The sequence below is a fragment of the Molothrus ater genome, chromosome 3 (assembly GCF_012460135.2).
Source record: "Molothrus ater isolate BHLD 08-10-18 breed brown headed cowbird chromosome 3, BPBGC_Mater_1.1, whole genome shotgun sequence".
Classification (NCBI taxonomy): Eukaryota; Metazoa; Chordata; class Aves; order Passeriformes; family Icteridae; genus Molothrus; species Molothrus ater.
In genome coordinates, this window is record NC_050480.2 from 27,249,373 (window position 1) to 27,321,461 (window position 72,089).

General features: G+C 40.9%; 1 protein-coding gene across 3 annotated transcripts; it reads left to right on the forward strand.

Moving 5' to 3' along the window:
* The first annotated feature begins 3,857 nt into the window (after positions 1 to 3,857).
* SOCS5 (suppressor of cytokine signaling 5) lies at positions 3,858 to 47,696 on the forward strand. Of its 3 annotated transcripts, none has more exons than XM_036379975.2 (3): positions 3,858 to 4,034; positions 42,213 to 42,304; positions 44,697 to 47,696. In XM_036379975.2, the coding sequence occupies exon 3, from the start codon at positions 44,709 to 44,711 to the stop codon at positions 46,317 to 46,319; it is 1,611 nt and encodes a 536-aa protein (XP_036235868.1). In that variant the 5' UTR covers positions 3,858 to 4,034; positions 42,213 to 42,304; positions 44,697 to 44,708; the 3' UTR covers positions 46,320 to 47,696. The 3 variants fall into 3 exon arrangements, with proteins under 3 accessions (XP_036235868.1, XP_036235867.1, XP_054370241.1); XM_036379974.2 differs by lacking the exon at positions 3,858 to 4,034 and adding an exon at positions 18,430 to 18,603; XM_054514266.1 differs by lacking the exon at positions 3,858 to 4,034 and adding an exon at positions 18,798 to 18,900.
* Positions 47,697 to 72,089: the final 24,393 nt, after the last annotated feature.

Sequence of the window (72,089 nt, forward strand, 5' to 3'; positions counted from 1 at the left end):
TCCTGTCTTTTCATTTCAATTAATTCCTTCTTTTCTCATCTCATTTCCTTTCATGAAATGAAGAATTTTTATGAAAAAAACCATGAATTTTGAGATTTTCATAATTATGATTTCATAAAGGTTTGGGTCATTTCACTAAATTTCCATCCATTCCATTGTGTTTAATTGTTTTCATTTCAGAATTTTCTTTTTTGTCATTTTCATTTAATTACATTCTATTTCCTTTCCTCTCTTTTTATTTCATTTATTAATTTCTCATTTAATTTCCTTTTATGAAAATTCTTTATTTGTATGAAAGCAAATGATATCTCAAGATTTCCATGAGTACAGTTTCATTACATTTCTGTTCATTTCACTGCACTTCAGTTAATTCCTTCCATTTAATTGTTTTCACTTCATTCCAGAACTTCCTTTTTTTCACACTAACCTTTAAACAAGTCTGGGGCTGCAGCTGAGATGCCCAGCCCCATGCATGGCCCTGAAAAGTGTGGAGGCAGCATTGTTATATTAAAAAAGGCAAATCTGTAAGGAGAGACAAGGTAAATAATTATCTTAACAATGAACTTTATTTTGAAAAAATACAGTGGTCTGAGAAACAATTTAATATGATGTCATTCTAAATCCTAAAACCACATTACAACACTGTAAAGCTGACTGGCATTTAACTGTAATGGATCTGTAACACTAAGATGAATTTATTTGAAGAAATATTAGAAATGCCAGGACAATTAATGTAGTTACAATGGTCTCTACTCTCTTGCTAAGCCCCATAGTCCTCCCTGCTGACTTTTTCTCCAAAATAAATGTTAGCAATAATGGAGGCTAATATCACCTTACAAAGCTGTAAGATCATATATCATCAGAAAGGGGAACTCTTTTCCAATGAAAATAGAAAAAGATTTTCACATTCTCAAATGTCTTAGCTTTTGGCCTGTGGAGTAAAACCAACTCTTTTTGAAAAATAAAGCATTATTTTATGGAAAACTTATGCTTCTTCAGAGCCTAGGAGCTATAATAAGATACTTTCTTTAAATCATTGCAACTCTTGAAACAATAATGCAACTCATATGTGTTCTAAGCCAAATTTAATAAGTTTTCATAAATATCTCAACAAAAGCAATAAGTCTTTCTAGGAAGCAAAATATGATAGGAGAACCCACAACTTTTTTCACTGTCTCTCCACTGTAGATGAGAGCAGTCAATAAGAATTGAAAAGCATTCCAGAGGTAGAAAAATGTGTTGTGACAGAGTGAGTGGCACATGGGAATCCTGCAGGCAGTGTCAGTGCTGTTACAGTGCTGTGCCAGTACTGCTCTGTCAGGAGCAGAAGGTAATTACTACTTAAAAATAATAAAAGTTGTCACATGTGTTCAAATTATAGACGAATTCTATGAAAAACCTCTACCTAAAAAATAGAAAGCAAAGTTTGAAGATCTTGGGAAATAATTTGAAGATCCTTTAAGCCTCTCTAACTCTGCTTTTTGTGCACATGAACATATTTACTGTTCCTCCTGTGCAGGAGGACTCCTCAAGAACGTGGGCTTTTTCTGTATGTCCCTTAATCACTTCATTTCTTCATAAGCCCTGCAGCCAGAAAGAGTCATTGCAGGTCATCTTGTCTTATTCTGGCATGGTAGGGGCAGCTGGATTTCACTAATCAAGCCCACCACTTCCAGTAGAAAGATACCCAGCCTGGCTTTTGAAATGGCAAATGCCAAGGGATCCACAGGCCAGCCTTCTCCAGTTTCCCTGAAACCCTCAAGGTAAACCCAAGGGCTCTGGCCCCAGAAGAAAAGGGAGTTTACCTGTGTGGAGTGGGAAGTACTCTCTCAGTGTCCCTCTTAGTGAAGAGAAGCTCCATTTATTGGGACAGGATTTTTTTAACTTACATGCAGAAGCCTAGAATGAAATCTACAGAGTTGGATAAGAGTAGACTATTAAAAATTCAAAAAGACTGAAAACTCTTTTTCAAACTGTTCAATTTTGACAATATTTACTTCAGATCATAGAAGTCACATCAGCAAACCAAGTATTTTTTTCTGTCAGAAAATCTCAAATCACACAGCAGTGCTAAATGAACAGAAAGTAAGAAGAATAATTTCTGTGCCCTTTTCTTGGCTCAGTTAATTGTAAAACACATTTCAGCCATGTTACAGAAAGGCCCTTGACAGATTATGAATCTGCCAAATGTTAGGCGCAAGGAAGGGGAAAATGTTTAAGAGACATCTACAGCCAATCCCTCATATTAGAGAGAGTTTGATTGCTGCACCAGTAGGTGTCAACTTGCTTCAATAGCACCCTAAACGTGTACTGTGGAAAAGGATGGCCAAGGCAGTCAAAGAGATTTCAAATTCATTCAAATTTGGAGGGAAAATTTAAAAAAATCAATTGTCTTTATTTTATGGTGTAATGGATTTCTGCTGTAATTCTGTGAAAACACCTAAATTTATCAATGTAAATTCAGACCACACTTTAAAAAGATCTGATAATTTTGTAATCATTCTGAAAGCAAAGTTTAAACACTACTAGGAATTAACACCCTCCTGACAATATGAGAACTGTGCTGCTGGCTACACATTAAAGGAAAAATTTTGTTCTTATGTTAACTAAGGCATTACAACTCCAGACCAGTCAGCAGGGATTTCTGGATCTACTGTGAAAAAGAGGACAGAGCCTTGTCCTGAATTAGTTCATTACTTTCTGCTCTGCAAGTGCAGAAATCATAAAGAGGAACCTTTAGATGATTTTAATTGAACTCTTGGTAAAGAGGTAAGTCTGTTCTAAGATACTGCTTACATTTGTAAGGGAAAAGAATAATAGAAAGAAAATGATCTTATGGAAAGACAAGTGAAGTTATATAGAAATCCACATTATCACTATTAAAAAAAATAAAATTTAAACTTATTGAGACATGAAGCTGTATAAATACTGGAGCAGGGTGAAAGGCATTCCAATATCATGAAGGAGTTACAGAGACTTCGGAAAACAAATGCACAGTTGTGAAAGTTCATATATAAACTTGCTATCTTGATACTGTCCATCACAAATATACAGCAAGTATTGGGAGGACAAAAAAGGAATCCATTACAAGCATTATTCCTGTTTTTTGAAAAAAAAATTATCTCTGCTGTGACATAATCTGTTAACTTTTAGCATTTGGTACCTTTAAATCAGAATGAGAAGCTAATGCAATCCACCAAGAAACTCATCTAATAGCCTTCCAGCAACTCACTACCAAAATTGGGGAAAAAAAAAAAAAAAAAAGGCAGAGTTAAACTGAAACACTGACAAAACTGAGTTCCCAGTAATATGAAAAAAGAGAGCCAAAGTGATATTCCAGATGGAGATTATTTGGATTTACAGCAGTGAACTGTGTAAAACTAAAGAAATGGCAATAAAGAATGAAAATCAATCTGACTGTTAAACAGAAGGGATAAGAAACAGTGCCACTGAGAGACGGGTGTGTTAGTCAGCAATGTGAAATGGGATATCTTTGTGAGAGATTGGCTCCAGAGCTGACAATCCTGCAACATGTCAGTTCTTTTGAAAGCAAAACCAGCAACTCCTATTAAATACCAGCTAATCTGTAGTGACTTATGAAAACGACTTGCCCATGCACTGTTACTTTACAACAGGGAACAGAGAAGGGGTGAAATAACTCTCTCCATCCCTCCTTTGCTCCAGAGGCTGGCTTTGCAGTGCTGGCTCTGGAAGTCTCCTGCTCTGGCAGTGGAGGCTGATGGAGGACCCCAAGCCTTAGGGAGATGGATGCTGCAGCACCTTCACACCTGAGACCTGAAGCTCAGTGACAGGATCCAGTGTGCATTCACCAATTTCCTCTTCACTCTTAAAGGTGCTGAAATAAGGAATAAAGAAGATATCTGGGGCGAGACAGTTTGAAATGGACTCCCTGCTGCCTTCACAACTACAAGTCAGGGTCTCAGTGCCGTTCACACAGCCTCCTCCCACTGGAAGATCAGCACAGCTGGGAAGAGGATCCCAGGAACTGACCTGCCATACTCAAGGGCATCAAGGTATCTGAATCTTTCCTAATGCTGGAAGAGTAAATTATAAATGTATTTTATTTCAGTGTGATGTTATGCTACAGATGACATTGACATTTACAGGCTTCTTCACAGCTCAGTTTCCAGTTTGCTCTCGCGTTTATCTGGTATCTTTACCAGGGACCACCTCCAGCCCACACAGCTCCAGCTGAATTCTGCACAGCCCTTGGCCCTATGAAATGTTTAACCTGGGGTGTGGCAGAACCTTTTCCCTGCTAAGGACTGAAAGCCTTCTGATCACCTTTGACAGGGCACAACTTGACACACATTTTTATATTATCCAATAGTAACCAGAAAAATAAATAAAACGTGTTGGCAAGCAGCCTGAAATAAAATCACAAGTCACATTGAGGCCTGACTCCTATCTCACCTTCCCTTGTTTCTTTCTGTCTCACTCAGCATTTTAAAACCTAGTTCTTCCTCAAAGCATCCATCTCAGGCTGAGATCAGGGAGTAAAAGCCATAGGGCTGAAATGCTTTCTTTTCTCCCATTGCCTAGAGATTCACAGCAACAGCTGGAAGGCATCTTGTTCTTCTGGACACAACCCACAATCCTGAACTCCAAAATTTGGCTTCTGCTATTTCTGCATCAGCCTCCATTTGCCAGCCCATTGCTGTTTGCTGCTTCTCTTTTAGTTCATTCACCCACTTTTCACTCTTCCTGTGCATCCTGGTTTTTACTCACACCCTCCCCTCCCCAGCTCTCTTCCTACACTGTTGCTCCTTCCTTTCTTCACCTTTGTAAACTCCAAGTCTTGCTGCATCAACTTCTAACACCCAACAACAATATCTTCTAGAACAGGGTTTTGACCTCTCTCTTCATGCTCATGTGCACACACCCTTTATGTGACTCTTATTTATGAAATACATGCTTAATATAGCAGTAGATGGTTTGTTATCTTCCTGCATCAGGTTGAGTCGAGAGATCATTTATTCACACAGGACTCTGGAAAGGACTTGTATTGGAGCAGTGGTTGGTTCCCTACTCTGTTTTTGCTTGGTACCGTGTTCAGGATCATCCATGAAAGAAAGGACAAATTAGACCAGTTCAGTCCCACAGGTAAAAGCAGCAAAGGGTAATAAAAAAAAAACAAACCCAAAAAACAAAATCAAAACCAAAGCCAAAACAAAACAAAAGAATCACCAACAAAACAAACCATGCAAAAGAAAGCAGACAAGAAAAAGTCCTTCAGACAGAAATCAAGGTTAAAGGTTTAGCAGTCAGAACAGTATCAGAGAGGAGAACTTCATATGACAAACATCCCATGATATGCAGGAAAAAGGTGAAGCCAGATTTCACTGAATCTTCAGAAGTCACATGTGTTGGCTCCCCTGTACAAATCCTAGGGGAAGGAAGTACTTGTATTTAAAGCTTTCTGTTTCTATATTGTTTCCTAAGTTATACCTACTGCTTGTGGAGTAAGTGGAAAAGTGATCTACACCTGTTATATCTAAATCTCTTACCCTGTTTGAAGTATACCAGAGCAGAACATCTATCTGACATTTTAAATTAATGAGACACTTGTGTACTGTCTCAAGCTGTGCCACTGTCAATCAGCTCAATTTTGTTTAATACACTGTGCTCACAAAATGTGTGAAATGTTTTCTAGATAGAATGGGAGTGTAATCCTGACCTTTACAAAAGAGTAAAATTTAGATAGCTCATTCTCACTCTTGGCATATTTTACTGCTAAGACATATTTAGCACAGTCTTAAAATTGAAACTCTTATCAGAGCTAACATAGAATGGAAAGTAAAAGTCAGTAAGAATGTCCCTAAATTAAACTGTATCAGTCTTTCCCACAGTTCCTGTGATATGTTCCAAATGGATGGCAGTCAGATGGTAATTATAAATCACTGCTTTCAGTTTTCTAACTTAAGCATGGTCCAAGATAGACAGTGAACACCTCTGAAATAGCTTATACTGTCACCTCAAAGACTTCAGGAAGATGTTAGGTTTGCTGTCATTCTGTAGGACTTACAAGGCAAAATCTGAAAAGTGTCTTCTCACATAAGGTTTTTGTACCCCTTTGCAGTTTGAGAAGGTGTTGGGCAGCAGCAGAGACTCTGGAATAATCTTCTGTGAACTCAGGAAGATGGTACTATACCATGTCATTCTTAAGTCACATTTGAATTTTTTTTCAGGAACAGCACTAGAAACTTTTTTTTTAAATTAAAGTTATTGGCATTCATGGTGGGGAGCAGGGGGCATCCTGCTGAGTGGATTTAAAAAAATTCTTTGGATCAAATTCTATCTGTCACTAACTCACAAAAATATATTAATAGTGCTCAAAGGATCATGAATTGCACTCTTGATCTGTGAAAAATACAGACTAGATAAGTTTCCTACTTGCAGTTTCCTCTTCCACAGCTTGCAGGATCTTGTGAAATGTTCTAGCAAATTTGGGCTGGAGTAATACTAGAACAGCTATAGAAAGTGCTGGATACAGAAAAATGGAGCAATGGACAGTAGAGGCTCTTCCAAAAGGAAGCTTGAGAACACATAAATATATTTCAAACAAAAGTTCTGAACTTGGTGAAATTTGTACAGAGGCTTAACATTTTACTTAGTGACTAACTCTTTTTAAATCAATGAGGCTCTTCACAGCATGTAAAACTTGACACATACACAAGGCTTTACAGGATGAGGGCCAAATATTTTTTTTAAGAGTGTGACTTGCTTGGAGACATTCCAGAGGAAAAAGAACCATGTGGAGCTCTCTATAAAATTGTTGGCACCATTCTGCTTATTAAATAGACATGAATTCAGTCAAACAAAATAAGGTCTAGACATTTATATCAAGTATGTGGAAGTTTGTGCCTATTCCTAAGTTTAAAAAAAAGTGATAATGCTTCTAGATTTGTAGGTTGGGTTAAATTCTTGTAAATATTCATTTAAAGTTTTATAAGCTTCCCTCTCTTGCCTATTTTAGTATCTTACCTGTGGTTCCTCTCTCAGGCTAAGTTTGCTCTGTGAGCCAGTAAACTGCTGTAAGTTTCAAGCTGACATGGAAAATAATTTCTGTCATTTACTTTATTATCTTAGATGTGGCAAAACATAAAACTTTGTATCTTACCTCAAGTTAATTCCATGCTGAGACAAGAATTTGTTGTTCAATTTGCAGCTTGTATATTGAAGAGCAATATATTCATTTCAGGAACAGAGTCTAATTTTAGATCCATATTGAAGGTGTGATGAAAAGGCAAATGCTGGGAGTGTCGGTAGGACTTTTCAAGAGCAAGCCCAATATAGTTCTTGAACTTTATAATGATTGTGAGATGAAAGAAATCATAGAATAGAGTTTACTGATCTAAGTGGAACCTGTTACATACCTGAAATTATTTACCCCCAGCTGTTATCATGGGCATGGCCTCAAACTACTTCAGATAAATGTGTCAAGATTAGAGCTCTTCAAGAAAACAGAAATAGTCATTTGGCCCCCTGGGAGCTGGACTGCTGGTGGGTAGCTGCTGCCAGCACTTTAAATACGAGGTCAGGGGAGACAGTGGAACATCTGGCAACAGCAGCTACTTTTTTTAATCACACAGGCCACAGGTCATACTGTACCACAGCTCATAAAATCAGTCACTTTTAGCAAAGCAGGTTTACTTGACCTCAAGGTGTCTTGAGGTCAGATTCAAAAACTTCTGCAGATGTCGACAGGAACCCAGCAGGATCTTCACAAGCCCCCAGGTGCTTGCTTCCAATTGGTTTCTCACTGGGGCTGTCTTTGTAGGAATACTTTAAAAACAGTTCAAAAATAGGGCACTAGGTGTCTTAAGGCACACTGCTTCAGGCTGTGGACAGCCAGATGCTGCCTTTTGGGTAATTGGTTTTCAACTGCAGTTAGGGCAACTGTCCCATATCCATACCAAAATCCTCTAGTCCTCCTAGTCTTGGAATGTAGGAGACCTGGATGGGTTAATAGGGAGAATTGCTTCATGAACCAAGTACATTTTAGTGAACAGAATTGCACAGAATGTCTTGGAAGTCTTCTTCTTCTGTGACAATCCCTGTGAGTTTTTCAACAGATATAGCACCCCACATATACAGGGAAAAGAATAGTTTCTTCACCAGCTGGGCTGGGCTTGATGCTTCAAATCGTCCCTGAAACAAGGATTCCTTCCCTTCTATAGGCATACTTTCCAGAGCAATTTCTGCATTCCTATTTTTAAAAGTTGCACATTTTGAAGATATGGGAACACATGCTCTTTGCAAGATAATCTCCAGCTCCATACTGTCACACTGTTCAAAACCAATTTTAATGCATTGCTGCAAAGTCTGTTATAGAAATGTATATAATCTGTATGATGACTTGCCTGAGAAAAAATGGCTAATATTGCCAAGAAAGGTAACTGCATTTTCAAGGTTTCAGAGTGTTTAGAGATAGAAGCATTGAATCCAGAGCAATGTCCTTGGAAACTATACAGCAAACACAAGGATCAGCAGAGTAGCACTAGATGGCACTACAGTAATTTTCTCTCAAAAAGCAGAGGCCAAGCCCAGGGAATGATGGACTCGGGTCCAGCTCTGAATGAGAAGCTCAGATGTACTGTCCAAATTTTACTTGAGTGGCCTAGGGAGATTCTAAGGAATATGAGGTGTAGCAGTCTTTCCAAGGATTAAAATATAGAGCCTTCAGTTGGTTGATAAGTGATATAATACAGATGATGAAGAGTGGAAAGCTACCTGAATGTTTTAATTTCACAAAGTGAGACCACAAGGTATCTGAAAATCTGTTATGTTCTACTGAATCCAAGGTAAGCGTATCTAGATTCAGAACACCGAAAAGCATCTCACTCGAAAGCACACCAGAAGTGTTAAGTGTTGTTTGGGCAATCAGACAGTTCATTGTCTGTCTGCAGGTACAAACTGACTGTTTGTAATTACAGTGGTTTGTGCTTAAATTGAAAACTTGACTTCCTTGACCAAAATCACTTGGATTTTAGGACTAACCTCATAGCTTACATTTTCTGTCACACAAAGTTAAATGCTGACTGTTGCCAATTTCTAGTAATGTTTCCCACGGGTGATAGCTAACATCAAAGCTCAATACATATCTTGTTCTTATAACAGTCAATATAGCTTGTTATCTCTAGCACACTGGTTTGAGAGCTTTTGGAATTTTGCAGAGGTACAGTCTTTACACAGGCAGAACAGAGTGACTGTAGCTTACATTATCAAATACATATACGAGAAAATAGAGCCTGTCAAGAAAGTCATACTCATTCTTGTAGGCTGAACCACTTTAAATTAAATTCATACATTTGTGACATTGAAAATAAACATGGTCTATCTCAGATTTGAATTCTAAAACACTGTAGAACCAGATTTATAAATCTTGAAATTCCTTTAAAATAAATATCCAAGTGCAGATTATTCACTGCAACTGCACTACAAGTTATTTTTACAATATAATTATTTTTCTATTATTTCTGTGAGTTATATTTTGCCTTCTGTTATGCTCCAGGTTCAAATCCTCAAGGGTAATTATTATCTATTTCACTGGAATCAGTGGGAGTTAGATATTTCAAAGATAGGAAACTCTGACATTTAAATTTTAAGGCAAGTTCAATATGAATGTTTGAGTTTCTTCAAGTAAATCTTGTTCTAGTCATACAGCTACCTGTACTTTAGGGATAGGGAAATGTACTTTAGGGAAAGTCCATTTACTTGTCAGTCAAAAACAACCAAAAAAACCCTACTAGTACATTCCTTTACCACAAGAATGGTCTTTATCAATGGAAATAGCCTGACTGGAGACACTACAATCACTTAGGTAAATAAGCACTGGAACCAGTAGTATTTGACCATAAGCTCTGCTCTCACCCAGCCACTGTGTGAGGTTAACTCAATGGGCTTTCATCCCAAAAATGCTGAAGAGGGTTAACAGCATAAAAATCTAGCATTGCACCCTTGCTTCAAACTGCCAACACTTAAATAGCATCATTTAGTAATAAATGAGACGCCCCTTGTGCTGGAATTGGACTGTTTGCCCATGCAAGGCTAAACCTGTGGTAAAGATGAGAGACATATGATCTCCAAAAACACTTTAAACTGTCTCTTTCAGTCATGAGCCACTGCTCTTTGAAACGATTCCTGTGTGGTTCTGAGCACATCCTGAGAAAATGTTCTGGTTGTCCTACTAGTTCTAATGTGTTCTCTAATAAGGGCTCCTTTTAATCTGTGCTTTAAATCTCCTTTAATCTGGTCATGGTTTCACACTTTGAGATGTTTCCCTGAGGCCTCCTCTCACCTCAGAAGAGGCTTGAAAACAACCATAACTTGCTGCTGGCTTTCTCAGACATGTCTGTGACTCTGTTTCTGGAGTCCATGTTGGTTCTGATAGACACTGCAGGCTCCATGCTAGATGCAGGAATGGTCTGTGTAGCTGGCAATGAACTGTGTCACTCTCAGAATTACTTGGTGAAAGTCTGATGAGAAATGCAGTTTATTGTTCCCATCTTGCAACCTGGGTGACTTAACAAAAGTCAATCCCAAGAACCCATTTGAAGTCCAAAACGGCATCTGGAAAAGATCCCCAACAATGTAGTATGCCTGTGGGAAACAACAACAGTGCCCCAAAGCTCACTGTTTTCTTTGTCACCTGCACCAGAACAGGGTGACACGGAGGTGGAAGAGCAAGGCCAGCTCCAGTGGAGGTGTAACAGTGCCCAGCTGTGCAGGCCTGGGAAGAGCACTGTGCTTGACAGATGTGCTCAGTGCATTGCTAGTGACATTGGCAAAGCACTCTGGGTCTGTGTGTGTGGGGGTGTGTGAGGCAGGAGAGCCAGGAGTTGTCTTACCTGGCTCTATCACCAGGTAACTCGCCTAAACTAAACCCGTGCTCTCTTAGTGCCAATGGCGAGGTAGGTAGGCTAATAAATATATTCTGTTCTAACCTAGGAGACAAAGATTCAAAAACTACTTTAGAAGGTTATTAGCTACTATTTAGTTAGCTGAACATGTAATAAAAGTTTTCCCTCGTTTAAAAAATAAGGCAAACAATCATGAAATATTTTCAAACTATAGCACATTTATGACAATCTAATTCCCTTCTAGGTTTAATATTCACATTTGAAACTTTCCCAACTTCTTCAATTTATCTATTGTCTTGAATTTTGTACCTCTTCATTTCCAACCTAGCCCGTTTCACTCCTCCTCAGACAGTCTGGGCTATCTGGGGATCACCATAGTGCTGCTGGCCTTATTGAGGTGCTTGGGAGTGTTTAGCTGCCTTCAGAAATCACATTAGTAGCTGCTAACACCAACCATTACTCATTATCATCAGATTTTTATGAAAGTAAAATAGCTAAATCCTAAATCCTATATTGCTGATGTTCAGTGCTTTGAAAACACAGAAGTTGTTCAAAACTTCTTTGCTGAAAGTGCGGAAATCTCCAAGTGGAATGAAGCCACCAACCAGAATGTCTCCCAAACTACCCTGTGGTAGACACTGCCTCAGAAGAATACAGCCTGCACAGATATTCTTGGGGACTGTGCAGCTGCTTTGATTTATACTCAAATTATGCTGACAATCAAGTGACCTGGAGAACGAAGAGATTTTTTAGAGCTATTTTGTAGGTTGTTCGGTAAAAAACCTTGGTTGGTGTAACGCAGCCCTGTTGATGCTGGTGTCAGGTGTCACACACAATTTTGCTTCACCTCTCTCCAACTAATGGCGATTTCTGCAGATTAAAATTGCTCTTACAAGTGCTGAAAACCAGTCTTCCATGTTGAATCATGGAAGGCATGGCCTGCCAATCCTGCAGTACAGTGGACAGTCAGAGGGACAAAGCACTGAAAATACAAGCCTGGCATGCATCTGGGTAGTGTTAATTAGGCTTCAACCCAACCTCCTCCTACTGTTGCTGTAGCCTGAAAAATTGTGCAAATGGATTGCTGCTGAAGAAAGGAAGGAAAACGAAACAAGTGCAGAGAACAGAACCACCAGCTCACATTAGTATTCTGCCCCGGTGAAATAAACCAGATCCTTCAGACTAAACAGGCACAAACCAAGGTCTCCTCGGGAATGCAGCTGCTTGAATAGGAATGGCTGTAATCTCAGCAGTACCACAAATCCCCTTTGAGAAAAGGAACTTTGGGACTCTCTAAATTTTTAATTGTTCCTCATTTTCTGTGAAATAGCACTGTGCCTCAAGCACTCGAATAACATTCCTGGCTTGCTCTGCTGTAACAATCTGTAAAAACTCATCCAGTCAGATGATTTGGAGTTTAATATCAAATTGCTTTGGAGAACATTCATGGTTGGAAGTGCATAATAATGTGTTTTATTATTGCTGTAAAAAAAAAAAAAAAAAAAAGAAAAGCTAGAAGAGAAGTGGTTTGCTTTCATCCACTGGGGAGCTCTGCTTTGTTATTACATTCTGTGCAATGATAATTAATGATTCCACAACCAGCACTAAAAAAAAAAAATGTTCCCTGGCTAAAATTTTCAAAAGTAACTAATGGTTTGAGGTTTCTTTGCTTTTATGTATTCGGTTTGAAATACCTTGAAGATGGACCTGGTTTTCAGAAAATGCTAAGCACTGATTTTCTGCAAATGGTCGAGCTCCCTCTCAAAACCTTCAGACCCTGTCATTTTAAGACCATGGTAGATACTCTTTACTGGTGACAAAAGTATGCCAATTCATGAAGTAGTAACAAAGCACCAGATTAGATCACAAATAAATCCATTTCAAAGGAAAATATTTTAAAATTATACCTTTCTTGCACCTGCAAGAACAGACTTCTAAACTCTTGGGATGATTGGAAGTTACTTAATGAACAAACAAACAAGCAAAAGAGGGTAGGCTAGGGACTGGTTCTAGCAGTTGCTTTGTATTACTCAGTAAAAGAAAGATGAAGAATGCATACTACAGTCTTGGGTGGTGCTTGGACATGTCAGAGAACTTTTGAGTGTCACTGCATGTGTTGTGCCTGCCTGAAGCTGTCCTGGAGCCTGGCTGTCCTTTTTCTGGCAGGAGGAGTCACTATTAACACCCATGCAAAGTGGGGAACCTGCAACCAAATCAGAAAGTTGATGTTTCAGCTTTGATGTCGATGCTTATTCAAAGTACAGAACAATGGAGAAAGGAGCATCATAGATGTTCTTATTTCATCCACCCAAATGACTCAGCTTCCAAAAACATCAGAAAGACTTCTAGGTCTTTTCCCCAGCTCAGCTGCAGTGGAGGAGGCAGAGGAGAGCAAAGGACTGGAAAGCAAGTAACCAGCCCCTTCCGAGCTCTTCCTCCACCACAGTGATTACACTGGGGTATCCATATTTCATGCCCCTCTATTTCTAGTCATGTTCAGTTAGCCCAGATTAAAAAACTTGGATTTATATTGTCCAGCTTAGTCCAGTCACTTTACTGGCCTTGCCTTTTCTTTGAAGGGCAGTCCCGGGCAAGGGCAGGTGTGCTGGATGTTCAAAACAACATTTCAAAAATCTGTTTTTCTTCTGATACCTGAGGTTCTTGCATTCTTAAGTGCAACCTTGCCTTCTATTTATTTAGGCAAGATAGAACTTCTGGTCCTGTAAAATTAACATGAGTCTGCTTGTGAACAAACAGATCACCAAGCTGTGACTGATTTTACATGTAAGCAAAGCTGCCAGAGGTCAGTGAGGGCAAAGCAGGGCAGCACTTGGTAGGTGAAGGTGCCCAGCAGGCTGGCCTGCTGATGAGGGTTCCTCCATTCTTAATCCTGAAGCTGTGCCATGTTGGGATTATTTTAGATTAGACACCAGACAAGACCCTGCATTTGCTCTACCTTTCCCAGGATTGTCCACTTTTGCTTTGCAGAAATCTCTGTCTCTATTGCAAGTCCCTCTTGCCAAATCTTGCGGTTTATCTAGTACATGCTCATCAGCCTTTTGCTTCAAGGTATCCTTTGCTGACAGGATTTATCCACAGACACCAAGATTTCCTCAGCAGGATAATGAAAGTGCTTATTGTTTTACTCCTCCTCTCTTTCCTTGCTGTTATATTAGGTTTTCCATCACTAATTAGTCTTCTCTGCCTGGCTGAAGGAGAGAGTAATATTCATCTCACTTTGAATGGAAAAAGACTGGAAGTAAGGAGGCAGCATCAAGTACTCACACTGATGATGACTGCCCTGATTCCCATGGGCAATCCTCTGGCTTGGTGTGTCACCATGGCCTAGAAAAAGTACACTAGCACAGGAAATTCCTACCACTGTAGCTGCACCTCAGTTCCACAGACACACACAGATTTCTGGGCACAGATGGTGGGTCTGCAGAGAAGGCTGCTTGCCACATCAGCCAGAATTGAAAAGTGCTCTTTTGCCTTGCTGATCTCCAATTCAGTTTTACAACCCCTGACACTGAGGTTTGGTATGTGGCTGTTAGGAGTGAGGGGAGAACATGTACGTTGACTACTTCATCAAATTTAATACGTTCCATCTGGAATGAAAAAGTTTTATTTAAGATCATCATAAGATCTATGCCTGCATTTGCTTTCTCAGAATTGCTCTAGGCTGAAGAGAGGATAAACTCTGGACAAGGAAGTGGGAGAGAGTGCTTGGGGCCAGAGCTGCAGAGGTTGCCAGGGTCAGACAATTTGCAACACAGAAGCCAGAATCAGCCAGGGACACACGGAGCAGCAACAATCCAGCAGATTTGGGCTAAGGAAACATGGTTAATGTGGCAGCTCGGGGCTGGTGAAGCAAGCACGGTGGCCCATAGCACAGCAAGTGGGCAGTGTCACCCAGGAGTGGCAGACTGAGGGCACTGTGCACAGCATGCCCCGCAGCGCTGCATTGTTGGCAGCACACACCCCGGGCTGGCGGTGTGCCTGGGAAATAAACACTGAAAGATGAAAGCAAGCCAATGTGGGAGGTAGCAGCCAGCTCAGTTTCCAGCCTCTGATCACCTTCTTCCAAGTGGTGTTTCCTCACAGCATCCCCTTGTCCTCCTACAATGCACAGATCATTGCCCTCCATCAGGAAAATTAATTGCCTCATGAAAGAGGGGGTTGCCCAGAAATTTCCCCAGGGAATTGCTTTTCATTCAAGCGTGTGTGCACACCCTGAGAAAGGAGGTGATCTGATTTCTTCCAATAGGCTCATTGCAGCCTCATAGTTTGGAGAGCAGAGTCCATGGCTTTCTCATATCCTTCCTAGTCTTACTGACAGATCTCTTCAGATGCCCTACACAGTAGTACAGAACAGCCACAGCAAGTTCCATCATGTTTTGAGGGCTCAGAGCTGGTGCCTTGCATCAATGCTCCCTCACAAAATCAAAGTATGTCCTACAGCTGTGTGGGTCAGGGCATGATAACCACCAGCTGCACAGTCTCCATCCTGCTGAGCTCTGCCCACAGCCTAGCTCTGCTAGGCTGTATTAGGAATGGTATTAGGAATTTTTCTTCTTGTTTATAGCATGTAGTAGCCTATTTCCTTTCTTTTCCTCCATCCTATCATCAGATCTTTAAAATGAAACAAAGCAGTTGATTATTTCTCTCCAGCCAGTTGTAAGTTCTTTGCCCTAGTAGCAGGCCAGAATGGCAGGTGTTTTCATTAGATGAAAACTGTTGGCTGACCCTTAATCCTGACAAAAATGGTAACATCAAGAGGACACGCTCTAGAAATATAAAGAGATATAGCAAATCTGAGGGTTTATGTTACTAAAACTTTATACTTCTGATAAATTTTAAGTATCTACCATAAAAATTTTTACTGCATACTGGTAATGAAAATGCTACCATTTGCTACAGAATTAATTAAAAAGTGAAACAGCCTATAAGTAGAGGTTAAAACTGACTTATAGAACTTTTACACAAGTGGAGTCAGTGTTGGATAACTGCAGAAAAGACTGTTGTGGTTTAACCCTTGGCTTCATCCTCTTTATCCTCTTCCTCCCTTCAGGTATTTATACACCTGAGTAAGATCCTCTTCTAAGCCTTCTCTTCTCCAGCCGGAATAGCCCCATCTCCTCCAGCCCCTGTTCACAGGAGAGATGCTCCAATCCCCTAATACCTTAGCAACCCTCTGTTGAACTCTCTCCAGTAGCTTTGTATCTCCCTTGTACTGGGGAGCTTTGCAGGTTCAGCCTCACCAGTGCTGAGGGGAGGAGCAGAATCAACTCCCTCAACCTCCTGGCAACATGCAGCCCTGGATACTGTTATCCTTCCCTGCATCAAGGGCATGTTGTTGGCTCGTGTTCAACTTGGTGCCCACCAGGACCTTCCCACAAAGCTGCTGGGACAGCCCCCTGCATGTACAGGCACCTGGGGCTGCTGCTCCCCAGGGGCAGGACTTGCACATTTCCCCATGTTGAACTGTTAACCAGATCCTGCCTATGCTGGCTCTATATTTATTTTGCCTGTAGTTGCTACGTGTTAGCACATTCTTTCTTGCACTGTTTATGTAGGGCTGCCAAGTGGCAATTTAGCTGCATTTGTGCAGGGTGCACATGAATCCTTCATGACTGCTACCCTGCTCTAGAAATGTAAATTCACACACTGGCCTCATCAGTATCATTTTGAATGCAACTAGCATCAATTATATATGTTTCATTATATTTTTCATTCTCTTCCAAGGTGCAGAATTGCTTATGCAGTGTATTATTTCATCTTTGGGGGCTTTTGCTGGTAATGTATATGCTAGGCTGTGTTCTGTATGCTGAAGTATTTTAAGTTGTCTCTTCTTCGAGCCAGTCCAGGCTGGTTACCTCAGATTCTGCTCACAGGGCAAGTGCTGCACCTTCCCCTGGAGCACTTGGTGGCTTCCACTGAACTTGTTTAAGTTTGTTGAGATTTTCCTTGCATTTTGTGACCTCAAACTGGACGCACTATTCCACAAGTAGCTGAGCAGAAATAAATAATCACTTTCTGCGGCGTACGGGCTATGCTTCCAGTGGTATGACCTGGGATGCTCTTGGCCTGACACTGCTGGCTCATGGCCAACGTGTTGTCCAACAAGACCCCACATCCTTTCCTGCAAAGCTGCCCCACAGCCCACCCTGTACTGTTGCAGAGGCCTGTTCCTTCCCAAGTGCAGGACCTGTCAAATTTCCTTGTGTTCATCCTTGCTGAGTCTCACAGGCTTCCTGTCAGGTCATTCCCCAACCAGACTAGATCCATTTAAATGGCAGCTCTGTCCTTCAGCACTCACTGTTCCTGCTTTAGCACCACCTGCAAGCTTGTTTAGCACACAGGCTGTGTCCTCCCCAAAAGCCTCTGAGAAAGATGCCGAGAGAACCAGTTCCTGCCATTCTCTGCTTGCTGCTGCCTCCCAGTAGAGTAAACCCTGGACCCTTCCCTCCGAGCCTGACATCCCTGCATCCTTCCTCATATGAATGCCCACCTTCTGCACTGTAGTGTCCCAGTGTGTCTGCCAGACACAGGAAAATATGATATGTTCTGTTACTTGGAATAGCAGCCGTCTTTTTGCACTGGTGCAGCAGAGAGCGATTCCTTTGCTGACATGATCGGATGTTCCTTCACCTGCACTTAGGCCAAGCCATGGATTTGCTCTCCATTACACGAAGAAAGGGAGATGAAACTGCTTTGAATGGGGTATTACTGCCAACAATACTGTAAAAACGCCAATCACTTGGTTTTTTAAAATTTTAAAAGTTTAATAGTAATAAAATGGTATAAAAATAGTAATACAATTAGAGTAATAATAATTTGGACAATTTGAGTTAGGACAATATCAGACAATAGAAACAAAGAGTTACAGATGTCCGGGTACCTTTTTCTGGGCAGCGCAAGCCCGAAAAAGGACCCTCGTTAACAAAGGATTAACCCTTAAAAGCAATAGCCTGCTGCATAATCATACATCTCATACATGATGCATAAATTCCATTCAAATACGGGATTCTGTCTGGTCATCGTCAGCTTCTTCCTTTGAATCCTAACAGCGCCTTCGAGGCGGGAAAAAGTTCGTTTCTTCTGATAAGAGGGCATTAAATTCTATTTAGGCGTCCTGCGGCTGCTATCTCGCTGCAAGTCCTTTCTTTAAAAAAAGTATCCTACACAGCATAGTTTCTATCTTAACATTTTGTTATAACCTAAAACTATATTTAACACACTACTTATGAGAATTAATACAGCATTACTTTCTAACACAACACATATAATACTCATTTTAATATTTGCGAAAAGCCAATCCTAAAATACGCATTTTTCACAATACCGACGCGTCTCCAAGGGCCTCTACGCGTAAGCTTTTGCTGCTTCCTGCAGCATGCAAGGAGCCGCCTGCTGCCTGCAGGCGCAGTACCGGGGCGGTCCCTGCCTGCGCAGCATCCGGCGCCTCAGGAGCCGTGCTGTGAGAAGCCAGCTTCCCCGCGCCGTTCCCGTTCCGCCCCTGACGCCGGCTGTCGCGGGGAATTCCGGCTCCCGGCGGGGCGGGGGCTCCGCTTGGCCGCCCCTTCCCCGCTGCCCGCCCCCGCACGTGGCTCCGCCCGGAGCCAAGATGGCCGCCGGCCGGCCAGCCCATTCCCGGCGCGGGCATCGCGCCCGACTCCAAGATGGTGGTCAATGGAGGCCACCGGAGACAGCCTAGCGGGTCAGTGCGAGCGCCGTGCCCCGGTTGGCTGGGCGACGCCCCGCCCCCGCCAACCCGCCGCTCCCATTGGCGCCGCGGGGGGCCAGGCCGGCTCTCATTGGCCGGCGAGGTGTCGCTCCCGGTGTCTCCGCTGTGGGGCCCGGGGAACTATTTTACATTGGGCGGAGGGAGGGAGGGGGCTCGGTCCGGTCGCTCCGGGAGCGGCACCGGCGGCGGGCCCGGGCCGGGGATGCTACGGGCGCTGCCCCCGCCGGGACGGCGCTGAGGCGCCGTTGCCCCCGCCGGGACGGCGCAGCGGTAGGTGCTGCCTCCGGTCGGGGCGCGGGCGCGGCGGGCGGGCGGGACCTGCCTGCGCCGCTCGCCCCCCGGCGGCCGCGGCCCCGCTGCCGCTCGCCGAGGCCGCGGCTCCTTGCGGGAGGGAGGCGGGAGCTGCCGCCCTGTCCCGGCCCGAGGGGGCCGGAGGAAGGGACGGCGAGGACTCGGCTGTAGCCGCGGCCGGGAGAAGGGCGCCTGGGGCGGGGGAGGCGCGGAGCGGTGCGGGGGGGGCGGCTCCGTTCGGTGCCGGCCGCCCCGCTGAGGGCTCGAGCGGAGCCCCGCGAGCGGGCGTCGAACCTGCCCCGGCCGGACGGCGCTGCCCGGGGTCGGGACCGGGGCGATCGTGGGGCCCGTGCGGGAACAGCGGGGTGCTCGGCGCTCTCCTGTGCCCGAGTTTGCACGCGCGGCTTGTCCGTATGGAAATCTCCTGGCAGAATGACCACTAAAGGGACCTCAGGGCGTCCAGCCTCCCGTTAACCCCTTCTGCGGAGCGGCGTGCGTTAGGCATCGGGCCGGGTTCCCTCGTGAGCGCTCATAAAAGTTTGCAAGTGGTCCTTATAAGCATCTGAATCGAAGTTGTGAATGATTTCTTGGAATTGTAGGAACAGTAAATCGAGTTATTTCTGCTGTTGTTAACTTTGTACTTCAATACTTGCACTGAATCACAGGAGCTTAATCCCATGAAATACATTTCTGTCTCTGAATATTTTTTTCATCAGGGGTGTGTATCATCTGGTGATGTGGTCTTATGAACCCAGCATGTACAATAGTCTGTTTCCATTCCCTGAATATTTACAGAATCCTCCCCTCTTTTATTTTTTCCCTCTCCTATAAAGCTTGTTGAAGTTTCCTGCACTGTTTCTGATTGTAAGCGATACATTTTATGCTGTTCATCATGTGGCACCATATCCAATTCTGTGAGGTGTGATCTCTGGCCATACCACACCAAACCAAAGATGCTTTTTCACTGGAGCTAATTCCAGTATTGTTTGGTAATGTTACATCCATAGAAATTTTGAAGTGTGATCTATGCACCTCAAGACCTTGTGTCATGCAAGTTTGTGCCATGAGAAGCTTGTGCTGAAGATCTCATGCAGCTCTCAGCCTGAGCATAACCCCTGTTACCTTGAATATCCTCAGCTGATGAGTTTGCTGCAGTGAGACATTTGAAAGGAGGCAAGTTTCCAAGTTAGCAACCTCCTACTTCATTCAGTTGTCAGTCTGTAAACCAAGATACTCAAATGGACCTCATTTCGAAGCAATAGCCTTAGCAATAGAGTTTCTGTCAGAACAGATTCAATTCTTTACATTTTTGTACATGACTAAGTTTGGCAGAGTGAATTATTGTCAGTCCAAAGCAAACTATAGAAAGAGAGAAAATAAACCAATTTTGTGACCTGGTGGACTGAGTGGATGAAATCTGTTCTGATTTTCCAGTTGGTCTAAATGCCCTGCCTCTACTCTGGTTTTCAGGATGCATTAGCAATCCAAATCAGGCAGTGAATTCAGACATTTGGGTAGCAGTAGCTTGACATGACTTCATGTGTATGAGAGCATTGGAAAAATGGCTGAGTTAGTCCTTGTAGGAATATCTAGAATTTCTCTTCTGTTGCTCTTTTAATGATGGCAGGTACATCTAAGAAAGAGGGAGCAAATGCAATGGATTAGAAATCAACTGTGTTCAAGAAGAAAGGGGTTTTTTTTTATCTTCTTTGAAACATGTGAAACCTGTCACTCTGCAGCAAGGTTCTAGAGAGATGACTATTCTTCAAATTAGATGTTTCCATGAAGGACATATAAGCAAAGATGGTAAAACAAGCATTTTTGGGGCTCATTGATTATGCTTAGAGGTGGATTTTAGTCTAATCAAACAACAGTGATGGTTTTTATTAATAGTTGTAAAGCACCTCATCCTATGATAGCTTCCTGCAAAATAGCTAAATTTTGATAGATACTTCATAGATTCAGGTCACTCCATGTAACTTCCATACAGTAATTTTGCCTAGTCTTAAAATTTAGTTAAACTGGTGATATTTTATTTATTGTTGCAAATAGTGAAAGCAAATGTAAATACCTTTTTGTTTACTAAATTGTACATTTTTTACTTTGTAGGTGAAAAAACTTTTGATGCAAAGGCTTCATCATAAACTCCTACAATACTGATTTTTATTCCAAAGTATTGGAATAGGTTGGCTAGTTAAGTAATTCCTGAATAATTGTCTACTTTAGGCTGATTTCCTTGCCTTGTTTTCCCAAGAGCTGTGCTTCTAGTTTCAGCCTTAGGGGGAAATGAGCACTTGGTTTTACCTTGTGGTGTTTGTTCCTAGAGGCTTCCGGGAGGTACAAGGTTTGGTTGTGTTGAGCAACATGCAGTGCCTCCCCTCCATCTGATCATGGCCTGCATTGTACTGAGTAGCCCTCTGTCTTCCAAAGATATCCACCTAGTTTAAAAAAACACATTTTGATTTATGGGGTTTGAGGTCTGAAGGATGATCAGCTTTTCTGATATGCTGACCTATGCATTAGTTTGAAACAAGCATGCAATTGCTCCATTAAATAAGAAGTGCCCTGGAGTGATATGTATTTGTGTGGTTTGGTTGTTGGACAGCTTATTTTAATCTTTGAGCTATATCTAGTTAAAATGTTGTATTTAAAATTTAGTAAATGTATGCTATACCTTCTGGAGCCCTTATACTTTGTCAGCTTGATAAATTAACTTTGACACACTGAATATTTTTCACCAGCTAACGTAGCTGTTAGTTAAGTTAAATAAAGGAGAAGAGCCCACATGCTCTTTCCATGCATACAGCTGGACATTTCTGTTAAATTTTTCAACAAAAAAGAAATTTTGATTGGTTCTTAAAGCTTCATGAATACACTAATTGGTGAATCATCTGATGTGCAGTTTAGTTTCAGGAAATATGAAATGGCTCACTAACTTTGTAGTTACAAGATTATGCAGACCTTCTGAAAATCTCAGTAAGAAAATGTGTGCAGTGGTGGTGGTTGATATTTTTGGCTGTGAGAGAGGTTGGCTAAAACTCAATGCAGATATGCATAGTCTGCACTAGTTTATATGGTAGGCACTCACTTGAAGAATTATCTGGAAGGAAGAAGGAATAATTTTACAGGTTTATCTGCTCTCGGGACCTTATCCAGATTTTGCTGAAGAAGTTTGCAGTCAGGAACCTCTTCTAGCTCTGTAACAGGTCCCGAACATAGTTGCTTTTCACCCTGTGTTTTTATAGTGCCGTGGTTGTTGAATTCTTCAGCCTTAATGTTGGACAGCTGCAAAACATTTAAAGCCTATCTATGGAAGATTGGGATAAGAAGGAGGGGGAGATGGAGGCTGGCCCAGATCAGTAATACTTCTTGAGGACTCTAAAGTATTTTCTTTATGTAGCCGAATACGGAGTGTTCAGGGCTAGGTGGAGACTACTTGATTATGTATTGCATTATCAACTGAAGCATTTAAACCAGTGCTCCTTTCTTGTGAAAGTTTGAATCTTTACAGTAATTGAAGAGTCAAATAAGTCAGGAATTTGGTTTTCTTTTTGTTGCAGCAGAATAATAGCAATTTCAGTGCCGTACATAACTATTCTATATAAACTCAAGGTTTTTACAAGAAATAATTTTACTGCTGTTGTGGGCGCATGGAGCATTCCTTAAGATACTATTGTAATGCAATACATATTGCAATACCTATGGTGAGCACCAGTTTGTTAGAGGCAGAAACTTTTACGGTGTTTGTAAGTGCTTCAGTGATTTTGGACTGGAGCACATTTACAGAGGTGAAATTTGAGGTATTGCTTAAAAATTGGAGTAGGAGCAATCAAAAATAATTTTTCTGCAATACTAAATCTGATACCTTTTTTTTCCTCCTCAGCAGAATGAATTCCAGTAGTAATTCAATGGTCAGCCTGGCTCCCAAATAAAATAACTTGGGCCTCATTGCTCAAGACTCAAATGTCAGTCATAGATTAAGAATTGTAATTCTGGGATAAAAAATGTCTGAGGCTTACTACCTAATATTCCCATTAGGCTAGTAGAGACTCAAGGACTGCAGTTGAATGAATTAGGCTTGATCAAAACTGATGAAAATTGATCAAGATAATCTCTTAGACTTTTTGGCCTCTAATAACAAAACTTAGCTTGCAGTGGTGCTTATGCCAGTTTGACTTAATTTTATTCATGAAACTTGCCTAGTTAAGGGTGAACATGTTTAATGGGGTAGATCCTGTTTCTTGAAAAGAACTTAAACAGGAAACTTCCATCTCCAAGATGTCTCCAACTTCTGATACTTGGGATTTCATCTGCTTAGGTACATCTGTTTTTATATCAAACTACATACTTTGCCTCTGTACCCTGGGGTTTTGGTTTTGCAGCAAGACATGTGCAGCACTGTTTGATTTACTGGCTGATTTACTTGTGGAAAAAGTACCTGTTAATGAATTTTGGTTTGGGGGAGGTTTTATACTTGGGATCTGTGAAGGAGGTATTTTAATCATTCCACTAGTGCACTAACTCATACATTTCATCAAAATATTTTTTTTAATTTAAAATTTTCTCAATAAGTTAAAATTTCTATTGAGTTGTGTCTTGCAGTGTTTTTGACTTGGTAGATATGATTTCTCATTTGTTGGTCTTACTCGTGGCTTGGAAGAGGAAAGTAACAATGTATTTTTAAGCTGTCTAAGTGTTGTGGTGGTAAAATTATTAACAGTTAAAATTGAGAGGTCTGGCTAAGGGGTTATCTTTACTCCAAGAACATTCCTTTCAACCAAAAGCTAACAGTCTGATTGTTTCCAACTTTGCATCTCAGATAGGATAATACCAGGCCATCCCTGTAGGCTCCACCACGAGCCATCTCCATGTTGTCACATTATTTACTGCCAGAGTCCTCATTAGATTTGTGGCTGTTTAGCAGCAGGCCTAAGGAGTCCATCCCTCCCAGGGGAGGATACCTGGCTTTGTTAACATTGATGTGATTGCTTTTCCTTGCCTTTCTCTGAAACAATGTATGGTTTGGGGGTCTGCAGCCGCTGGGCAGAGAACCAGGAAAGATGATCTCAATGTTCTCTCACTGTGATCATGGTTAATAAAGCTTCTGTTTGACCTGTCTTAAATTGCACTTGTGTTCTTATCCACTTGGAGTCCCCAGATTCTCTGACACAGTTTCTCTGTTTTTCTTCAACCAGTTCATTTAATCCACACTGTTCTAATTTCTTTTTTCCTTTGGGTTAGTTGGTTAAGGGAGACCAACTCTGGGATGTGTGACAGGGCGTGGGGTTACAGAGGGGTGATGGTGTTACGTTTTCCCTTCAGACTGCAATGGCTTGTTCTCTTTTAAGTCTCATCCAGCCACACTCTTAAAGTAAGAAAAGTCTCTTTTCAGTGAGTGAAGTTCCTGCTGCCAGTATCTCACTGGGTATTTTGGCAGGTTCTTGCCAGCAGTTTAACTCATTTGGACATTTGACATGATCTAAAATTTTGGCAACAAACCTGATCTTTGATTTTTGCTTTAATTTTATTGTTCGTAGTACATTGAGACCTTAATGCACATTGTCACAGTGATGGTAGATTGGAATATTAATCATATTTAAAGTTTCAGTACAAACCAGCTCTATCATCAATATGTGTGTGGTTTATCCACCAAATAAATTCCTCATATTTATTGTTCTTAAGATTTGGTAAACTTTACTTATGGAAGCAAGAGCTTTGACAACAGGAGCTCTGGTTCTTACAGATGTAAAACAGATTATGTGTCGTAATTTAGATTTAAATTATGAGATTGAAAGTATTGATTGTATACTATATCTTGGAGAATTGAAAAGTACTATTTCTAGGTTTAAAGACACCGAACTGCAGAGTACTGACTCTGGGAAAGGATATGAGGACTGTGTTAAAAAATAGTTCACCTGTTCTTGTATTCTCTACTGAGCAGCATGTATTGGCCAGACAGGATTTTTATTAGGTGTACCCTGTGATGGTCAGGGCTATTCTTATGTAACATCCCATTACTGTATTTCAGGAGTATGTTGTCTGCCTGTTAGTATTTGCTGACATGATTAGCATATAGCCTGGTTTGGCAATTAACAAATTCTGTCCCATCTGGATTATGACATTGTAATTGTTGGTTTCTTTCCATAACTTAGTTCTCTTTAGTTGAGACTGTTTGAAACTATCTTTTTCAGAAAATCTGGCTTTATACTTACCAGTGCACATTATGCTAAGTGTCAAAGTTGTAGAAATACTGATTTTTTTTTTTACTCCTATTCAGTTAGTCTATATGAGAAAGAAAATCCATTTCTTGTTCTTTATGAGAAAGATAACTTAGCAATTAGTCTTCCAATATGACAATTCCAAATTAAATTCTCTTAGGTCTTCTGTGGTTCTTTCATGTCTCAGTTAAATTATTTCCAAATTCAGTTAATCTACACAGTAGTCTATATTATAGAGGTATTTTTATTGAATTGTATTCTAGCAAAAGTTATTTTAATAAACACACAGACTCTTTCAGATTGACCTGATGATGTTCTGTTTCCCTTTACTGGAACTAAAAAGATAAAATCTGGGAATCAGTCAGGAGTTTTAATTTTTACAATGCTCAAATAGTTGTGCTGTGAGAAGCGACAAAGCTGTTTGCCTCAAGAGTGTGTGTTGCCCAGTATCAGTTCTCATGTGCAGATGATATGGTTTTGTTTTCTCGAATTCCTTGGGCTCTGAAGCATTTGCTAGAGGATTTAGCATTTTTGTTGGTAGAATTGTTAGTCCCCATGAGCATACAACATGGCTTTGTTCTCTCAAACTCCTTTAGGAGTGAAGTGTCTGTTAAAGGAATTTCAGTGGTTTTGTCAGAATGATTGTGACTAACATTCAAAACTGTCAAGTAATTGCATACATTATAGCTCAGAGTTGCTTATGAGGGGAACTGATGACCACTGTATTGAACAAATTTTCTATTTTGATATTTGTCCAACAGTTGTGAACAAATTAAATGAGGTTTGGTGCCTTAAGGTCCAGACACAGACCAGCAGAGCAACTGGTGTCTGAAATAGTAGTAGGCATCTTGTATCTTAGATCAAGGTTTGGACTTAGATTCAGTATGGCACTAGATTTGGAAAAACATTGTGTTCTGTAGTTCTGTATAATTCAGGAAAAACTGACTTTTTGTTGATTGAACTTACACTTCCTTTCAGGTCAGAACCCAATTTCTTAAGCAGCTTGAAAGTTTGAAATGTCCTTGCTTTGAGTGTTGTTTGGTTTGTCCCTTCCCCACATTTGATGATCACTGTTGTAGTTTTTGGTAACTGATGTTTAGCTTTTTTCACAACTAGTTTTGATCAGAATTTTAAAAATGGAAAAAAATAGCAGCATACCATTGCTTATCTCTTTGACAGTACCTATATTTAAATACATATGGAAATCCCTGTTGCTAGTGTGCTCTATAGGAACTTTACAGTCCTTTTCAGCAATAGCCTATGTGGGTAGAAAATATTCTCCTGGAGTATCATAGATGACAATAGATAGCAGTAACTGCAAATCTTCAGCTTATTTTGGGAATGGTTTTTAAGGTAGAAATTATTTGGGTTTTAGTCCTGGAAGTTCTTGCTTATAGGCTCAAAAATTATCACATTATGAAATCACTTTTTTTTTTTCTGCTATGCAAATAATTCAGTAGAAGCAAAAACTTCAGAATGTCTACATAGCCCATGAATTCTATATTTCTAAGCATTAGTCAAATATGAAATGTTCATCTATTTTGCACCATGATAAGCCAATTGTCTCAATGCTAGTGAAGTTAATGTGGCATACTAGTAGCATATCTGTGCATGTGATCCTTGTACTTGCTTTACAGCCTGTAGTAAGTGAAAAGAATCTTGATTTGACAGTTTCATTGACAGTGGCATGTGTAATTTCACACAAGTTTCCTAATGGGGCACCTGCAGTGGTATTTTCTGTTTTCCTGAGAAATACAGAGACACCACGATTTTTGGTTTGACTTTGTTCATAATTGCAGAGAGCAATAAGTAAAACAAACCCGGAAACTGTAGAGAAAAGAGAAAAATGTTATGTAAGGAGATAAAATGCCATACAGTTACAGTTTATGATTTGTTCTTCGCTATGAAATTTCATAAAGTCTTATTTCTCTTTTTAATAATAATAATGCTTTTTTTGGACAGAAGTTTGATACTGCAAAGATGAGCAAAGCAGAAGTTTTACTCTTTTTTGTTATGTAGTACAAATGTAGAAGGAGAATGTTCAGGGTCTATTCTCAGTTTTCCCTTATAAACTCACCACTTGTATCTCATTTTCTGGATTCTCACAAATGCTGGGCTTGGTTTCTTCTTTAACTTGTAGACTTGCTTTTCTTTGTACTATTAAGTTTTAGCTGAAATGCCAGAAAATCTACTTTGCAATTTAATTTTGGCTGACTTCAAGAGGGTCAGTAATTACAGTAAGTGTTTCCAGCATGTTGAGTTTTTCCAGAAGTCTTTTTATGAAGAATGTGACTGTGGATTAATTGAACGTAAAAATGAGTCAAAAACTTTTTTCTGCCAAAGGCAAATATAGGAATAGGTGCTAGTAAGGTTTTCAAAACTCTGTTACCTAGGTAATTTGTAGATGTAGTGTGAGCTGTTGCCCAAGGAAGTATAAACTGATTTAATTTAGTGAGAAAGTTACTGGAGTACAGCTTACCTGTAAAATAGACAGCAATTCTCTGCAAGTGTTTTAGTTTTCACTCCTACAAGCAAATTGATGGTGAGATATTTTTAAAACCTGCTGCTGCCAGGCTTCTTGTCAACAGTAAGGTCATCATCTCTAAAGCATGGTACCCTGTCTTTTTTCAAGTTATTCTGAATTCAGAGGGGACAGTAAGTTAGCAGTTGTTGATTTAAGAATATGCTGACATCATGGATGACATACCTAAGAGAACTTCTTCTCTTCTGCCTTGCTTGTTTATGTGCCTGCCTTCCTGCAGTCTGGAGGGGCTGAAGAGGCAGCAGTGGTGCTCTGAGGCAGCGGGATGACGTACTTTAGTCATTCAATAGCGTGTGAGAGTGCTCAGCTGATGCCTCTCTTCTGAAGGATGTTTAGTTCTGTGGTTTCATTAATCACTGTAAGTTTTCCTTATGCCCAGGATGCACTTTTCTTTTATAAAAACATCATAGTCTTGCTATAAGGAATGATCCAAAGGGAAGCATTTTGCAAACATAGAGGAGTCTGTTGTTAGCATGGGAAAATAGTCTTGGTCTTTGCTGTTGGAAATCCTTGTGATTTGTATATAAGAATTGTGGTGTTACAGATACAGCTACATATGAAAACATTCTGCTCTTTGGTTTGGGACAGTGATGAAAGAAAGCCAAATCTTGAATAAAATGTCAGTGTACAGAGGTAACTCTCTATTACAAAATCTCACTAGTGGGCTTACCAGTATAGCACTGTTTGCAAGTCCTTTAAATATAGCTGAATCCAGTACTCCTAATCTTTGTTTCCCACTCATTTAGCTTTGCATGTTATTTTGTCTTTTTACTAAATTTTGCAGTTGAACTGTGTATTTAGCTCTAAAGGGAAGTGATGCCTCTATGCAGGAGCTGAGCCTGGGCTCAAATAAATATGTGTAGAAGGTTGCTACTCAAAAGGCTTTGCACAAGCAGACCTGTCCTGCGTGTGCAGGAGTCAAATAGCTGGGGGTAAACTGTGTACTTATGCACTCTGCTTGTTGTGGGAGTAGACAGAAAGACAGACTTGAGCCTCCTTGGTGAGGAGCAGCAGCAAAAGAATGTACCACGAAGTGAGGGAAGTGGAGTTCTGTGCCATCCTTGCCAAGCTGAAGCTGGCAGTGTGTTGGCAGTAGCACAGCCACAGGTGCTGTGGTGCCAAATCCCTGGGCTGTAACACAGCGCCAGCCTGGTAAAAGAATTATTTCTGCTTTTGCATTTTTCTCCCTTCTCATCAGGTAGGAAGGACATGACCATGGAAATCTGTTGTGGGAATATGTTAAGTCCTTGCATCCAGAGGCGGGCATCAAAGCTGGTGCAAGGCCTGGAAGCAATGTCCTGTGAGGAGCAGCCAAGGGCTTTGGGCTTGTCTGGTTTGGAGCAAAGGAGGCTGAGCATGACCTCATTGTTCTCTACAGCTCCCTGAGGAAGGGAAGTGGAGAGGGAGGTGCTGAGCTTTTCTGCCTGGCATCCAGAGATGGGATGTGTGGGAATGGTTCAAAGCTGCTCCAGGGCAGGTTCAGACTGAGCACTGGGAAGCATTTATTCAAACACTGGAACAGGCACCCTAGGGAGATGGTCAGTGCCCCAAGCCTGTCAGTGCTTCAGAGGTGCTTGGACATTGCCCTTAAAACGTGCTTTAACTTGGTCAGCCCAGAATTGGTCTGGCAGTTGGAGCAGGTGATTATTGTAGGTCCCTCTCAACTGAAATACTCTATTCTATAGAACAAACAAGCTAAAAAAAATACCCAACAATGACAAAAAAGAGTAATTAAAAAAGGTGATTTTGTACCAAATGTAGCTGTATTCAAAGGTATTGCAATAATTTTAGGCTGGGTGCAGGTAGTGCTGGTGTGGTGATCCTTCAAATAGCTTACAATTGCCCATAGTGGGAGTTGAACAACAGTGACTGGGTGTAAAGAGTTAATGGCCATGGCTCTTTTTTATATGTGATTGGAATTTAAATAGAATGTCCAGGGCTGCTTGTAAGAGAGTCAGAAGAGTGAAGGAAAAATACTCTCCTTGTGTATTTTCTTACAGTTGAGGTGGGGTTTTTCTCCTCTTTTAGACTCTTAGAGGGGTCTTATCTTGTCCTTATGGACTTTAGCTCCTGTTTGCTGTAGGCCTAAAAGTCCTCTACTGTCAGTATTAACTTAAGAGAATATTGTCTTTGCATATGCCCATGTTGCTTCACTTGTTTGCTCTCTTAGGATAGAGCATGACATTGTTTGGGATCAAGGCTATGAAGTCTTCCAGTTGAGTCTGTCTCTGAGGCTTGCAAAGGTCACTCTGATTTACCTGCAGATTTTTTCAGGAAAAAATAAGATGGTATAGAGTGTTAATGTTACTTGATCACAATGAGTAAACAAGCAATTGGAATTTTAAGAAAGGAAGAGAGTATTATATTTTATTTGTGTTTGCTGGCTCCATCCTGTGCTGTCATTTCACTGAACGTGACATTAGTCATCACACAGATAACTCTTAGAGTGTCCAGCTGTTCACCCAGCAGTTTGAAAAGTCAGAATGCACAATTTGAATGGTTTGATTTTGTATCATTGACAAAGCATCCTGTTTTGTTATGCAGCTGTAAACTTCTGTAACAAAGAGCATTGCTGGTTAAGTGAAAGTGGGAGTTCACACAAGTCATTGTTCCCAGTGGTGTTCTTCCTTCATCTGTTTCTTCCAAAGATAATAGAAAGTGTTGGAAAAATTTTAAGAGATGGTATATTCAATCATTTATAACTTTCCTGATCTCTGATCTCCTGGACTGAAATACTTTAAGACTTTTCTTTGCCTTGAGTTTAATTTTGTTTAAAGCTTTTTGCCAAAATTCTTCATCTGTTTTCAGAAACAGAACTAGAATAATTGTGCCTTTTTTTAATGTCAGTCTCTACTTTGAAATATTGTAGTGCACCTCTGAACTGGAACATTTACGTGAAATTTGTCTGTGGGCAGCCTCTGGCTGAGCAGTATTGTTTTAATTTTACATGAAAATCTGTAAAAATTGAGCCAGTTCTCTTCTTGAAAATTTCTGATCTGGACATGGCAGTTTTCTGTTTTGTTTTGGTTTTTGTGGGGTACCCTGGAGACTCTGCATTCTGTATGCTCAGCAGGGTTTCTCTTTCAAGTACATTTCGGGCTGCAGAGCATGGGAGCCAGAATTGTCCCAAGTTAATTGATTGAGGGGGTCCTATGGCACAAAGCCAGCTGGGAAATCTCTGAGACAGGCCTGACATGTGTCAGCTCCAGAATCATGCACTTGTTCCTCCTCCTTTCTTGTCCCATTGGCTCTGCAGTACCTCCAGACTCCTGCCAACACTGGTATTTTGACTGTGTCTTTTTGTTAAGACTCAAGAGAAGCTGAGGTCTCCATACTGGGCTAAAGTTTGGCTTCTTCTGTATCTGAATGCCTTTGTTACTTCTGAGCATGATGAGGATGTCACTCATCACACCATGTAGCTGTGGTTGTAGGGGGTGCTCAGTCACTGCCCACACAGGGTTTATGCATTTGGTCAGGACTGAGTGCTGTCACAGCCAAAAAAACTCAATATGATTCTTCAGAGACTTCACAGATAAAATCTCAAAAGACTACTGGGCTAATGAACCTAAAGGTATTTTTCTTCAGGAGTTCCAAACTGGACCAAGTTTATCTGAACTTTTGTAAAGATAGCAGAAGATACTCCACGCAAATCTGAACTTCCTGCATTTATAAAATGAAGTGGTGGCTTTTTAAAAGCAATCAAAATGTAACTTTTTTGACATTTTTCCGACAACTTAGACTTTAAATAACTATTTTAGGTAGCTACCTAGCCTGTGAAATTCTGACCAGACCAGAAACCTACAGAAAGTGATTGAATGTGTCTGATGATGGGAAGCATTAGATAATAGTAATAAATAAATCATTTTTTAAAAAGGAAAAAGAGAAAAAAATATTTTCAAAATCATGTCCCATTGGGTAAAGACTTTGGGGCCACCAAGTAGACTGACTTTCTTTGCTGTTTTGAAGGTGACTAGTTTAAACTTTAAGAAAGATAGCCTTGCCTGTTGATACAGCACAGCTGAAAGTTTCTTTTTTCAAATGCCTTTCCCCTGTAGCAAAATCTGTGTCAATTATGTAGACTCTTGGAGCTGTGTGAGAGAGTTTTCCCTGAGTTTCTTTGCTGTGCTTCCTCTGAACCAGCAGCAGAGCCCACTGTGGCAGTGTGAACTTCTTGGGAAGTTGGTACCTGCTGGATCAGGTGCTTCTTTTCCATGTTCATTCATTATAGGAGCAAACAGATTTTGCTGCAAGAATGTTCCAGTCTGGCTGCTGATCAGAATTCTTATGAAAATAAATAATTTTTCTTCAAATCATGACAGATTTTAAGTTACCTACAAGTGAATTTTGTATGTCTGTGTGCCACTGGTGCCAGTACAATCAGAATGTTGTAGTCTTGTGTACAGTCAAACATTAGGCCGTGTTCTGGGGTTTTCCCTCCCCCCACCTAAGTGGCAGACTCCTGCCAATCTGTAGCAGAAGAGTTGGAGATCTCTGAACTTGCACAACTGGTTTTAGTTATTTGGACCCTACAACTTTACATATTTGAAGGGTGCTCAAGCTGTGACTGTTCATAAGTATTTTAAGAAAATGTCTTAATTTTCATCTAGTTTTGAATGTAGAATTTGGAATTCTCATTCTTGTGATCACCATGCTGCATGTTTTCCTTCAGGAATTCCTTGTCCCTGGGTGAAAGTAGTTAGATGTGGAAATTGCCATGTATCATAATGACTTTTTTAAAATTTATTTTTTACATCAAGAATCAAAGTATTTTTCATTATGGAGGATACTTAAGGATCACAACTTTCTGAACTCATTTATTGAACAGGTTGTTCCTGTGCTCTTAAAATGTTCCTGTGCTTTATAAAAACACCAGAAAATGTCTGGTCTTTCAAGTAGAAGTTGAACCATCTTTTTGAAAAAAATAAAGGTGAATATTTCTTATATTTCAAATTAATAGTTTCCCCTGTTAACAGTGTTACAGTTCCTGATCTTCTGAAGGGTACAGTGTTTTTCTAGATGAGTGTTAGTCTTGAATCTGAATTTTAGTTTTTGCTTTACAATTAAGACTTTGATTTAATCTGTCATTTAATAAAACATGTTTCACGTTATAAGGAGAATGTGGGTTAACATTAAGGAGTAGGTTTCACAGAAATGGCTAAACCAGCATTAATGGCTCACTGCTGCTGGTAGACATGGTTCTTTTCCCTTCCTCTCTTTGCATAAGACTGGAAATTCTCCTACCTCCATGCTATCACTTGTCTCTTCTGGCTTTTTTTTCCTCATTGAAGTGCTGTTTGTCTGTCTGGTGCTTCCATCAATTAGCTTATGGTGAAAATGGAGGTCAGATGAATGTTGGAACTGATGCAAAGGGATGGGAGGGAAGGAAGAATATCCCTTTTAATAGGAGCAAAGCAGTGGTAGATTAATTATCATGGACTATCACCCTTAGGGTGCCCTTTCTATTGCTAAATTCTGTTCATGAGAAACAACCTAGAAAGAACTGTACTCTTCAATAGCTGCCCTCTGACAAGTTTATCACTCAGTAATCATTGATTTAGGTTTGCTCAATTTTCTGTGGTGCTGCAGACTCTTCCTGCATGAAATGCAGCCTCTTAAGCCATTACAGAATCCCAGAATAGGTAAGGTTAGAAGGAAGGGTCTGCAGTGGATGATCTGGTCCAACCTCCCTGCTCAAGCAGGGTAAGCCATTCATGTGACTGAGTCTCTGCTTTCACAGGGCCAAAGAGCATTACTGGTTTTATTAGTCCCATGCAGCTGGCAATGGTGTTGTAAAGATTCATTTTTCTAGTCTGTTCCTTTGCTGCATCTTCTTGGAGTTCCTGCAGCCTGTAAGTTGTGTTCATCCATGTCAGATAGGAGCCCTTGGATACCAAGCAGCTTTCCAATATTGAATGAGCTGGTGTGTAGGTATTCAAGAGGGACCACAGGTTAGTGAGTTGTCTTTTTAGGTAGGCCATTTGCCTATTGGTTAGTAGGAATGCCCGTTAGCTAACCAGTGGATTAGTGATTCATGGCTAGGGTCTTGCTGCAACAATCCTTTAGTGATAACTGGAGTCAGCTTTTGGATTGGATAGGTGATTTCAAAAGACAAAGCATTTTTATATTTCGAGAAGAATTTAGGAGCTAACCAAATACATATATTTTTCTAAGAAAATTCTCATCCTGTGGAGGCTCACTTATGTAACATGCACAGGTGCTTCTTTGCTAGAATAAGCATTTCATTAAAATAGTTTTTATTTAACTGATTGCTTTATGTAAAACGAAGAAGATGTAGCCACATATTATCTATCTTGCTGTCCTATTTCATCCTCCTGTGCAATGGAGTCTAGCACCTTGAAGATAAGATAGTAGTGTAATAATCTAGTTAGCACCTCAGTTGTAATAGATTGAGGCAACTGATGCTCTTTAAGGGGAAACACCTGATTTTCTTATCAGTGCTTGTTCAGTCTCTGTAATGCATGTCCTGTGCAGGTAGTCATAGTCTTACATTTCTGACTGTGTGAAGGGTTAGATATTATTACTTGAAGCGTTTATGGTACGTCTTGATCCTATGTTTTGAATCATGGGCATTCCTGTTTTTGCATGGCACAAGGAAAGTGTGGTGTGGGTGGGTTTATGGGGTTTTTATTTTGTTTGTTTGTCTTGGCTTGGTTTTGGGGTGGGGTATTTTGGTTAGGTGTTTATATTTGTTTTTGTTTGTTTAAAAAAAACCAAAACACTGAGTCATGAAGCTCATGAGTGGAGACCAAGAGAGCCTCTAGATTACTCATTAGTAGTCTTTGAACAAAAATGGAGAGCAGGTGTTGCAAAGGGCTGGACCCTTTGCTGTCAGGCAGAGAAACATTTTTTTGTTATTGCTAGAGCAGTAACTAAACACAATAACTTTTAATCTCATTACCCTGAGGTGTTTTCTTTTTAGCTATTGCCTCTGGATCATTGTATTGGTACCGTTTAGTATCATGAGCAGTTAAAGGAATGTTGTAATAGTTCATATAGTGTCCCAGGTAAGAGCCCACTCTGGCTCTTTGGGTGAGTTTGTTCTACTGCTAACAGTGGGTTGACTATCAAGCTATTCCACTGTAATCTTTTGTTCTCCCAAGCACCATCAATTGGCATTAATGCTTATTGATTGAAGTGTTTTTCAAACTGAGACTATGTACAAGTACACTTCCAAATTTCCAGTTTTAAGATGTGGAAACTTAGTGCTGCTCTACATTGTTAGAATTCTTGACTAGCAAGTTAAAATGCCTAAAATGTGAAACTTGGCCAAGACATAATCAATGTATTTGCTGAGCAATTTGCTTTGAAGAAATTTCATTCTGACATTTTAATGTTTGTACTTACACTGTCTTGCACACAAAAATTTCTCATGTATCTTGATATTATACATATTTCACATATATCAATTTTTGTGTATGTCTATATATAACTAGGTGCTTGTTGGTTCAGTTGTACAAACTCAGCTAAACTAACTAAAGGATTTTTATTTTTTTTTTGTCCCTTACCCCTAAGAAAGATCTTCCTACCTTGGGGGCTAAACCTGCAAGGCTAATTCTTTAAGTTTTTTTTTACTTGAGTTTTAATATGAAAAAAACAAGGGCAGAATTTCAGAAAGCTTCACATTCACTGAAATCATGATTCTTAGCAGAGGTCAAAATATTTTTAAAGTCTTTTAACTTTTCTGGACATCCCACTTAAAATTTCTCATACATCCTACTTCTAGCTGCTTTCCAGAATCTTGGGGATTTTTTAAACCTTTTTTTTTTACTTTTTTTAAAGATGCACTTTAATTTGCTATGTTCGTAAGCTGTCGTTGCCCATGCTTTATGTGTTCAATGTACAGAATATCCAGAACAGTCTTAGTTTAGATCTTCTGGCAATTTAGTCCATAATTTTAAAGTTATGGTAACACCTTTAAGCAAATTTTTGGTGGCATTAGAAAACCATGTCAGTTCCATGTCAGAAATGTCGGTTCCACTGCAGTTTAGTGCTAGTGTTGATGTTGCAGCTGGCTGTGCTGCAGCAGGACCCTGCACTCCAAGGCTTGGTGAGTGCTCACTGGCAGAACTTGCAGGTACTGAACCACAAAGCACAGGTTTCCTTCAGCTGGGAAGTTGAAATGTTTCTGATAGCTCTAGCTGGGTATAGTCTAGGATAAAGTTGCCTGTGGATTAAAGTGAAAACATGAAACAGGCTAGACCTACTGGCAGCCTTCCAGCTGCTTCTCCTTCTTCTTTGCAGGGTTTATGTTCTTTTACCTTCCCCAGGCCCAGCCTGGGGAACCAGGTGCTTGCTGCCAATTAGTCTTGTCAAGAGAGCCCAGAGCTTCTCTTGACAAGCCTGACTGCTGACAGCAGCTGTGGGCTAGTCTTAGGCAAGATTTTAACTCCTTGCTTGCCAAATGCTTTGCAGATTAAATCCCCTGGTCTCATTCTGCAGTTATTCAGTTTTCTATTTTATTGAAGTATATTCTGTACAGAAACTGATCTAAGATTTACAGTGGTGCTGTAGTGATAGCAGTTACTTGCCAAACTTCTGGCATGACAGAATGTGAGTTGGGAGTTAAGTCATTATGAAAGGCACTTTATAAGTTTATGTTATTAGAACTGTCCATCTCAGGCCGCCTTCTGCTTGATGGAAGCATAGCTGTAGCTGGGTAGCAGCTTGGGCTGTTACTCTGCTCAGCTGTTATGGTTTTAGAAACTTTTGAACTTTTGGGTCCATTTCACTTAAATTTGAGAGAAGACCACTTTATTTTATTTTTCCTGCAAATTGCATGAATGGCAATAATGCTTTTCCCTATGTGGTCACCATTCTAGGTACATTGCTACAGAAAGACAAGTAAAACTTTGGTTTTATCAGTTGATAAGAGGTGGCAGGTAGCTAGTTTGTGTTGGAGAATATGATCTTTTGCTTGGTCAGGTTGAAAGGACACATGGGAAGTGGCTGGATGCATGAGAAAAGCTCTGTGTCCAGGAGGTGCCTGTAAGCTGATGGGGGGCACAGGTACAGTGGTGAGGGAGAGGCATTAGACAGGCTGTTGAGCTTTTGAAGAATGTAGTGAGAAGAAATAGGACTGCTAAACCAGTATAAATTGACCCCAGAACAGAAGGATTGTGTTTGGAAAGTAGGCCATTTGCAATTGAATGAAATGCTCTGTTTACAAAATATATTGAATTGGGTGTTTTTACTGAGCTTGTCAAAGATGTGGGATGTGATTTGACTCATCTTTTCAACTTTGCTTCCAATTTCTTTTGCTTTTAGTGAGGCACAGCTATTAAGGTATGCTTTTTCTTAACTCAGAACTTCCAAGAATTACATACAAATAACCATTAAATCACTCTTTTTATCAATTTGATACCTATTTATATTTTAGAAGTTTGTAGAGGAGGATATGCTTCATTAGTGTTCTTAGAAGTAGAAACAAATTCTTCTCTACGAGGGGAGAGCTCCATCACTTTTCTTGGAGTACTTACGGCTTTTGCAGAAGTCATCAAGAGGGCTGCTGTACTTAACTTGAACACTGACTGGAACCATTTATTCTATCCACATGAATTTTAAAAAAGGATAGTGGCAGCTTCTGTGTGAGAAGAGTTAAATGTAGCAGTATGGGAACCATTACTACACTAAATCACCTAGAGTTCCCTTTCATGGCAGGTTCTTTACCTTGCTAACTTAATGCTCATTGGTGTTGGTGGCTTTTGGAAATGCTAAGGTGAAATTGACTTGCCTGTTTAGGGTGTATGGAGGTAGTTTTAAGGAAACTGCTTTCATCTAATGTTGCTTGTGTGGATTTACATGTTACAATGAGTGGCTGCCATCAGGATACTGCCTAAATGATTTGAAGGTTTCCTGACTTGGAATTGATGTGTGCCATTGTCTTGAATTTGCAGTTTCTAGCATAGAAATCTAACACTATGTGGAGTTCTTGGTAAATCTGTATAGTGTTATTTCTGTTTTAATATCTGAAACTCATGTTTGCTCTGATTCTTACATAATGAGAATTACCAGCTTTGCTCATGATGGTTATTACCTACTTGACTTGGGTAAGTGGAGGGAAAGAAGTATTTAAAAAGCAGTTGTCTCTAGTTTTGATTCAGTGCCATAACTTTCTGTTCATCTATTGATGGCTTGTCTGCTTCAGGGATTTCAGATTTTCTGAAAAGCAAAGAAACGGATAGCAACTGTACAGTACTTTTCAATCCAGGATAAACACACATAGTCCCAAAATTGTCCTTTTGGAAACCCAAAGCCTAGAAAGGGGCTTACAAGAATGTTCCCACTGTTGAAAGTCTTGGAGCAGTATCTGCTTGGGAAGAAACTGGCAGAACATCAGCTGTCCAAGCTAAGACTGATTTTTGCTCAATGCAAATCTGCACCAAGGAAGAGGAGGAGGAGTTTACTTCTTACTCCAGGTTGGAGCAATGGCAAAATATCATTGTTGATTTTGACTTGACAGTCTGCCAGCTTAAGTCCTTGAAGCTTTCAGCTTTCCTTGTGTTTTAGCAGAATGCATCAAGCCAACTCAGCATTTTATTTTTGAAGTAAAGGTTTTCAGTGGCGGAACTTTCAATGCAAGTGTTCAAAGCGGCATCTGAATAGAGTCCTAATCTCTTTCTTTCAGCCAGAGCCCCACAGTTGAGAATGGAGATTTCTCTTCGAAGTAGCCATCTAAGAACATAATAACTTCAGCAGAACTAACCAGTGCTGCTGTGGAAGGAAGCAGTCTTGCCCTGGCTGCTGCTTCCTCCCTCCTCATCTGCTCCGCCCATGTGTTAACTTGAATGTTTGTACAGAAGTCATAAACCAGATGGAGTAAATGATTGAGACTTTTTCTGAGAATTCGTTTTAGTCTGGATCAGTTCCTTGAGCTGGTTGACTGAGCAGCCATATGGTGTACAGACCACCTCCTGCCCCAGCACAGGTGGCCAGGAAGAGGCTGACGCCATTTCTTTTGGTTGCAGTGCTGACTTAGGCCAATTCTGTGTGTTGTTGGAATTGTAGCTCTGTATCCTTTACCTCTTTTCTGGCATGTTTGAGTTTTGGTTTGGGGATTCAAACCTTCATATTCATCTTCCTACGCAACTGCACTTCCAATTTATCAAAGCCTAATAGTTAAAAACCAGTAGTACTTTATCCTAATAAGGCTTTCATGAGCACTTGATATACTTGGCCCCTTTACCTTGTTTAGTTAAAAAAAAAGCAGCCACCTTTTCCTTCCAGGCCTCTAAATCAGCTCTTTGAGCTGTCTGCAGTGAGCACATTTTTGTGTGTGTAGAAAAATGCATGGTTCCTCTTGAGCCAACAAATTCCTTGTTTTTAAGAAACGTTATCTCTAGTATCACAGTGGTAATTCATTATTTCTGGAATGTGCATTGGAAGGGAGGAAATTGCTTTGTAATCCTTAGTACTGCCCTTCCTTCCTCAAGTGGGTTACTTCAGATGCAGGGGGTTGCCAGCCTTCCTCACTTTGACTGGATAAGGTTGAGGAACGCTGGTGGGAGCAGCTCCCTCAGTGCATCCCTACAGCAGAAGCCTGCAGTGGGCATTTGGCAGCGTGCACATAGGGCAGGGACCTCTTCAGCAAACATCCCTTAATGGCAGCAAATGTCTTTAACAAGAGTCTCTTGTCACTGCTAAGCAAATCATTTTAAGGAATGACACAAATAGAAGCAGCGTTTCTCTCCAGTCTTTTGCTTGTACCTCCATGGTCCATGCACCCGGTTCAGGGAATGTGGTAGGCAGTTTGCCTCTGTAGGCTCCAGCTAATATTGAGCTAAACAGTGTGCAGGTTTCTGGGTTTAACTCCTGCCAGGTTACTGGGGTTTTGACTTGTAAGAATTGTCTGCTTTTTTATTCCTTCAATATTTTGACCTTGTTACCTTTCAGTGTTATGAAGCTATCATCTTACAAAAATAACAAAACAAATAATCTTGTAGATTCTTTTTTTTTTTTGAGCCTGTTCTCAGGTATGTAAGGTATCATACTTTGTGTAGTGTATCATCTTTTGTGAAGATGGTACATTGTTAGGAGTTAATACTTTGAATATAATAAACCATACTGAGTAAATTTTAAATTGGGTGAATTGTGAGGGTGAAACAAGTGCATTTTCTTTCAGACAGAGCACAGCCTTGACTTTGAATAGAGTTCCTTTGAAGTCATAGGCAGAAAGCTCTGCCTAGATCTTGTGACATTTCTGGAAAGAATGGTCTGAGTTTTCACAGTAATTGTTAATATGTGGTATTTTAGGATTGCAAAGAAGTTGCAAGTGTAGCTTTATCATACTGCTTAAAATTTCTTTGTTGTCTCAGTATTTGTGCTCTCAGAATACTTGAAGACTACACTAATGCAAACTTCATGCATTTGAATGTCTCTAAATTTACTGCAAATGGGAATACAGCACTACGGTATTGCTGCTCATTGCTTCTGTAATCCCTATAGAGTGCTTATTATCTGTTATTTTTAAGATCATTTATGCCAGTTCAAAGTAGGTAGAAATAATTTTTAGTTGAAAAGAGATTGTGTTAAGAATATCAGTAGAACCTCTATTTTTCTTAGAAAAATAATCGGGGGTTTTTTTCTTAGAAAATCTACAAATGGTTGAATTCACTTTGTGGATTTTGATGGAATGAAATGGATTTCCTGTTTAGGCTAGAATAACCACTGGCGGTGCTCCTTTGTAAAATTAGGATGGCTTTAGAACCAGTTCAGAAACAATTTTTATTTTGTCAAGCTTAGTGCTGCCACAAGAAATCTGTGAAACCACACATCTGTTGCACATTGATTTAAAGTAATTTAAAATCACTAGGTTGAATTTTAAATACTTTACCAGTGACTCAACTTTTATTCTAACACAGTCTGAGATGTTTAACTGAGAAAATTTGCCCAAATTCAAGGAACTGTTTTCCATTAGGGAAGGCTGGTTCCCAAAGAAACCACTCCCTCCTGGAGCCACCTGGCAGTTTGTCCAACAGGCTGTGTCAGCTGGCTGGCAGTGGTGATGTGATAGGTGGTGTATTGACTGCTCATGTTTCTGAGCAGAACTGAGAAGAATGGGGATATATAAAGCTAGTGCCATGAAGCATGACACGTCAGGATAAGCATCCATGTGGGTTTTTTGAATTTTTGATGAGTTAAAATGGTTTGCATGCAGCCCCTTTGCCACCTGTGCCCAGTAAAACAGTATCACTGGTTTTGTTTGCAATGAAGACGAACTTCAGAGGGCTGAATGAGCTAATGTTCCAAGTAAGGTTTTGTTTGAAGTTGGATAGCCCTTGTTCTAGCAACTTTACCTTGCATTTGCTCTGTTAAGGCCTTGCACTGAACACATTTTAATAGGTTTGACTGTCTTGTGTTTGTAAACTTGCTAGGAACATAATGCAGAATAAAAGAAGTGAGAGTAAATGTTACAGTTGCAGAAGAACTGTACTTGTGCTTTGATCTTCATCTGGTAAATACTTTGTACTTCTCACTCTGTTGCTCTCTGAAAAGGTTACTTTTATGGAATCTCAATAGCAATAGTGTGGCCTAACTTTAAAAATGTTTCAGCAATTTAAGTGCCTCCTGAAGGGAATGGAAACTAGAAATACTTGGACTTTGCTGCCTTTGCTCTGGAGTTTCTACATAAGAATATTAACTTTTAATATCCACTTAATGATTGCTCAACCCTGTAGCTTTTCATTGAAGTACATGTGCATCCCATTTCAATATTTTTCTTCCTGTTCTGTGTGTAAAGCTTTAATATAAGTTCCCAATGTTTTCTCTTAACTCTTACTGCTGTCCTGGGCTTGAATCTAGCATGGAAAAGCAAATAAATCTTCTCTGTTCTGTTACTGTTAGGTTTCTGACAGTGGTGTGAGTATATTAAATCCCTCAACTCCTCTTGGATTTCTGAAAAACAATGATGATTATTTTAGGGAACTGCTGACCTACTCTTTTAATAAAGAACTTGTCTTGTATTCCACTTTCCCATTTTTAGAATCATGGTTCATATTGCTCTTGCTTCACAATCATATAACATCCTTGTGGAGAGTACAGCAGTTGCTTACCTGGAAAAGTAATATTAGAAAAGTGTGTATTTTTAGCTGCCTTTTGATGTGATGTAGCAGCTGGAAACAAGGAGGAGAGACAGTATGTGGTGATCTGACAGCACTGCCAACCACAACTTGAGACCAAAATGTGGGGAAACCATTTCATAGGCTTGATTATGCCCATTGTGCCTGGCACTTCAGTGATCCAGATACTGTGGCTTTGCTCTTGGTTGGCAAAAGTTTTATTTCAGAGTCCTTCCCATGACTGTACTTGACAAATGTTGTTAATGTATAGAAAAAGCAAGTTCTGTTTTTTGTTTATGTTAATATGCGTTAAAAATATATAAAGAGTAGGCAGTTACATGGACACATTTCAGAAATAAATAGTAAAATATCCCTTTGATGTCAGTGATTAATGGTAAATGTCTAAATGAAAATATATTCTAACAATTAACAAAATTTCTGCTTTTCCCTTTGTAGTAAACATGTCCACAAGTCAAAGAAGGAATCTAGCAAGTTCATGTTGAGGTATATTCTCAAGACAAGACACAGTGACTCATTTGCTTTTCTGGGTAAGAAAGGTATCTTTATTCTCTTGAGTGTGACAAAAAGTACTTAACCTTTTAAATTTAACTTCTGAAAAGTACAGTCTGTCAAGCCAGTATGCTGGGGGGGTTGTGGGTGGAGTGTTTTGTTGGTTTTTATTTTTATTTGTTCTTGAAGCTTTCTGGGCACATGTAGAGAACTTTCCACCCTAAGACCTTTTAGGGAGAGCAAAGGGAGAGCAATAAAGAGCAATTTCAGAATAAAAGACACCACTGAATAGCATGTGATTGGTGGATAGAAAAGTAATTCCAGTTCATTATCACAAAATTGTGTACATTTTCTAGCCTGACTTGCCAAGGGAATGGTGTTTATATATTATCTCATTCTTTTCTCTTCCCAAAATTTTTAAACATCTCTCTGACTAGGAAGACAATAAAAAACTTACAACTTGAGACAAAAGTGTAGAAGTCAACCTTATATATATTGTGTTGACAGGCTGGCAGCCAGCAAACATGTGCTCCCTCATGGTCAGCATGGGTATTCTGAGACACCACAAACAGCTATGATCATTGCAATGACATGAGACATGTTGGGTGCTTCCTGCAGATTTGTATGTGGTCTGATTTTAGTAGTTCTGCTGCTCCTAGAATTTCCCCGGCTTGATCCAGACAACTCCAGAACAAAAAAGAATTTAAGGATTTTTTTATTTTAATCAGGAAGATGTGCTTTCCTCATTTGCTTACAGTGTTCATGTATACATGGAACTGTGTAGCATCTTCTGTGTGAAACATTGCTCTGCAAGTGTCTGCCTCCTTAATAACCACGTGGGTGCTGTGCAGATTGTCCTTTAGCACTGTTGTAGGTAATTTGTACCAGTAACCTTCAGAGACTGATTTCCCCCTTCTCCCCAGCTCCCTCATCCACACTTAATTCTTATGGTCTTAGTGCAGTTGGGTACCTGGCTCGCTGGGTTTGCTGGATCATCTGATGACAGTGAGAAAGAAAGCTTTTGTTTTTTGTTCCTATCACAGTCAGGTGTTACAATTCATTCTCTTTCATGTTTCTCATGTAAGCTGTGCCTCTGACTCTTCTCCAGTCTCAGTGGATTCTGCTATAAAGTCATAGGCTTACAGCTATGCTCCTGTTGTAAGGACTTGTTTATCATCCATTTTATGTCATGAGCCCCAGTGCACTTAGTCACTGCTTCAGATTCCTCTCTGGTTATGAACAGAAAAGTAGTGCAGCAACAGAGGAGTGTTGCTGCAAAATAATCTGTTTCCAAAGAACAGAGCAGTTTCCATAAAGAGTTAAATTAGATAAAATGACGTATTTTAGTCTTTTAAGTTTAGCGCTTCTCTCAGAACTTAATTAGATCTAATTTAGTTTGGCATTGCCTGACTTTTTTTAGTACAGAATTAGCCTGTTTCTCTCTGTCCTAGGGCAGTCCTGTAATTTTGGCAGTCTTGTTCCAATTATCAAACTCAGTTTCTAAAGATGTAGTTTCAGAATACACACTGCTAATGTTTTTATCTTTTTACAGTATCTTCATGATTCACTGTCATCATGTTTCTGCTGTGGAGCTGCTTTCTTTTTAAGTGTTCTTACTAAAGATAGAAAAGCTCCTTGGGCTCTTTCATTCTTTTATATCTTAAGTAATAAAGCCGACCATTGGTTGCTGGGGTTTTTTTCAGCTGTTTCATATGGCTTATATTAATGTATCAGAGTCTTTATAATTCTAAAATTGTCTTTTGGTGATTGTCTCATCTAATAATGATGAATGCTTTTTTCCCCCCTAAATTTCTATTTTTGTGCTAATTCTTTTAATCTTACAAAGCTATATCTTGGAATTTATGTGGTGTGCAGCTGGAGCTTTTGTTTTTACATGGTGCATCTGGACATTTGCAGTGCACTTGTTGGATTTTACTAACAGCTCTCCTAGTTTGGAGTGACTTGAAGTGTTCTTATTCAGGATTTGTTTTACTGTGGCTTATCGGAAGCTTATCAGGGAGTCATACCTAATATATGACTTAAAAATTCTTTCTTAAATAAAGGATTTTAGATTGTGTATTTCCTATTTATCAAATACAACTATGCAGACCTACCTACATGCCTATAGAAAAATAGGAGGGCCTACTTGTAAATTAAATATTTGTAATTTCCTAAACACTTTCTTTGTGGTCATTTTTCTAAGTACTCATTTAGAAAATATTTTAAAAGGATGGATATTCTTCTAAATGTTGAAATATGTGATGCATCTTGCTTCCACATAACCCTACAAAGACTAGGGCACTTTTTAAAATGTATTGCATTCAGTTAATAATAGTCATCTTGGGTCTGTAACTTAAATGATAACTGAAGATGTATCCTCATGTTTTAAAGTATATTTTTATTTTAATATTTCTTCTCCTCTTGATTTAGATAACATAATCCATGGATAAAGTGGGAAAGATGTGGAACAATTTCAAATACAGGTGCCAGAACCTCTTTAGTCATGAGGGTGGAAGCCAAAATGAGAGTATAGTTGTGAACTCCAATAATTGCTCATCTGGTAAAGAGAAAGCCATCCAGATAACTGACTTGACTCAACAACAGCCCAGCAGCCCTTTGAGAGAAAACATTGCTTTGCAATTAGGCTTAAGTCCTTCAAAGAATTCAGCAAGGCGGAACCAAAACTGTGTCACAGAAATTCCTCAGATTGTTGAAATAAGCATTGAGAAAGAGAATGACTCATGTGTCACCACAGGAGCCAGGCTTGCTCGAAGGGACTCTTATTCTCGGCATGCTCCTTGGGGTGGGAAGAAGAAGCATTCCTGCTCTACCAAAACACAGAGCTCCTTGGATGGTGAAAAAAGATTTGGTAGAACACGAAGTGGTTTGCAGAGGAGGGAGAGAAGGTATGGGGTGAGCTCAGTCCATGACATGGACGCGGTATCCAGCAGGACAGTAGGCAGCCGTTCTCTGCGGCAGCGTCTCCAAGATACTGTTGGGCTGTGTTTTCCCATGAGAACTTACAGCAAGCAGTCCAAACCTCTGTTTTCTAACAAAAGAAAGATCCACCTCTCTGAACTAATGCTTGAGAAATGCCCTTTCCCTGCAGGCTCAGATCTGGCCCAGAAGTGGCATCTGATTAAACAACACACAGCACCCGTGAGCCCTCATTCAACTTTCTTTGACACATTTGATCCTTCCTTGGTTTCCACAGAAGATGAAGAGGACAGACTCAGAGAGAGACGTAGGCTTAGTATTGAAGAAGGGGTTGATCCCCCTCCCAATGCCCAAATACACACTTTTGAAGCTACAGCACAGGTAAATCCATTGTATAAACTGGGACCAAAGTTAGCCCCTGGTATGACTGAGCTGACCGGGGACAAAACCATAACACCTCCAGGGAGCTGTGACTCCGAAGAGGACACGACGACGCTTTGCCTGCAGTCGCGCCGGCAGAAGCAGCGTCAGATGTCAGGAGAGAGCCATGGCCATATCAGCAGGCAGGGGGCTTGGAAAGTGCACACTCAGATCGACTACATCCACTGCCTCGTGCCGGACTTGCTCCAGATCACAGGTAACCCGTGTTACTGGGGCGTCATGGACCGCTACGAAGCAGAAGCACTTCTGGAGGGGAAACCCGAAGGCACTTTTTTGCTCAGGGACTCTGCGCAGGAGGACTACCTCTTCTCGGTGAGCTTCCGCCGCTACAACCGCTCGCTGCACGCACGCATCGAGCAGTGGAACCACAACTTCAGCTTTGATGCCCACGACCCCTGTGTGTTCCACTCCTCCACTGTTACGGGGCTTCTGGAACACTACAAAGACCCCAGCTCTTGCATGTTTTTTGAACCCTTGCTCACTGTATCTCTGAACAGGACCTTCCCCTTTAGTCTGCAGTATATCTGCCGGGCAGTAATCTGCAGGTGCACTACGTACGATGGAATCGATGACCTTCCTCTACCCTCAATGTTGCAAGACTTTCTAAAGGAGTATCACTATAAACAAAAAGTCAGGGTGCGATGGCTGGAGCGGGAACCTATAAAAACAAAGTAAAAGGAAATCAAAATAAGCTTCTGGAACGTGCTTTTTTTTGTGTATTACAGTTTAACTGCAGCAAGCGCACCAATGGCGTCTAGCTTTTCTGCAATACCCTATTTAAGCTGAGTGTTAGTATCCTGTCAGATGCTGCCTGCTGTTAATCAAACTAAGTTGTGATGCCTCTTGGAAACAATAAGCAGACACAATTCTGCACGTTTTTCATTAAGGCCTAATGAAAATATTTTTGCTAATTTCTAAATATTTTGTTTCCCTTTTATAGCTGTAGTAATTGGATGAAGAAACTATGAGGCATTTCCCATGGGGCATTCATGTAATGCTGGTAAAGAAAGGCTTTATCGGAGGGGCATTTTTGCTAATATTTGAAGTATTTTTTTTAAATTCTCTCCTTGAAAACTTTCCTCAACTCAAAGTAATAATTTAGCTCACAAACAAGTTTCCAAATACTAGTGAATATTTTCTTGTAATGAAGAGCAGTTCATTAGAAGCAGTCCATTAAGAGTTAATGGTGCTTTGAGGCTAACAGATGAATCATGCTTTTCACAGTGTATAATGTTTCCTAATCATTAAGACTTGAATATGCCTGCTCAGTACTGTAATTCTGTTACAAACACTTGGAGATTTAAGTGGCATTGTTAGCAAAAGTAATACTGTCTCAGACAGTTAAAAATACCTTCCAGTGTGAATTGCTGCTTCTGTGGCAGGACACAGAATTAGATTCTTGCTGTGGAACAGAAGGTTGTGGGTTTTTCCCAAAACAGATTTTGGTGTCCTGACTGCTAGTAACTTACAGTGGAAGGTAATAGTGACAAGAAAAAAAATTCTTAATTATTTAAAGTTGTCTGATATTTTTATGGAGAACATGACAAGTGGTTGAATTATTATAATCAGAATACAAAATCTGACATATTTGAAGCAAATGTCAGGTTTCAAAGGTACTGGTACACTTTATTTGTAAATATCTTTCCATCTGCGCTTTTAAAAATGTTTTAAAGTAATATGCACTGATGATAGTTTCAACAGATTACTTAGAAACAAGATTCTAACTTCTGTTTGCTTATTTACTTGGAGATGGAACTTAAAAGTAGTTCTATCTTAGATATTTTGCACTAAAATCTTGTTGGAATGCCCTGACCCCTGTTTAATGTTTTGTACCAATTCTGAGTGCTCCCTAGTTTCTTTACCAGCTGCTACAGTATTTGATTCCTTCCTTCTCTACGGCAGTGACCTGTGTGAGGTAGGAAACATTTTGGCTGCAAGTACAATAAACGTTATTCTTGTATGCTACACTAACCCTTCTATTGATGTATTTTTCTGCTTGCTGTGCCTTGTTCTGGCTTTTTGTGCTAATAAAGTACAGTATGTTCAGTGTTATACTTGTATATCTGCTCTGTTTTTATATATTCACCTAACTTGTAGCAGTTAAATGAATTTTTAATAGGCTTTTCTTAGTATTTAGGATAGGTAATGCACAAGTACTGTGCAGTTGAGTATTAGTTGGTCAGCACACCTTACTCCTGCTTTTTGTTACAGCAACTTGACAGTGTACACCATTGAATAACGTTTCTGTAGTCACTGCAAGGTAGTGGACTTGTCTGCAGGCATAGAGCATTTTACAGGTTTTTGTAATGCAAAGGATAAATGTTAAGCAAAAAGTGTTCTAAAACATTATTGATCCCCTGTAATGGTTGCTGAAGGTGTTTCAGCTTGTTGTATAGGTAACTGCTAAGGTTAATATTTTGATACTCCCCACTGAGGAATGCTTATTCCTTTAAATTGACAGTACAGCAGCGACATTTGTTCACTTTTAGGATATTTTGATAAATAGATGTACACACAAGCTGGCCAAATGTCCTGTTTTTACCAAAGAATACTGTCAATTTATGTTGGGGTATTTTTTTAGTTAAAAAAAAAACAAACTCAAGAGTGGAGAGGTGCAATTTTTGTTCTATCAAATATTTATCCCAAGCTATGATAAACCAAAGTATTTGACAACGTCATCTGAACCTAAGTAATGTATACGTTTATGTTGGTAGAGCCTAAAGCTTTTTCATCAATGGTGTTGTCATTATTCCTGAACTCACAATGCACCTGAAGAGGAGTGATTTAAATAATTTTGTAATGACTGGAACAGCACTACAGAATAGCTCGTACTGCGAGGGGTTAATCTGAAGCACCCAGAAAGCACTTTAAAACATGTGTTTATATGCTTGTGGAAAGTTTGTGATCCCGTTATGCATTCTTTGTAGTAATTATCTTCTTTCATGTGTTAAAAGACTTCAACTGTTAAAATGGAACTTTGTTTAGAATATGTAAATACTAAGTTTATGTAATTATGTGTACAACTGTGCTCTTGGTCTCTTAAGTTTTGAATTGTGTATGTGTCATTGGATATGCAACTCTTGGTTTAAAATCTGCTCTAAGCGTAAAAAGAGGAAAAAGTCACCAGCATGAAATTGCACCTAAGTGTACCTTCACTGTGTCGTTCTCACTGTTCCCTCAGTCAGATCTGAATGCCAGATGAGTTTACTTAAATTCTTGCTTTCAATATTAGTGTCATACAGTCAGCCTGCAACCAAGCTTTGTCCCGGTGCAGGGACCTGTTTTTCATTTACACTTGTTGCAGTTGCTTGTCATGAACTAGCTGTGCCATTGTCAATGTGGTCAGGAATACACATTCATCTAATTTTTAATCATGTGGTGGAATCTTTGGGAAAAAAAAAAATAAAAACCCCAAACCCTTACCTCAGAAAGTTTGCTCTTGAATTTGTATAAATAATCTTTATGGAGAGATTTGCTCCCCTAAAACACACAAAAAAGGAATTATCTATTTCTCTACAACTTTTTTAAAGCTCTGCTTCACTGAAATATACAGAATAATTTGCTAGTGTGGTTATGCTAAAATGAATCACTTCTTAAATTTTGATGGACTTGAATGTTGACTATTCCAGTTGCAGTGTATTTCTTAATGAATACATTTTCGGTTCTAAAGGCATTAAAATGCTAGTGGGTGGAGAATGCAAATAGTTGATTTCTCATTTGTGTTTCTCATTCTGGTTTCATTTAGAAAACCTTAAACATGTCTTAAAGCTGTGGTTTGTGCACCTCTTTATTTTTTTTAATCTAATGGTGGGATTCAATGTAAAAAGGTACACTTGTATTATTCCAATCTAATTTGGTTATGTGACAGATGAGTTTTTGAGCCTCAGTCTTGTCAAGTGTTTTTTTGAGGTGATTCTCGTTTCAGCAGAAGGAGCTATAGAAAGTGCTTACTCTGTAGGAGGGTTTTGTGAGGAATCCTACCAAAGGTATTTTATGTCCCTGTGGAATTGGGGAAAGGAAAATATACTATATTATGAGTATCCAGGAAGGGTCTGTGAGTTTAGGATCTCTTCACAGTTTTATCAGGTCTATGGAGTTTATCAGTTTTAAATGCATAACTCTTAAAAATACTTGTAAGGCAAGTACACTTGTCCAGATAATTTACTTGTCAGAATGGAACTTGTGAAGAAAATAAGTTGCTAATTAATGTTTTGCATTTATGTACTTTTAAATTTTATTCACATTTGAATACTTGCTGCTTACAAAATGATAGCCCTTAAATCAGAAGCATAGAGTTGTGAAAAGATGTGTCTGTTTTTCTGTAGTGTTTGACAAAATCATGTCAAGCCTTACAGATGTCACTCAAATCCTTAAGTCCGTATTTAACTTTGAGGTTCAGCACTACTTAGAAACAAGCAAAGATTCTGAATTTCTGTAGTAAAAAACCTGTTTGCTTCAGTCTCCATGTGCAAGCCAAAATATTTGCAGAATGCTTTAAAGCTTTTCTCTGCTGCAGAATTGCATGTAAGACAGAAATTGTCATTGTCAGAAGTTGCTGAGTACCAGAGAGATATATCTGCAGGCATCATTGTTATTTTTTTTCCAAAGTTATCTTGAAAGACAGTATTTAATGGAAAAATGTGAACTGAATCTTAGTTGATTCTTTTCTAAAATAGTATTTCTCCATTTAAGACATTTAAAACTCACATTTAAAATTATGAAAGCACTTTTTGAGCCTCATTTTTTGAAAGTTTTGTTGTGAAGTGAGCATGTATGTGCCAAACCTTAGTCTGCAAGTATCTGGCACATGTATATTTATATGTTAATAAGATGCCTCCAAGCATGTTTACATTCATGGTCTTTTTTGAAGCTACTGAAGTACACCAATATGGTGAGCATTAATATATTGGAATTCTAAAAATTCTGTCTGTTTTCCGTCTGTGTATGGCATGCTTTGCAATTAAAAGGACTATTTTATTTGTATCTTCACCTGCACTTATATATTATGACCAGTTGATTGGTGTGTTTTTTCCTGTTGTCATCACACTTACCTAAACAGTTGTCTCTGGACTGTGACCAAAGGAGATTTTTCATACCTGTTTATTTTAAAGTAGAAATCAAATCAGTTGGCTTTTAAAGTATTAATTCCTATGGAGCATGGTGTAACACTGCTAATTGCTCTTTTCCTCTTTGCAGTATTGATGTACAGAGAATCATTTAGCTTGACCACGAGTTGTATCTGTTGAATGTAGTTGACTTCATATGTCTGAATTTTAAGCTTTTTTTTTTAATTGAAAATGCTCCTGATGAGGACTTTTAAAAGGAAAAGGTTTGATGGTTTTATGTCAGAATACCTAAAGTGAATGTTTTGCAATGAGATGAGGATCTGTTGAAGATGCTTTTTAGAAGTTTTCCCCTGTCACTGTCTTAAATCAAGATTCTTTAAAAAAGAAAAATCAAACCCTAAACAGTCTCTTGATGACTTAAACCTTACAATCTTTTGAAAACTGAAAAGAAATCTGGTGCTTTTACTTAATTTGCTTGCATATTGCCAGACTGATTTAAGAATAGTTGTTTCAAGAAGCAAATTAAATCTGTTATTTCAATGAAGCATTGCCATTTATGATTTTATGAAATATTCCATTTACAAAAATTGTCTATCAACAGGATGTTAACCTGATACTGTATTTGTTGTTATCAGGGTAACTGTTGTGTTTATACTTTTCGAGCTAAGTGTTCACTTTGTAAATTTGCATTAAGGCTACAGCTGTTACCAGCGAGGTTCCCTAGGGCCAACACAATGAATTTATGAGCTGAAGCTCATGGTGCTTGACCCTTTTTTGTCTTCAGTAGGAAAAAAAGTGTGTAGCTCTGTGCAATACAGCTCGTGTTACAAATTTCCATGTTAAGCACACAGCTATGCTGACAAGCAGAAACATATCTGAACTTGCTTGTCGGGAGTAAAGCAACCTCTCTGACTTCTCAGCAGGAGCTGTAGCTTGGTGGCACGTTGGCAAAGTGGAAGCAGAAATAGGTTTTGCTCTTCCCTGAGCAGCTGTTAACAGAACACGGGGTGTGCTTCCTGTGTGATAGGGTATCTGAACTCCTTAGAGCCCTGAGAATTTTAATAGCGTTCGGAAGATACAGAAGCACTTGGCTGCTTTGCCACTTCTTGCTTTCATGCTTGTCGTTTTGCAAAAGCTTGAAGAGATATATTTATTAAAATTGAATCTATGTAGTCAACAACTGTATAAGCACTGCTTTGTAATATCTTTACAGAGATATCAAATTCCTCCACAATTATATTTAAACTGTTTTGGGAAAATGAATAATGACACTGTGGGCACAAATTAATTCAGATTGCACTATAAACTTTCTTACCAGAAGCCTTCATTCTTACAAAGAACTATGCGATCCCTACACAGAAACTGTAGCTTTGGTGGCGCGCTCTTTGGTAGGTGTCCAAAACAGCGGCATCCAGACGGTCCCTGGACCTTTTCTGACATTCCAGTTGAGGGGCCTGGCAGGCCCGCTGGGCACTCGAGGAGTTGGCTGGCAAGCACGCCGTGCCGAGCGTCACCCGATGCCAGCACCTTGTGTAACTCTGCTGGTTTAGGTCTCCCCAGCTTAGATGGTTTTTAACTCACTGCAGCTTAAATGTTTCTCCACCCTGCCTAATGTGTCTTTGTTATTTGGTTGCCAAACTGTCTTGCATCTTAATAGAGTAAGAAAATAATGTGATTTATGGCTACCCAACCAGTGTATTAAGTAATAGATGGCTCTGTCTTAATAAACGGGGTATAAACTGCCATATTGTTTTCTTTTTATATTTGTTTGGGAGCAAAAAGTTGTGGGTTATGAGTTTATTTTAAGTCCGTGCTGTAAATGCATAGTTTTACAAATATTTAGTTGCACATGTCAAGAACAGTAAGTAATCAGTAACTCATGTTAGTTAGAGTCCTTTTCTCTTTCATCTAAAATACTTGAGTGAAGAGATCCACAGACTGATAGTTGTTGTCTTCAAAAGTTTTATCACTCTCTGAAATTCATCAATTAGTTTAGCGAGCTTTCACTTAAATCACTTAAAGTATTTGTCTCTCCAGCTGTGGGCTAAGGACATGTTTTTGTGACATAGACGTGTCTTCTAGAGCACAGCCCCCATGAGCACAAACTCAGGAACAGATGTAGATGTCATCCTGTAAACTGAGAGTGTTTCTCCTCTGTGCCTGATGGGAGCTGCTCCCAAAGCAAATTAGTGCAAACCCTATAGCTAATTATGAAAACTGAGCAAAATGCTGCTGGTGAGCAGTTATAGCTGGGCACAGCAACAACCATGTGACAAGCTGAAGAAGTGTCGTGGGCTGCTCTGTGGAACTATTTTGGGCTTCTTAATTTGTTAATTATATATTTTCTAGACCACTGCTCCTAAAAATACATTTAGTCTAGGCTTCATTGGAGTATTTATATCTCATCACTGGTGAACTAATAGAAAACTGAAACCCTGAAAACAAACCATGTGGTTTTGGCTGTTTTATATAGAGATTGCCCTTGTAGTTTTAGCTTCATTGGTACATGGAGAAGCCTATGTGTCTTAAACTCACCTGAAATAAATCCATAATTGATTAAGAAGTGGAAGTTATGGAAATTGATTCACCTGTTGTAGTGGTGGGTTTGAAATATTACTCTCAAATTCTGTAAAACTTACAGCAGATAATATTATATTAAGTATTTTATGTATTTAGCTAAGGAAAATACAGGCACAGTAATACTTCAAAAGGGTTTCAAAACATCAGGTATTCTGAAGCTGAAGTTCCTAAAATCAGTATCTTCTGCATCACTTTCCTAGAGAAGGGAATTTTAGGAGTCTCTTAGAAAGCTGCTGTGTTATGACTTGGCAGATACCTAGAAGAGAACATGTCAGTATATAAAATAGATGTAGGAGAGGCCCTGCAAAGAACTTCTCTGTTACACTAGCACAGGTTGTGCAGGGCAGAATCTGTTCCTACAGGGTTTTTTTTGGGCTTCTAAGGGTCCAGTAAGCATTTGTTTGGTTTCCTAGATTGAATGCAAGAGTTGTAATCACAGTAGAGATTGCTGAAGTGACATTGCTGCCATTGAACACAGAGGACCTGGACAAACTAATCCATAAGAAAGGCTTGTGTTGTCACTCCATCTCTGAAGCAGCTGGTGGTGTGAGGAACATTAGGGTGGTTTCACATCTGAGCTTTCCAACATCTGATAGCTTGGGTGTGGATGAAATAATGTTGGCATGACCTGCTTGGAAGACTGTTTTCACTTTCCCATCAGGTGTTGTGGGGTATCTGGGAAGTCAAAGTTGTAAACCTTCAGTGGGGTTTTCACAGCTTCTCCTGAAAAGTTACCAAATTAATAAAAAATTGCCATTTGCAAGGTTTCTGATCTTCAGAATAGCATTAGTTGTAGCTCTCATCTGTTACTTTAGTAGGAATACGTAAATTCATCTTGATTTCAAGAGTGGGACAAAGACTTCACGGGACCACAAAGAACTGCTTGGAATCAGACTGTCTGGATGTGGGGCAAGTGGGATGTGTTGCTGCTCAGGTTTCCCTTTTGTGGAAGAAGAGCAATGATCCTTGATTCATCTGTGCAACAGTTTGTGCTCTGGTGAGGAGCACCACATGTGTGACACTCTCCCTTCAGCGAGCAGTAGAGCTGAGGTAGGTGTGTGTGTCTGCACTTCAGTGCTTTTGCTCAGGGATGGCTGACATGATGTACACAATACATAGGGATGCAGTGCCAAATGGCCACTGAGTGCCAAATGCCCTTTATGGCGTAACCCAGCCTTTGTTAAGCCATACTTTGGGTTTTCCCACATAAAGTGGTGTTTGCTCCTTAGAAGCTCCGTTGTGGAGACACTGGCTTTTGCCTTCTTGCTTTTGTAATTTTATTTTTCTTGTCCAATCTGATAAGGCTGATAAACCTGCATGCAGTGTGTGAGGAGAATTTCCTGGCATGAGCCGAGGAATTGCTGAGATTGTTATCATTCTGTACTACAGAAGCACCCTGTTTTATTTATACACCGTTTGTCTTCAGTTTCATTATGTGCCAAGAAGAAAAAAACAGACTTTCCCTTCAAGTGGTTGCTTGTATAACCATTCATACTATGGGCGTGTGGATGCCTCGATACTTCAGCTAAATGCTTTTCTGCCCTTAGCACTGATTGTGACGATGCTCTCCTCTCCACCCCCAGCCTGGCACACGTTGTGTACTTATGGTTGGAGGATGCTTTCATCCTTGTTCTTCTAAATGTCCATTTCAGCCTGGGCTATCCAGCTTTTCTTTTAAACTGCAGGTTTGCTTTCCTGACTTTGTGGGCATGGCTTTGCATGAAGGCTGTGGCTTAAACTGTTCCAGATGTGGTGGAGTCAATGCTGACCATCAGATGAGTGCTGCCAGTGTTTATGCTGTTGAGGAAAAAGTCAGTGGGAAACATTCTCTGAGTAGGGTTTTAGCTTAAGTGTTTGCAAGAAGCAGCAACAGCTTCAGCTTATTTTTTCCCCTAAATGATTTTAGCTTCATCTTGATTCCATACTTAAAGGAGTCTTAATCTATGTGCTGGGTCACCTCAACTATATGCTTGTTTGTTTATTTGTTTTGTTATATTGGAGGGTAAAGGAAAAGTGCTTGTAAATAGTTCCAAACTTTGAAAGAGCTATTTCCAAGACTGGTATATGTGTCACTTTAAGACCTCCTTAAATTCTCAGGTGTCTGGTATCTCTGGCTGGAATTTAAGACTGGCACGGGCTCCAGAGATACAGTTGCCCAGAGAGGTCGAGCACCGCCCTGAAGCACTACTTGGCTGCCGCCCTTGGTGGATGCCTTGGAAGTCACTTTCCAGCAGGTCATCGCTTGCTGCATGCGCTGTGTGCCTCACAGGCACTGGTGCCCTCCAGAGCTTGCCCTGAGTCCTGCTTTCTGGCAGTTTTCACTTCTTCACAAAACTTTCATTTCTAATCCTTATGCTCCTCCCAGGACCAGTGCCACCTCATGAGGCAGCCCAGGATAGTCTGAGGCTCTGAATGTGGCTCAATCTTTCCTGGCTTCTTTGGGGATAGCTATTGTAGGTGGAAAGAGAGGGGGTTAGGCACAAGAGTTGATCCCCATTTCAGACTGGGCTGAGAATGGATTTAGTGGCCAACCTTGTTTTCCATGCCTTGTGGTTAGAGAGCTTTTACTACCCTCCTTTAGCCTGAAGTTTTGGGGTGACAGGAGAGAATCTGACTTGGCTCCTGCCTGAGTAAGCCTACAGACCAATTCACTCCATCCTAATAGGGTCAGTTCTGGCATCCCCTTCATCATGTACAAGGTAAGAGATTGTGCCCATCTGCCTTGGTTAATGGGACAGGGCTCTCCTTGGGCTGCCTTCTCCTGGAGTACAGAGATAATGTCTGTACCCATATCATGAGCAATTTGCACTCTGAGCAGTGAGCTGCTTTCAGTTCTGTGTAAGGATAATTTCTGCTGTATAATTGCCCCCCTCAGGTTCTTTCAAAGGGCTGCTCTTGGTTTTCTCAAAACACTGTCTAGTCTTACTATGTCCATTTTAACTTGACTCTGTAATAGCTTATAATTTGTTGTGGTACAGCAAGTTTTGCCAAAAATAACTAAGTAATTAACTAATCTGTAACAATCAAGTAGACACTGATCAACACGATGCTTCAGAGTTGCTCAAAGTCTTTTAAATCAGCATCTCCACTCAAAGCTCTATTCATTGCCCTTAGTCATATGGTCCTCAGTGTTAAATCATGACTTTGCTTTTCTGTTGGGAGATACCCTAATTAACAGCAGCAATGAATGCTTAAGCCAAGTAATTAGATTCTCTCCTTCAAGTTTAGTCATCACTTCTCTGCAGGGACATGTTCTTCCCTTTCCTTCTGGCACACTGTTTGATGTCTGAGCTTCTTAGTGAAAAATTTGTTTGTGGCCATCTTTCCTGTTCAAACACTGTTTTTCTCCTCTATCCTGCAATGGTTAGAAACCTTATAGATTTAGAAACATTTCCTTTCATTCTCTTTTAATTTTCATCTCTAGATGTTATTTTAAAACCTCTTTCCTTAGAGAGTACTTTAATTGGATTAGACATCTATGAAGATCAGATGGCTGAGCCCATAGCAACCATTCTGCTGGCTGTCGAATTGATGACAAGGGTGAGCAATGCATGCCCTTCTAGCTGGCCCTCCCTGCACTGCCTCTCTCTTGACTAAACTGCCCTTTGCACTTGCTTTACTGTTTTATCTGAGTTTTGTGCTAATTAAAGTTTTTCCCAAAACTGCAGATACACATATCTGAATAATCTCATTTTATCTTTGAGATTGAGGAACCTTTTGGTTTTCTATTTGAACAGCATGATTTTTTTTGGGACCACCTTCCACAGTGTAAGTCCGGGTCTCAGCTCTTTTATCTAAAGGTTGTGGAACCAAAGTGCTGGTTGTGACACCACCTATAATGAAGATGAGAAGATGAAAATATTAAATGTGGTTAAAACGCCACTCAGCAAAGCTTGGACTTCTCTGGTGAACTGGGTAATGAAAGAAGCTACCTGGCATCTTTACCAAGGAGTGTGCTGATGTGAGGGCTTCCAGGAATGTGAGCTTTCAGCAAAACAGTGCCCTGCTCCCCTCTTTCCAAGGGATTGCAAAGTACTGCACCTCATCATTTATTCAGATTCCAGGGATAGCAGGGCTGTCTACCAAGTGGAGAGTCTGTGGAAATGGATGTTGCTCCTGTAAAAATGTTGTTGTGACCTCTTGGGTAGTGAATATGTGCTTTAACAGATATATACTTTTTATAGTTAATTATCTGAAAGATTTCAAGCTTATTGAAATTGTATTTTGGGAGGATGTTTCTCTGTGCCAAGCCAATCTCTTTGTATGGACGAGGAAAAGACTGAAAGACTTTAGGCAAATGTCTTCACATAAAGGTTTTTTAACTAATCAGTAAACATGCAAAAGAAATCTAAAACTTTCTTACAACGTGCTTATGTACAGAATGACCTTCCAAATTCTACAGCTTACTTAACTTGTGCATATGTATCTCTGTCACATCCCCACCCAGAATTTACTGTGCAGTTGTTGGTCAGCATAGACATTAGGTGAAAGTTAGAAGGTGTGCTTGGCATGTGTGTGATGGGCTATAGAATCATAGAATAGGATTGAGTTGGAAATGACCCATCAGGATCATTGCATCCCAGCTCCTGTTTAGGTCAACTTGTGTTGGAACCCGAGTTAAAAATGACAGGGCTGGGATTCCTCCTGTATGAGATCCAGACCTGGATCAGCACATCACCTACAATTTTCTGTAGGTGAGCTTGTAGATCTAGAAATACAGAATTTGAAGCTGAAGGTTTTAATCATTTATATTTTGTCTTGATTTGATTGGTTTATTCTACAGTGATTAAATGCTGTTGTGTGAGATGAGAAATTAGCATGAGTTTACAATGGGGATGTAAGGGAAAGCTGTGAGGGGCTGTTTTGATTTATTGTGAGAACTTGAGTAGGTAGACTCAGAAACAGTGGACTGGGTTAGGCAGCACTGCCTGTGTGGGGGGCTTGGAAGCATTCATGGAATACCTTGTGGAATGCACCTCCCAGCCCTGGCTCCCCACTCACCCAGCCTGTCAAATTATTGCAGCTTTTGAGCCATGTATTTGAATGTTGTCTGCATAGAAGCTGCAACATGGGGAAGGTGGCCACAGATAGTGCATGCTCACCTCTTTCCTCAGAATGTCTCATAGCACGGCCGTGAGGCCACAGCTGCTCCACTGGACTCCCTCTGTAAGGCCACGCTCTTCCAGGAACACAGCTGTGCTTTGTTCAGTGCTGGCATTAGGTCACTGCTCCAAATAAGAGATTTCTTGTTGTGTATTTGTGGAAAGAAAGTTTGAGTCTCCTTTATTCCTCGCTTACCATGTCTGGCTTGGGACCCAGTGCTGTTTGGTGGCCTGTCAGGCTGCTTGTGTGCTCACCCTCTGTTGTGTTATCCTATAGAGTGCAGGCTGAGTCAGCTCGCTCTTTGTCCTCAGCAACCAGCCTGGGAGACACTGCCAGTGCTCCCTGTTGCTCCCAGGGCTTCTATGTGTATTTACAGTCAAACTTTTTTAGGATGAGCCCTGTGGTCATCCTGGAGCATGTTTGCCAAAAGCAGTCCTGCATGGCCATGGCAAAGGCCTCCCACACAACTCGTGCTGTGGCAATATTGAGATGGCCAAAGGTTCAGCCTGACGACTTCCAGCGAGGGGAACCAGCTGCAGGGACATCACAGGTAACTGTCCATTGTACAAACATCCCAATATTTGGTGTTTCAGGGCACACCCCAAAGAGCTGAGATCACAATCCCAGCAGTTGCTTGTGCAACAGAAAGGCTGTTCAGCTCTTCAGAGATGATTAGGATGGGCTGTGTGAACACGGGGCGTGATAATTCACTTACACGTGTTGTCACTTGAACGAGGTCCTGTGTGTCTCTGTACCTGGTGTGTGTAATTGTGACTAAAAAGGTAGACATATTTAAAAACTAACTTGGATTTTTTTTTGTTTGTTTGTCTGAAGCTGTCATGGAGACAAACTGTAAGTAATTCACTGTCTTTTCTTTCCTATTGCAATTGTTGAAATTTAAATAGACCAGACCTGCGGTTCTGATGATGATGCCTGGTGGTTTTGGGTTTATTTTGGTTTTTGTCTTTTTTTTTTTTTTTTAGATTTGTTTTTAAATCTATTTAATTAAAATTTATGTACCATTTACTTTGCCTGAAACTGTTAAATAGATACATAGGAGAAAATCTGTGGAAATGGTTCTTTTAGTATTAAAAATTAATATACATTATGACATTAGCATTTTACACTGCAAACTGGGACATACCCATGTTCCCATTCCTAATGGTACTACACATTTTGGGATGGAATCTTCTATTTATACCAATTTATTATGTGAAACAGTAATGTCCCTTAATGGCAAGGCCTGAAAGGTTTATCATGTGCGAAGAGACACATTAAAACTATTGAGAATACTGTAGTGTTCAGAGGTATAGAACATAAAGAAAAGTCTATTAACCAATGAATTTTTCTGTTATGAGAGCTAGAGATAATAGTCAGAATACATATCATATTTACATTAAATTTTGTTTGTGATGATGAAGGAAGTCAGACTGATCTAACGTTTGTTACTTCTGAGAACAAAAATCCTCAATAGTGTGTTCTTCAAATTTGAGAGATTTTTTTAGAAAATAAAAATTTAAAGCAATCTGAATTATTTGCTGACTTTGGTAGTCTCTCATGAAGCCAGAGAGGCCTGAAAATACTGAATTCATCACATTAAAACTATATTTATCTCCAGGCTTGATACCTTAAAGAGCAGAATCTGGCTGATGAAAGTAAGAGATACTCTTAGAGATTAGCTGAATGCTTTGAAGTAGAGGAGAAAATATTCTGCTAAGTGTGGAGATAAGCAGAGATGTAGTGCTGGTGTAGGATTGCCATTGGCCCTCTTATGATGGCTATGAGCTAAATGCTGTCAACAGCTTTCTTTCGTTTTTCTGAATTCAGAGATAACTCAAATCCACAAACACCCAAGCTTCTCTGAGAAACTTTAACAGGCACTGGGGACTGCTGAATGGGTGCAGACTTTATTGCTCCAGAAAAGTCAGTCTGTTACCACCATGCTCTAGGGAACTTGCCTCCCCTTGGTGCCTTGGAACAAAAAGCTCCAAGTTTTCTTTGCTTGCTGGCTATGTGATTCTAGCAGTGTAAAATCTGGACAAATTTGCTAGGAGAAAAGGCCCAGCTTGTACCTAACAGCTTTTGGGCTCTTAGAAGAAGTAGTAAGCCCTCCAAAGAGATCATTTTGCTATCACAGGATACTGGCAAGCATCATATACACACAACTATTGTTTCAGGCTATTCCTCCTTGCCACACTCAGTTTAACTGACTATTTAAAGCTGCTAAACCCCAAAACGTTGGGGCAGTTGCCCATTAGACAAGGAGCACTGCAGCTTAGCTGGCTCAAGGACATCAGATGCAATTGTTCCTTGCTCTTAATCCTCTCCCTTGATACCTCGTCTGAAATGATAGTTCCATCTGATCCACAGAGTAGGTGTGGGACATTTTTCTTCTCTGTGGTGTGTCTGCTGTAAGCCTCTGAGCGATCATCCTACCGTGAAGGTTTCATGCCAGCCCCATCCAAGGAGCTCCCAGATGCATGTCGGGAAACAAGTGAAGCACAAGACTTGGCTTCCCTGCTCTCATCATCATGGGAGCCTTGAGCCACAGTTGCTGTCCAAGGTTCTCTTCACTTGATTTAGGAATTTACTTCAACGGTGGTTTTTTTTGCTGCTTCCCAGCTTCTGTGCATTAATTTTATTCTTTAGAGAATTGTAATTCTATCAGTAAGTTTTGTTCTCCGTTTAAATTAGAAAGGAGGAGATAGATGACATCAGGGCTTGCTGAACGGACATTTAGCTTGGGTATGACCATATCACAGGTCCAAAGCCTGCACTGACAGTGAAGGTCCTAAGGTCACATCTGTAAACACAAATGATTCATGGCTGATGAATTTCATAGTACAGACCTTTAATATTGGAACCTAAATTTGTCAAAACCCATCATTTCCCTTTCAGTTGAACACATACAGCTGTTGCAAACACTGCTGCATGCTGGTACCAAAAAATACCACATTTTTCTTCTACAGTTTGAACGGGAAATAATTGTGGTTTCTCAGATGCCACTTGGAAGCAGTGAGTTTTTATAGCTGGCTGACTTTAATAACTGTAATTGCACATGCAGTCCTGCTCCAGCTGTGCACCGGGCACCGTGAGTCACTGTCCAAACCCATCCCTTGGGTTCAAACCACTTTTACAGGGATGATTCTAAAATATTTCTGAGGATCTGTTATCCCTCTGGTCAGGGAGCTGTGTTGTGGCCGTTCTGGATGGTTTCCCAGGAGTTTGCATAGGCATATCCTACATTGCAGGCTCCAAGTCAGAGCTGGGAGCAGGGGAGCAGGCTGTCCCCAAGGAGCAGCGGCCAGGCCAGGGATGGACATATACGGGGATCTCATCACAGAGCATAGCAGACAAAAGTGTGTAGGTCACTGTGTTTGTCACCAGTGTCATCCTGGACCTTCTCCTGAGGGCACATGCTAGCCTGGGGAGCCTTCCCACTGATGCTGTTCACCCCCTTGTGCCTCTTTCTCTGCTTCTTGTTGCTGTCACTTCAGCATTTTTCCTAGTAGGTTAATTTGCTATGAACATCAACCAAGAAATCCAGGAATTTGTCCACTTTGTCAGAAGAAGCCACAGTTTAAGTACTCTTGTATTACATTTTTATGAATCATACAATACTCTAGAAATTCCTTTCCACCTGCAAAACTCAGATCAGTTTATTGAACAGCTCAGTTTTGCCTGGTGTGGCTGTAAACAATAAAGAAACTGAGGCAGAAAAGTGACATTCACTTCATCTTGCTGAGTGGCCTGTAAGAGAGCTGTGGGTAAGGAGTTTATTCACTTCCAGCTTTCTTTGCAGCAGCTTTTGCCATGCTGTAAATAAAGTTCAAATACTTAAATATTTTTTAAATTCATTTAAAATAATTATAATAAATGCCTTCCTATTTCATACATTTCCTGCCCACATAGCATATTTACATATTACATGTAGCTGGAAGGTATAATTAGAGATCCCTGTTCAGGCACCTGACTCATAGCACCTTTAGCTTTCCACCATAAATAGGCATGTTCAGCTGAGACTGCTCGTGACGTGATGCTCAGCCTGTGCACAGAAAGCATCCTCTGCTACAGATCTCTAGGGCAGATTTCAAAATCAGACTTCTTTTCCACAGCAGAAGGCCATTTGCGTGACTCCCAGCAGATGTTTGCACAGGCTGGGGCCCAGAGCCTGGCCCTCAGCCCACTGCTGGTTTCATCAGTGGAGTGAAGGTCGCCTCCAAGTCAGAGCAGCCATGAGACATCCTCTAAGTGAAGCATGGTGAGACTCAGGGGATCTGTCTGTGGCAGCTTTGCTGGAGGCCAGCTGCTCATGCTCTGCTCTGAGAGGTGCTTGGTGGCAAAGCACTGGGTCTGTGCAGACCACCTGGCCATACTGAGAAATCAGGCGCTTGGGTCTGATTTCCTTATGTGCTGAGGCATGCAGGAGGTGGGGAGAGAGCTGTTTGAAGGTATCTCAGGGATCTGGGTCTGCAAATGCACTCAGTAGTGCTACTACTGCCTGTAGCATGTATTTGAACTTGGAAATACAGGACTTTGTCCAAGAAATGTCAAATCTCCCTTGCCTAAGATGGGAACATGGATGAGGTGCTGTGTGGGTTATCTGATGATTTGGGAAGTCCTTGACTGTATGTGTGTGAATTGTACCAACTGAGCAGGATGGTTTTCCAGCAGAATCAGACTTGGGCAATCCACTCTGCAGCCATGAGCAATATCTGGAGTAAGACTTTCAAATTTTTTGTAGTACTCTTAGCAGTAGCAGGTTACATGGACTATAGCACATATGCACCCTGGGTTTCCAGTTTCCTGGTAAGCCTGAGTGGATTTACTACATAGGGGTTCCAGTCACTGCTGGACACGCTCTGAAGTCCTAGGAAAATGTGGAACAATATCTCTAAGTGGGAAAAAGATATACTCAGCATTCTCTAGGAAAAATTATAGTTGGCCTGTAAGTCCACCCCTGTGTCTGCACTGGTTGAAAAGCCAGTCCCATGCACTTTCCTGAGTGCTGGGAAATTGTACAGTTCATCAGATCTGACCCAGTCTGTAAACAAATGTTTACTGTAGACTCTCAAGAGATTATCTGCAGTCCTGGAAGGTTGCTGAGCTTGATGTCTCTCAATTGACAGAACAAATCCACATAGGATGCAGAGCAGGATGTGGTTTCTCAAGCAGAATAGCGATGTTCTTGAAGGAGGCTACAGGCAGAGGGAATCCTAATTTTAGTTATTGAACACAGAAGCATTTATCTGCTTATGCAACTCTTAGAAGGGAAGAAGAACATGGTCATTCTGTGCAGTCCTCTGTTGAAATATTGTAATAACTAAAGTTGTCCTTCAAACAGCAAAGTGGCAGCAAGTGTCACCTGGAAAAATTAGGTACTGGGGAGACTTCACACTCAGAAATGGCTTGACCTTGTATCATGGTCTCCAAAGCTGTACATAGAAGTCAAGGGATTTCCCTAACATTAGAAGGGTATTTGGTGGGTCTCAAATGATGAGTTTTTGCAGATTAGCAATCTATCCAATGAATGATATAATAAGATTTTGTCTAGCAAAACCTGCTGCCAACATTTAAAAATGTCTACTAAATCCTCCTCCCATTAAAACAGTCTTGTTCAAATTGTCTGTTTCAAACAGAATGACATCTTGCTGTTCTTGGTTATGTGGCTTTCCTCCTCAGATTTCTGTGAAAGCATGTGTTTCACAAAGCATATCGAAGTTGTCTCATGGGCAAAAACATGTAAACATCAGGTGTGTAATTTTCTTGCAATCCCCTGCAAAATGGCTGGCCATGCTACCTTAACCACTCAGAGGCATAAAAGGAAAAGGATTTTGCAGGCACTCTAAGCCTGGGGGTGTGGAAGAGCTGAGATGAGCCTGTGGCTCTGCAGTCACCAATCAGGAAGTCACCCAAATGGTTTTTATGTTGCAGTTTCCTCATTTGGGAGGCAATTACTGTGTAAAGGTTCTGCTAATGAAAAATATGACACAAGGTCCATGTGTGGCTGGGTTGGCCCATACCTGTTTCAGCCATACCTGCTGTTGTGATGCATAATCCTGGTTCATGTTCCTGGGAAAGTGTGTCCTGCAGCACTGTGGGTGGGAAGTTTCTCTCTTGCACTGGCTCCACATTGAGCTCTTTCTTCTTAATGCAGCCAGTGGACTTAAGGAGGACAAGCTCACTTCTTCCTTGCCTGGCTATTCAGGGTGAATCACTAACCAAGCACTTGAGTGACAAACCAAAATTGTTTGTTGAGTGCCTTCTGCAGTCTGCAGGGACACTTTGCCTTCTGCAGGAGGTACGGTTTACTTCTCCCATGGAACATAAGCCCCACAGACTCCCTCTGCTCTGCACCATGCTTTAACCAGACCTGAAGTATGTATATAATGATAAACAGATCTATATCTAGCTACATATATATATATATGTATAGAAGTATGTAATTTATATTATAATATATATATAACTTCTATATATGTATATGAGTTCTGTGTTGCTCCTGCTTTATGGGTGAGGAAAGGGGATGGTGTACATATCCTGAACAAAGTTAACTTTTAACTAACTAACTTTTAACCTCTTCCTTTGTAGCCTGTCTAGTCTTTTGGTGAGAGGAATTATAATCCTTCTCCTAGCAGCACTTCATGAACTGAAATCATTCTCTAGGATGATGATGACATGCCAGTTCTTGGTATATGGACATGAGTCCTGAGATCACACATGGATACACAAAAGGACTGCATAGTGTGCTGAAGACTGGGGAGAAGATACCCTTATGTGAAAGGTGGAAACTTTTTTTTCTAATGGCTGCTTTGAGTGTTTCCTCCGTAGATCTTTTTCCTTGTCTTGAAACCATTTCCCTGATGTGCTGGGCTGTAAATCCTTGAAGGAATAGCATGGTCTAGGAGGTTGGTTGGCTTTGTCCTTTTTCCATGAGCCAAGACTGAAGAATTACTGAAATGTTGTAACTATCAATCAGGTGAGTGCTTTCATTGTAAATCTGTAAATCCTCATAACCCCTATTTGTAAGAGATGAATGGGATCTGCAGCCCACCTACTCATGCCACTCCCGTTCATGTCAGAGATATAACAGCAAATACTGATTCCTCCCTATTTAATGCACGAGCATTTATCTGCCAGTGTTCAAACTGCACTTACATGACATAAGAAAAACTAATTAAATAATAATTAAATAATACAGTTTAAACATACCAGTTTGAGCAGATGTTCTTGTCTGTGCTTTTTACATGAATGGCCTTGATTTTGCAGCAAAGTCAGTTGAGATGGCACCTGAATGCAAGGGCTTGGGTTTGGGAAGTTTTGCAGAATGGTGGCCTATATTTATATTTCTCTCAGAAACTCTCCTTATACTCCACACAAACCTCATTCAGAGAGTTTTACTGAGACAGCACATTCAAGCCTTCATTATTAGGGGATGTCTGCAATGCCATTGTCTGTTTGACATTAATTCTTCCAGCTGTGCATTTATGTATTGTAATTGCCCTGATTTGTTTGGTCACACTTTGTCTTCTGCAGTGTCCTCGTGCTGTTCAGCACTTGTGATGCTGACATTGTACCTGGGCTGTGTGGCAGATGAGGCTGTCCTCTATCAGAAAAATATGGCAATATATGAAGATGTCAGAAGGAATGCTGGTCTCCCCACTCACCCTTGGCTCTGTAATTTCATCATCCAGCCATGGAGGACCTGTGCAGGCACAACTGGCCAAGGTAATGGGTGAACACAAGCTGCAGCTCTGCAGGAGATAGGGACCTCTTGCCCACAGCAGGAACAGCAAGTAACTGCAATTCTTAAAAGTCTTTACTGGGTCCTTAACTGCAGTATTTCCTTGCCCTGTAATCTGGCCAAATTTAGGTAGGTGTTAATATAGACAAGTTTCTACCACAAAGGTCACTTCTCTGCCAAATTTGAAAATTTCTCTTCTGAAGCTAAAGATCCTAATATAAAAGGTTGCATGGATTTATTTAACATGTGCCAAGCAGTATATTTTTCCTTTAATAATATTCCTGGAAATGGCTGAACTGTTTTGGCTAAAGCAGATGCTGAACTGTTTGAAATTAAATTCTTAGTGCTAAAGTTTGGCAAAGTAGAGTAACATGCCATTTTGTTGACACTGGGGAAGGCTGAGCACCATGGCAGCAGGGAGGGGAGGTGGCACTGCTGGTCAGCAAACCAAGGAAACCAACAAGTGCTGCTTTTAGGAAACTGCCAGCTTGAAGCCAGTGAGGAACATCCTTGGGCTCCTGCACTCTGAGTTTTGTATGTTCACCTTAAATGATGAACACAGAAACCCAGAGGCACCAGTGCTACTTTCAGCTACCTTGAACTGCTTATATATGTTGTTTAAATCACCCAGGCTCCTTTCTCTCCACCTGTATTGCTCCTGGGCTTAAGGCTGGATCTCTACATGGAATCTATAGTTATGTATTGGAGTTTGGTCTGAAGTAATTTGCATTGCCAACTAGGTACTCTTTTTTCACCTTGGAAATCCATCTGCAGAACCCCTCTGTGCCAGACAAGAGTGTCCCCCACAGATGTTTCACCATATAGTTACATCTTTTGTGTAAAAGCCTTACAGGGCTGTCATGTGAACGAGGACAAGGCTTGGTTCTTCTTCTTTGCTCTGTGCCCTGTCTCCTTTCTCTGTATTTTAGGACCCAAGCAACAGGGACATAAAGCTCCTGTTCTGCTTCCTGGTTGTATATGATGCTTTATGACATAAATGGGCTGGCAAAAGCTCTGGCACACCGTATGAAGTTGGCTTTGTCTCAGACGATACTATTATTTTGGGGGTAGACACAAAGTTCCTATCTCTAGAATTTAATAGAGGAATGACTGAACAAACAAACCTGTTACACTCTTAAAAAATGTGTGTCCATTGACCTCAGCATCTCAAGTTGGATTTTCATGCCCTTTTCAAGTTCTTGCTCTGCATGTCCTTTCCATGCCCTCACTTACTACTCAGACTTCTTTTTTTAAATTATGCTGGTACCAAAGCATGGGCCCAGCACTTCTATGAACTGCAGAGCTGTGAACATCTGTTTTTATGGATACAATGTGTGTGTGCTGTGGTTTTGGGCACAGGGTACATCAGTGTTAGAGTGAGGCTAATAATAGCCTCTAAAGATAATTTGAGAAGTTGCTTACCTTTCCAGGGAACAGGACATGTCTTTGTATTTCCACCTTCAGACACACAACCCACTTGTGGGCTTGACTGCATAGCAAATACAGTGTGAGAGTCATCCTTGCTTATGTAGATTTTTATTTTCTTCCTCTCCTTGATGTTTTGCTTTGCCCTCTCAGTAGCTTTCTGCCTGTTTTCTCTGAGGCTAGTGATTTTTTGGCAAGTTATTGTTCATAACCAAGGAAAGGTGGTGGGTAAGCAGCAACTGCTGTCTTAGGTAGCCCAAGCTGACCCTGCCACTGCTTTGGTAGGAGAAAGAAGCTGTTTCAGAAGAGCACAGCTGTCCTGGGCCTTGTGCACACAAGGGCTCTGCTCAGAGCAGGCCCTTGACCCCATGCTGGCTCTGTGACCTCTGCCACTCTGACTGATAACAGTGATCGCAGTTTGTGTTGAGGCTTTGTTCTCTGCTTCACAGAGAGAAACATTAAACTGCAGAGCGACTAAGTGCCTTCTCAAAGGCTACATAATGAATCAGTGAATGAACAACTCCCAGCAGCTCCAGGCCCCCTTCTCTCTGCAGAACAATGCCTTTCTCCCTGTATGAAGATGCACATGTAGTATAGGTTGCATACCGAATTATGTATTTCAAAAGAAATTTTAATATTAATATTTATTCTGTACTGATGCCACTGTCCTCTAGGCTCTGTAAATAGCAGCACCACAACAATGTGGATTATTCCTTTCATGCAAACCCTGGCCAGTGAAATAGGTTGCCAAAATAAAATCGCTGCACAAAAGTTTGACAGCTACATTCATTATATATGTCAATCAAAGGCTCCTAAAGGCTTTATTGTCCCTGTACAGAGTCTGAACAATCTGCTAGCCCAATATGCTGCAAAGCTATTTTCTCACTACTCCTTCCATTTAAAAAATAGCCACCAATAACTTTTGACAAACCATCTAAGAAAACTGCATGAGCAGCAAGGGAATCTTAGATTTTCTTGGGTATCTGTGGGCTGGAGCCTTCCACTCACTGGGCTCTGTCACATGTCACAGTAGATGAGATCTGGTCAGAAACACGGAGCCCTAAAATTACTCCCCAAAACCCAGGCAGGCTGGGGTCGTGGGGAGGGCACGGGGAGTAAGGGAGGGAAAGTTACGCTAAACAGAAACTAATTAAATCATTTTTGGTGAAGACTTTTGGTTGCTTTGCCGGGTATCAGCCATGCAAGCTCCTCTGTCTCAGGTCTCCTCCAGGTTAGGCTGGGCCCGTTTTGATGAGCTCTCGCCCTCAATTACAGCTTGGGAGAGTGGGGTATGTGTATTTTGGTTCGATTCCCTTTTCCCATGGCGCTCGCTCCTGGCGATCCCAGCCGGGGCCGTGTCCCGGCAGGCGGGTCCGGCCCTCCCCTCAGGCCGGGCTGTGCCGCAGCGAGGCCCCGGGCGGCCGCGGCCCCTGAGGCCGGCGCGGCCCGGCAGCCGCGAGAGGGAGCAGCCGGCGCCGCCCGGCTCCCACACAGCCCTCATCCTCCTTCCCCACCTCTGGGCCCTGGTGAGGCCCCGTCTGGAGTGCTGTGTCCAGTTCTGGGCTCCTCAGGACTAGAGGGACACGGAGATCCTGGAGCAGGTCCAGCCGAGGGTGACAAAGGTGATCAGGGGACTGGAGCATCTCACGTATGAGGAAAGGCTGAGGGAGCTGTGAGAAGAGATGCCAGAGAGGGAACCTCATCAAAGTCTGTCAGTATCTGAAGGGAGAGTGCCAGGAGGATGGAGCCAGGCTCTGCTTAGTGCTGCTGAGCAATAGGACAGGAGGAGATGGGCAGAAACTGATGTACGAGAAGTTCCACCTGAACATTGAGTAAGGATTTCTTTACTGTGTGGGTGACTAAGCCCTGGAACAGATTGCGTGGAGAGGTTGTGGAGTCTCTCTCTTTGGAGGTATTCAAAAGCTATCCGGACACATTCTTCAATAACCATCTTTGGGGGACCCTTGCTTGACTGGGACCTACATGACCTCCAGTGCTCCCTTTCCAATCTTAACCATTCTGTGAAAGTGTAACATTGTAATCTTGTGCCACGACAGACCATACTAAATCTGATTTATGACGGTGTCATAACTTTACTGTCTTTGTTCTGGGCTGGAATTTAGATTAAGTTTCACAATTCAAAATATTTTGTAGGTTGGTTGTTTCCTCTAAGTGCTCCTCTTGGTTCTTAGTGTGTGCTGGTGTGTGGCTTTGCTCTCAGCCCCTGGTCATGCAGCAGCAGCAATACCTCAGGAGGTTACTTCCTGCACACATATCTGCCTGTGCCCTTCTGACAGCTGCTTTTGGGATAAGATGCTGCTCTTGGCCTGTGCTAAAGGGCTGACCTGAAAGTGTGAAGAATAGCCTTGCTCTTTTGTTTGGGAGCAAACCTGGGGATGCTCTGTGAGGAAATATTGCAACAGGATTGCTGATCGTGACAGCTAGTGTTTCTACTGAAAAAGCCTGGTGAAGAAATTGGAAAAATGGAAACTTTCAAAGAATTGAGGTGTTAATTCATGTGCTGAGAAAGCTGTGCTGCCCACTCACCATCCCAAAAACTGTGTGACATTTCCCTGAGGTGCACTGCTTGCTGCTGCATCACGGGTATGTGTTTGATCACAGGCAAAATTAAACATGCTTTTGTAATCAGTGGACTCCACAAGTAGCTTCAAGGTACATGGGAGTAAAAAGACATAAACTGACACTTTTCACATGGTTAAAGTTTACATGTCATGGTCTGTACTCTCCCCATGTAGCATTGCCCTCTTTTTGAGGTCTTGTACAGAGCCCTTTTATTGATGTTTTAAATAATCATCACCGTTGTGGAAAGGGCATAGAAGTCTTTTTCAGTGCAATTTTATGGCGAGCACCAAATATTGTGCAACAGTGTCTGTTATCTGTGATAACAGCTACCTTGCAACTGACAACTGCCTTTGATTTCATGTTTGCAAGACTGGACTCGGCTGAACAGTTTGGTGATGCTGACAGGATGCAAAAGGCTTTTTGTAAGCAGAGTGGGCTGTGTGGGCTGTGGGCTGTGCATTTCTCACCAGCCCACCTCTGGCCAGGGATGTACTTTGTAGTGTGTGGGTGCAATGGTAAGGACCCTGCAAATGCTTTTCCTCCTGTGGTAGGGCTAGGAGAGCCAGTTGCTATGCTTGGTGCTGTACATGGAAAAAAAAACCCTACACAAGTCTGAGGCCTCTGCTGTGAGCATCGCTGCTTCATCTTGTTCTTCTGAGCCTAAAGGAAACCCTCCTGAAGGAATGTAGTCTCCAGCCATTCCCCTTCTGTGAACAGGAGGTAGTGGTGGCTTCCCAGGAGGAATAAACTTGTCTTTGGTTCTTGCCTGTCTCACTTCTCTGCCTTGTGGGAAAATGTTATTACTGCCTCTGTTTGGGTGATTGCTCACACTTCTGCACCTGCAGACTTCATCTGGGAACTTTTAGCAGAAATTATGCACTGATGTTGGGATGGCATTTGCCAGCTACGAGCTGTTTCCCAGTGTCACTCACTTGTAGCTGGCATGTGGAACTCCTGTGGTATTTTCTCAATGTTTAATGTGACCTAATTGTGTACTTCCACTGTCTGGGAGCATCAGCTTTTCGGGTGTGACAGTTGCTGTAAATTCAGTGGCATTCAGGAGTCTCTCTGGCATTTGCAGCTGGGTACAAGGCACAAGTTCCTTTATTTTGCTGCATCAGCCCAGTGAAACATTGTGGGGCTGTGTGCACAGCCAACTGCTTTATGTTACGCCTGGTAATGGCTTGTCAATGTTAAAAAAAATGTAACCTCCAGCTGTTTAATTTACTCTAGGGGGAAAAAAAAAGGCTTCCTAATAACCTTCATATTTACATGGCATGTTTGGTTTGAAGGCAGATGGATTGGTTTACAAGATAAATGGCAAAGCAAGAGAAGAAAGTGTGTCAGTGGCTGTGCCATTAGAGGGGAAGGCATTTCTAATGTGGGGGTGTCACTATTGATCTTTCTAGGTTGGTTTTTTTTTTTTTACAAGTCAGCTTTTTGGACCTGCTGCCCACCTGTTTGTTTTTGTTTTTTTGAGCCCAGCCAGCTAATTCCCTTAGTTCCCATTGTCATCACCTCTCTGTGACCTACAAGGAGGGGAAGGAGAGGGGCTGAGGTGGCCACCTTGGCCTTGGCAGTCAGCTCTTCCCTCTCAGCTGTGCCTTCTTTGCCCTCTCCAAACTTGTGTAGAAGCCTCCCCATTGCAGCACTTACCCCCTCCCTGTGGCCACACCAGTAAATCCCTGGATGGGCTGGGAATTGGTCCTTCCTGAGCCACTGCTGCTTGGGGCACTGGGCTGAGCAGAGCTAGGCTCTCCAAGCAGGCTGGAGCTGAGGCTGTGCCCTCCCTGCCAGGACCACGCACCCCTCTGCCCTGGCAGGCAGCTGGCAAGTTGTGAAATATGGTTCAGCACCTTTTATTTTTAATATTAAATTGTGCAGCTGTCCTGGAAAGGATTAGAAATCAGTTCTGGAAAAGACTGAAGTAGTTTTTAGTGAAGA

Bases quoted from the DNA above. Each gene is read 5' to 3' on its own strand.
- SOCS5 (XM_036379975.2), top strand. From the start codon at position 44,709: ATGGATAAAGTGGGAAAGATGTGGAACAATTTCAAATACAGGTGCCAG.